We start from the raw sequence: 58,579 nt of genomic DNA on the forward strand, positions 1-58,579 counted from the left end.
AGTAGTGGAGCAGTATTGGGGGGAGCAGTAGAGCAGTATTGGGGGGAGCAGTAGAGCAGTATTAGGGGGAGTAGAGCAGTATGGGAAGTAGTAGTGGAGCAGTATTGAGGAGAGTAGTGGAGCAGTATTGAGGAGAGTAGTGGAGCAGTATTGGGGGGGGAGTAGCAGAGCAGTATTGGGGGGAGTAGTAGACTAGTATTGGGGGGGGGAGTAGTAGCCTAGTATTGGGGGGGGGAGTAGTAGACTAGTATTGGGGGGAGTAGTAGACTAGTATTGGGGGTAGTAGTAGACTAGTATTGGGGGGGAGTAGTAGACTAGTATTGGGGGAGTAGTAGAGCAGTATTGGGGGGAGTAGTAGACTAGTATTGGGGGGGAGTAGTAGACTAGTATTGGGGGGGAGTAGTAGACTAGTATTGGGGGGGAGTAGTAGACTAGTATTGGGGGGGAGTAGTAGACTAGTATTGGGGGGGAGTAGTAGACTAGTATTGGGGGAGTAGTAGACTCGTATTGGGGGGAGTAGTAGACTAGTATTGGGGGGAGTAGTAGACTAGTATTGGGGGGAGTAGTAGACTAGTATTGGGGGGAGTAGTAGACTAGTATTGGGGGGAGTAGTAGACTAGTATTGGGGGGAGTAGTAGACTAGTATTGGGGGGAGTAGTAGACTAGTATTGGGGGAGTAGTAGACTAGTATTGGGGGAGTAATAGACTAGTATTGGGGGGAGTAGTAGACTAGTATTGGGGGGGAGTAGTAGACTAGTATTGGGGGGAGTAGTAGACTAGTATTGGGGGGAGTAGTAGACTAGTATTGGGGGGAGTAGTAGACTAGTATTGGGGGGAGTAGTAGGCTAGTATTGGGGGGAGTAGTAGACTAGTATTGGGGGGAGTAGTAGACTAGTATTGGGGGAGTAATAGACTAGTATTGGGGGGAGTAGTAGACTAGTATTGGGGGGGGAGTAGTAGACTAGTATTGGGGGGAGTAGTAGACTAGTATTGGGGGGAGTAGTAGACTAATATTGGGGGGGGAGTAGTAGAGTAGTATGGGGAGTAGTAGGCTACTATTGGGGGGAGTAGTAGGCTAGTATTGGGGGGAGTAGCAGAGCAGTATTGGGGGGGGAGTAGTAGACTAGTATTGGGGGGGGAGTAGTAGAGTAGTATGGGGAGTAGTAGGCTAGTATTGGGGGGAGTAGTAGGCTAGTATTGGGGGGAGTAGCAGATCAGTATTGGGGGGAGTAGTAGACTAGTATTGGGGGGGGAGTAGTAGACTAGTATTGGGGGGGGGGAGTAGTAGACTAGTATTGGGGGAGTAGTAGACTAGTATTGGGGGGAGTAGTAGACTAGTATTGGGGGGAGTAGTAGGCTAGTATTGGGGGGGTAGTAGACTAGTATTGGGGGGGAGTAGTAGACTAGTATTGGGGGGAGTAGTAGAGTAGTATGGGGAGTAGTAGGCTAGTATTGGGGGGAGTAGTAGACTAGTATTGGGGGGAGTAGTAGGCTAGTATTGGGGGGAGTAGTAGACTAGTATTGGGGGGAAGTAGTAGACTAATATTGGGGGGGAGTAGTAGAGTAGTATGGGGAGTAGTAGGCTAGTATTGGGGGGAGTAGTAGACTAGTATTGGGGGGAGTAGTAGGCTAGTATTGGGGGGAGTAGCAGAGCAGTATTAGGGGGGAGTAGTAGACTAGTATTGGGGGGGTAGTAGACTAGTATTGGGGGGGAGTAGTAGACTAGTATTGGGGGAGTAGTAGACTAGTATTGGGGGGAGTAGTAGAGTAGTATGGGGAGTAGTAGACTAGTATTGGGGGGAGTAGTAGGCTAGTATTAGGGGGAGTAGTAGACTAGTATTGGGGGGGAGTAGTAGACTAGTATTGGGGGGGAGTAGTAGACTAATATTGGGGGGGAGTAGTAGAGTAGTATGGGGAGTAGTAGGCTAGTATTGGGGGGAGTAGTAGGCTAGTATTGGGGGGAGTAGTAGGCTAGTATTGGGGGAGTAGTAGACTAGTATTGGGGGGAGTAGTAGAGTAGTATGGGGAGTAGTAGACTAGTATTGGGGGGAGTAGTAGACTAGTATTGGGGGGGTAGTAGACTAGTATTGGGGGGAGTAGTAGTGGAGCAGTATTGGGGGGGAATAGCAGAGCAGTATTGGGGGGGGAGTAGTAGTGGAGCAGTATTGGGGGGTAGTAGTAGACTAGTATTGGGGGGGAGTAGTAGTGGAGCAGTATTGGGAGTAGTAGACTAGTATTGGGGGAGTAGTAGTGGAGCAGTATTGGGGGGGAGTAGTAGACTAATATTGGGAGGGAGTAGTAGACTAGTATTGGGGGGAGTAGTAGACTAATATTGGGAGGGAGTAGTAGACTAGTATTGGGGGGAGTAGTAGACTAGTATTGGGGGGAGTAGTAGACTAGTATTGGGGGGAGTAGTAGACTAGTATTGGGGGGAGTAGTAGACTAATATTGGGAGGGAGTAGTAGACTAGTATTGGGGGGAGTAGTAGACTAGTATTGGGGGGAGTAGTAGACTAGTATTGGGGGGAGTAGTAGACTAGTATTGGGGGGAGTAGTAGACTAGTATTGGGGGGAGTAGTAGGCTAGTATTGGGAGGAGTAGTAGAGCAGTATTGGGGGGAGTAGTAGACTAGTATTGGGGGGAGTAGTAGAGCAGTATTGGGGGGGAGTAGTAGACTAGTATTGGGGGGAGTAGTAGTGGAGCAGTATTGGGGGGGAGTAGTAGACTAGTATTGGGGGGGAGTAGTAGTGGAGCAGTATTGGGGGGAGTAGTAGACTAGTATTGGGGGGGAGTAGTAGCAGAGCAGTATTGGGGGCAGCAGAGAAGTATAGGGAGTAGTAGTGGAGCAGTATTGGGGAGTAGTAGTGGAGCAGTATTGGGGAGTAGTAGCAGAGCAGTATTGGGGGCAGCAGAGAAGTATAGGGAGTAGTAGTGGAGCAGTATTGGGGAGTAGTAGTGGAGCAGTATTGGGGGGAGTAGCAGCAGCAATGGCAGTGCAAGTAGTAGAGCAGTATTGGGAGGAGTAGTAGACTAGTATTGGGGGGGGAGTAGTAGACTAGTATTGGGGGGGGAGTAGTAGACTAGTATTGGGGGGAGTAGTAGAGCAGTATTGGGGGGGAGTAGTAGACTAGTATTGGGAGGAGTATTAGACTAGTATTGGGGGAGTAGTAATTAATCGAGTAAGTTGATTTATCGTCCAGCCCTAGGAAGGCGACATAATTACTGCGGGGGGGGGGGGGGGAGTCAAATTATTAGACATTACTACTGGCATTATTACAGGTCACTCAGACTGTTATGGGGGGGGGGATCTGGTCTGGGAATCCATAGCTGACAGAGTCTATGGCTCATTAAGGCAACTTTTTTTCATCAATTGCTTCCTTAGGGGTACTCAGCGGGAGCATCTCATGAAATGGGGGTACATGACTTCAGTTGGGATGTAACGCATCCTCACTTAGCTGCTTGCAGTCTGGCACCCAAGGGGTTATCTGCATGGATGCTACATACTGTAAGGAGCAAAACACCTGTCAAAATGATGGGTGTTCTGCTTCTGCTTTTTTTCTCTTTGTCTTTCTCTCCATTTTGTTTTTTCAGATCTCTTTATCCAGAACATTCCGTATTCCGTGGACTAGATCGATCTTCTGGTTCAATAAAATGGTCAATGTGTTTTTATTTGAATAAAACATATTTTTCACTTGTCTTGTTTTTTTGTGTTTACTTTACAGTAGGGCTGGGCGATAAATCAGATTAATTCACCCAAAATCTGATAATCGATTTTTATTTTATTTATTTTTTTGAACACTCATTTAAAAAAATAAATGTAATCATTGGACAAAAGGGCGTTGTTGGCGAGCTCAGCTGCTGAAGCAGAGCCTGGGGGAGGGAGAGCGCCCAGCAGTGTCCTCTGTCCCTGCCGCTGACCTGCCCCCATAGCGGGATGAGTATACGCACTCCCAGCCGCACACGTCCCTGGTCTCTGACTGCAGGATAGTAGCATCGCTGTGATTACTGGAGCTGTACAGGATCGGGGGTCTGCACTGCGCCCCCCGCTCCTCCTGTACACCTCCACAGTGACCCTATCCTGCCGCCTTCTCCAGAGCCTGGGCCCTCCATATTTACCTGGGAGGGGAACGTGTGTGCCCGCAGTGAGAGGAGGAGTAAACCAGGTGTCTGCTCTCCTCCCCCACTCTGCCCCTTTTCAAGGTTTCATGGGGCCCCATGACTCAAAGTTACACCCCTGCCCTTCATCTATACCTGTACTACTACTACTACACCCCTCATCTATACCTGTACTACTACTACTACACCCCTTATCTATACCTGTACTACTACTACTACTACACCCCTCATCTATACCTGTACTACTACTACTACTACACCCCTCATCTATACCTGTACTACTACTACACACCTCATCTATACCTGTACTACTACTACTACACCCCTTATCTATACCTGTACTACTACTACTACTACACCCCTCATCTGTTCCTGTATTATTACTACTACTACTACTACACCCCTCATCTATACCTGTACTACTACTACTACACCCCTCATCTATACCTGTACTACTACTACACCCCTCATCTATACCTGTACTACTACTACTACTACACCCCTTATCTATACCTGTACTACTACTACTACACCCCTTATCTATACCTGTACTACTACTACTACACCCCTCATCTATACCTGTACTACTACACCCCTCATCTATACCTGTACTACTACTACTACTACACACCTCATCTATACCTGTACTACTATTACTACACCCCTCATCTATACCTGTACTACTACTACACCCCTCATCTATACCTGTACTACTACTACACCCCTCATCTATACCTGTACTACTACTACTACACCCCTCATCTATACCTGTACTACTACTTCACTCCTCATCTATGCCTGTACTACTACTACACCCCTCATCTATACCTGTACTACTACTACACACCTCATCTATACCTGTACTACTACTACTACACCCCTCATCTATACCTGTACTACTACTACTACACCCCTCATCTATACCTGTACTACTACTTCACTCCTCATCTATACCTGTACTACTACTACACCCCTCATCTATACCTGTACTACTACTACTACTACACCCCTTATCTATACCTGTACTACTACTACACCCCTCATCTATACCTGTACTACTACTACACCCCTCATCTATACCTGTACTACTACTACTACACCCCTCATCTATACCTGTACTACTACACCCCTCATCTATACCTGTACTACTACACCCCTCCTCTATACCTGTACTACTACTACTACAACCCTCATCTATACCTGTACTACTACTACTACTACACACCTCATCTATACCTGTACTACTACTACTACACCCCTTATCTATACCTGTACTACTACTACTACTACACCCCTTATCTATACCTGTACTACTACTACTACTACACCCCTCATCTATACCTGTACTACTACTACTACACCCCTTATCTGTTCCTGTACTACTACACCCCTCATCTGTTCCTGTATTACTACTACTACTACTACACACCTCATCTATACCTGTACTACTACTACTACACCCCTTATCTATACCTGTACTACTACTACTACTACACCCCTCATCTATACCTGTACTACTACTACACCCCTTATCTATACCTGTACTACTACTACTGCACACCTCATCTATTTCTGTACTACTACTACTACACCCCTTATCTATACCTGTACTACTACTACTACTACACCCCTCATCTATACCTGTACTACTACTACTACACCCCTTATCTATACCTGTACTACTACTACTACTACACCCCTCATCTATACCTGTACTACTACACCCCTCATCTATACCTGTACTACTACTACACCCCTCATCTATACCTGTACTACTACACCCCTCATCTATACCTGTACTACTACTCCACCCCTCATCTATACCTGTACTACTACTACCCCCTTCATCTATACCTGTACTACTATTACTACACCCCTCATCTATACCTGTACTACTACTACTACAACCCTCATCTATACCTGTACTACTACTACTACACCCCTCATCTATACCTGTACTACTACTACTACACCCCTCATCTATACCTGTACTACTACTACTACACCCTCATCTATACCTGTACTACTATTACTACACCCCTCATCTATACCTGTACTACTACTACTACAACCCTCATCTATACCTGTACTACTACTACTACACCCCTCATCTATACCTGTACTACTACTACTACACCCCTCATCTATACCTGTACTACTACTACTACACCCCTCATCTATACCTGTACTACTACTACTACACCCTCATCTATACCTGTACTACTACTACTACACCCCTCATCTATACCTGTACTACTACACCCCTCATCTATACCTGTACTACTACTACACCCCTCATCTGTACCTGTACTACTACTACACCCCTCATCTATACCTGTACTACTACTACACCCCTCATCTATACCTGTACTACTACTACACCCCTCATCTATACCTGTACTACTACTACACCCCTCATCTGTACCTGTACTACTACTACACCCCTCATCTATACCTGTACTACTACACCCCTCATCTATACCTGTACTACTACTACACCCCTCATCTATACCTGTACTACTACTACACCCCCTCATCTGTACCTGTACTACTACTACACCCCTCATCTGTACCTGTACTACTACTACACCCCTCATCTGTACCTGTACTACTACTACACCCCTCATCTGTTCCTGTATTATTACTACTACTACTACACCCCTCATCTGTTCCTGTATTATTACTACTACACCCCTCATCTGTTCCTGTATTACTACTACTACTACACCCATCATCTGTTCCTGTATTATTACTACTACTACACCCATCATCTGTTCCTGTATTATTACTACTACTACTACTACACCCCTCATCTGTTCCTGTATTATTACTACTACTACTACACCCCTCATCTGTTCCTGTATTACTACTACTACTACTACTACACCCCTCATCTGTTCCTGTATTATTACTACTACTACTACACCCCTCATCTGTTCCTGTATTATTACTACTACTACACCCCTCATCTGTTCCTGTATTACTACTACTACACCCCTCATCTGTTCCTGTATTATTACTACTACTACACCCCTCATCTGTTCCTGTATTATTACTACTACTACTACTACACCCCTCATCTGTTCCTGTATTATTACTACTACTACACCCCCATCTGTTCCTGTATTATTATTACTACTACTACTACACCCCTCATCTGTTCCTGTATTATTATTACTACTACTACACCCCTCATCTGTTCCTGTATTATTACTACTACTACTACACCCCTCATCTGTTCCTGTATTATTACTACTACTACTACTACACCCCTCATCTGTTCCTGTATTATTACTACTACTACACCCCTCATCTGTTCCTGTATTATTACTACTACTACTACTACACCCCTCATCTGTTCCTGTATTATTATTACTACTACTACACCCCTCATCTGTTCCTGTATTATTACTACTACTACTACACCCCTCATCTGTTCCTGTATTATTACTACTACTACACCCCTCATCTGTTCCTGTATTATTACTACTACTACACCCCTCATCTGTTCCTGTATTATTACTACTACTACTACACCCCTCATCTGTTCCTGTATTATTACTACTACTACTACTACACCCTCATCTGTTCCTGTATTATTACTACTACTACACCCCTCATCTGTTCCTGTATTATTACTACTACTACTACACCCCTCATCTGTTCCTGTATTATTACTACTACTACTACTACACCCCTCATCTGTTCCTGTATTATTACTACTACTACACCCCTCATCTGTTCCTGTATTATTACTACTACTACTACACCCCTCATCTGTTCCTGTATTATTACTACTACTACACCCCTCATCTGTTCCTGTATTATTATTACTACTACTACACCCCTCATCTGTTCCTGTATTATTACTACTACTACTACTACACCCCTCATCTGTTCCTGTATTATTACTACTACTACTACACCCCTCATCTGTTCGTATTATTACTACTACTACTACACCCCTCATCTGTTCCTGTATTATTACTACTACTACTACTACTGCACCCCTCATCTGTTCCTGTATTATTACTACTACTACACCCCTCATCTGTTCCTGTATTATTACTACTACTACTACACCCCTCATCTGTTCCTGTATTATTACTACTACTACTACACCCCTCATCTGTTCCTGTATTATTATTACTACTACTACACCCCTCATCTGTTCCTGTATTACTACTACTACTACACCCCTCATCTGTTCCTGTATTATTACTACTACTACACCCCTCATCTGTTCCTGTATTATTACTACTACTACTACACCCCTCATCTGTTCCTGTATTATTACTACTACTACTACTACTACACCCCTCATCTGTTCCTGTATTATTACTACTACTACTACACCCCTCATCTGTTCCTGTATTATTACTACTACTACACCCCTCATCTGTTCCTGTATTACTACTACTACACCCCTCATCTGTTCCTGTATTATTACTACTACTACACCCCACATCTGTTCCTGTATTATTACTACTACTACGCCCCTCATCTGTTCCTGTATTATTACTACTACTACACCCCTCATCTGTTCCTGTATTATTACTACTACTACACCCCTCATCTGTTCCTGTATTATTACTACTACTACACCCCTCATCTGTTCCTGTATTATTACTACTACTACTACACCCCTCATCTGTTCCTGTATTATTACTACTACTACACCCCTCATCTGTTCCTGTATTATTACTACTACTACTACACCCCTCATCTGTTCCTGTATTATTACTACTACTACACCCCTCATCTGTTCCTGTATTATTACTACTACTACTACACCCCTCATCTGTTCCTGTATTATTACTACTACTACACCCCTCATCTGTTCCTGTATTATTACTACTACTACTACACCCCCTCATCTGTTCCTGTATTATTACTGCTACTACTACTACACCCCTCATCTGTTCCTGTATTATTACTACTACTACACCCCTCATCTGTTCCTGTATTACTACTACTACACCCCTCATCTGTTCCTGTATTACTACTACTACTACTACACCCCTCATCTGTTCCTGTATTGTTATTACTACTACTACACCCCTCATCTGTTCCTGTATTATTACTACTACTACTACACCCCCTCATCTGTTCCTGTATTATTACTACTACTACTACACCCCTCATCTGTTCCTGTATTATTACTACTACTACTACACCCCTCATCTGTTCCTGTATTATTACTACTACTACACCCCTCATCTGTTCCTGTATTATTACTACTACTACTACACCCCTCATCTGTTCCTGTATTATTACTACTACTACTACACCCCTCATCTGTTCCTGTATTATTACTACTACTACTACACCCCTCATCTGTTCCTGTATTATTACTACTACTACTACACCCCTCATCTGTTCCTGTATTATTACTACTACTACTACACCCCTCATCTGTTCCTGTATTATTACTACTACTACACCCCTCATCTGTTCCTGTATTATTACTACTACTACACCCCTCATCTGTTCCTGTATTATTACTACTACTACTACACCCCTCATCTGTTCCTGTATTATTACTACTACTACTACTACTACTACACCCCTCATCTGTTCCTGTATTATTACTACTACTACACCCCTCATCTGTTCCTGTATTATTACTACTACTACACCCCTCATCTGTTCCTGTATTATTATTACTACTACTACTACACCCCTCATCTGTTCCTGTATTATTACTACTACTACACCCCTCATCTGTTCCTGTATTATTACTACTACTACTACTACTACACCCCTCATCTGTTCCTGTATTATTACTACTACTACTACACCCCTCATCTGTTCCTGTATTATTACTACTACTACACCCCTCATCTGTTCCTGTATTATTATTACTACTACTACTACACCCCTCATCTATACCTGTATTATTACTACTACTACACCCCTCATCTGTTCCTGTATTATTACTACTACTACTACACCCCTCATCTGTTCCTGTATTATTACTACTACTACTACTATACCCCTCATCTGTTCCTGTATTATTACTACTACTACACCCCTCATCTGTTCCTGTATTATTACTACTACTACTTCACCCCTCATCTGTTCCTGTATTATTACTACTACTACTACTATACCCCTCATCTGTTCCTGTATTATTACTACTACTACACCCCTCATCTGTTCCTGTATTATTACTACTACTACACCCCTCATCTGTTCCTGTATTATTACTACTACTTCACCCCTCATCTGTTCCTGTATTATTACTACTACTACACCCCTCATCTGTTCCTGTATTATTACTACTACTACACCCCTCATCTGTTCCTGTATTATTACTACTACTACACCCCTCATCTGTTCCTGTATTACTACTACTACTACACCCCTCATCTGTTCCTGTATTATTACTACTACTACACCCCTCATCTGTTCCTGTATTATTATTATTACTACTACTACTACTACACCCCTCATCTGTTCCTGTATTATTACTACTACTACTACTGCACCCCTCATCTGTTCCTGTATTATTACTACTACTACACCCCTCATCTATACCTGTATTATTACTACTACTACTACACCCCTCATCTGTTCCTGTATTACTACTACTACTACACCCCTCATCTGTTCCTGTATTACTACTACTACTACACCCCTCATCTGTTCCTGTATTATTACTACTACTACACCCCTCATCTGTTCCTGTATTATTATTACTACTACTACTACTACACCCCTCATCTGTTCCTGTATTATTACTACTACTACTACTACACCCCCATCTGTTCCTGTATTATTACTACTACTACTACACCCCTCATCTGTTCCTGTATTATTACTACTACTACACCCCTCATCTATTCCTGTATTATTACTACTACTACACCCCTCATCTGTTCCTGTATTACTACTACTACTACTACACCCCTCATCTATACCTGTATTATTATTACTACTACTACACCCCTCATCTGTTCCTGTATTATTACTACTACTACTACACCCCTCATCTATACCTGTATTATTATTACTACTACTACTACACCCCTCATCTGTTCCTGTATTATTACTACTACTACTACACCCCTCATCTGTTCCTGTATTATTACTACTACTACTACACCCCTCATCTGTTCCTGTATTATTACTACTACTACACCCCTCATCTGTTCCTGTATTATTACTACTACTACACCCCTCATCTGTTCCTGTATTATTACTACTACTACTACACCCCTCATCTATACCTGTATTATTATTACTACTACTACTACACCCCTCATCTGTTCCTGTATTATTACTACTACTACTACACCCCTCATCTGTTCCTGTATTATTACTACTACTACACCCCTCATCTGTTCCTGTATTATTACTACTACTACACCCCTCATCTGTTCCTGTATTATTACTACTACTACACCCCTCATCTGTTCCTGTATTATTACTACTACTACTACTACACCCCTCATCTGTTCCTGTATTATTACTACTACTACTACACCCCTCATCTGTTCCTGTATTATTACTACTACTACTACACCCCTCATCTGTTCCTGTATTATTACTACTACTACTACTACACCCCTCATCTGTTCCTGTATTATTACTACTACTACTACACCCCTCATCTGTTCCTGTATTATTACTACTACTACTACACCCCTCATCTGTTCCTGTATTATTACTACTACTACTACTACACCCCTCATCTGTTCCTGTATTATTACTACTACTACTACACCCCTCATCTGTTCCTGTATTACTACTACTACTACACCCCTCATCTGTTCCTGTATTATTACTACTACTACTACACCCCTCATCTGTTCCTGTATTATTACTACTACTACTACTACACCCCTCATCTGTTCCTGTATTATTACTACTACTACTACACCCCTCATCTGTTCCTGTATTATTACTACTACTACTGCACCCCTCATCTGTTCCTGTATTATTACTACTACTACTACACCCCTCATCTGTTCCTGTATTATTACTACTACTACTACACCCCTCATCTTTTCCTTTATTATTACTACTACTACACCCCCCATCTGTTCCTGTATTATTACTACTACTGCACCCCTCATCTGTTCCTGTATTATTACTACTACTACTACACCCCTCATCTGTTCCTGTATTACAACTACTACTACTACACCCCTCATCTGTTCCTGTATTACTACTACTACACCCCTCATCTGTTCCTGTATTATTACTACTACTACACCCCTCATCTGTTCCTGTATTATTACTACTACTACACCCCTCATCTGTTCCTGTATTATTACTACTACTACTACACCCCTCATCTGTTCCTGTATTATTACTACTACTACTACTACACCCCTCATCTGTTCCTGTATTACTACTACTACTACTGCACCCCTCATCTGTTCCTGTATTATTACTACTACTACTACACCCCTCATCTGTTCCTGTATTACTACTACTACTACTACACCCCTCATCTGTTCCTGTATTATTACTACTACTACACCCCTCATCTGTTCCTGTATTATTACTACTACTACTACACCCCTCATCTGTTCCTGTATTATTACTACTACTACTACACCCCTCATCTGTTCCTGTATTATTACTACTACTACTACTACACCCCTCATCTGTTCCTGTATTATTACTACTACTACACCCCTCATCTGTTCCTGTATTATTATTACTACTACTACTACACCCCTCATCTGTTCCTGTATTATTACTACTACTACACCCCTCATCTGTTCCTGTATTATTACTACTACTACACCCCTCATCTGTTCCTGTATTATTACTACTACTACACCCCTCATCTGTTCCTGTATTATTACTACTACACCCCTCATCTGTTCCTGTATTATTACTACTACTACTACTACACCCCTCATCTGTTCCTGTATTATTACTACTACACCCCTCATCTGTTCCTGTATTATTACTACTACTACACCCCTCATCTGTTCCTGTATTATTACTACTACTACTACACCCCTCATCTGTTCCTGTATTATTACTACTACTACTACTACACCCCTCATCTGTTCCTGTATTATTACTACTACTACACCCCTCATCTGTTCCTGTATTACTACTACTACTACACCCCTCATCTGTTCCTGTATTATTACTACTACTACACCCCTCATCTGTTCCTGTATTATTACTACTACTACTACACCCCTCATCTGTTCCTGTATTATTATTACTACTACTACACCCCTCATCTGTTCCTGTATTATTACTACTACTACACCCCTCATCTGTTCCTGTATTATTACTACTACTACTACACCCCTCATCTGTTCCTGTATTACTACTACTACACCCCTCATCTGTTCCTGTATTACTACTACTACTACACCCCTCATCTGTTCCTGTATTATTACTACTACTACTACACCCCTCATCTGTTCCTGTATTATTACTACTACTACACCCCTCATCTGTTCCTGTATTATTACTACTACTACTACACCCCTCATCTATACCTGTATTATTACTACTACTACTACTACACCCCTCATCTGTTCCTGTATTATTACTACTACTACACCCCTCATCTGTTCCTGTATTACTACTACTACTACACCCCTCATCTGTTCCTGTATTATTACTACTACTACACCCCTCATCTGTTCCTGTATTATTACTACTACTACTACACCCCTCATCTGTTCCTGTATTATTATTACTACTACTACACCCCTCATCTGTTCCTGTATTATTACTACTGCTACTACACCCCTCATCTGTTCCTGTATTATTACTACTACTACACCCCTCATCTGTTCCTGTATTATTACTACTACTACTACACCCCTCATCTGTTCCTGTATTATTACTACTACTACACCCCTCATCTGTTCCTGTATTACTACTACTACTACACCCCTCATCTGTTCCTGTATTACTACTACTACTACACCCCTCATCTGTTCCTGTATTATTACTACTACTACACCCCTCATCTATACCTGTATTATTACTACTACTACTACACCCCTCATCTGTTCCTGTATTATTACTACTACTACACCCCTCATCTGTTCCTGTATTACTACTACTACTACACCCCTCATCTGTTCCTGTATTATTACTACTACTACACCCCTCATCTGTTCCTGTATTATTACTACTACTACTACACCCCTCATCTGTTCCTGTATTATTATTACTACTACTACACCCCTCATCTGTTCCTGTATTATTACTACTGCTACTACACCCCTCATCTGTTCCTGTATTATTACTACTACTACACCCCTCATCTGTTCCTGTATTATTACTACTACTACTACACCCCTCATCTGTTCCTGTATTATTACTACTACTACTACACCCCTCATCTGTTCCTGTATTATTACTACTACTACACCCCTCATCTGTTCCTGTATTATTACTACTACTACTACACCCCTCATCTGTTCCTGTATTATTACTACTACTACTACACCCCTCATCTGTTCCTGTATTACTACTACTACTACTACACCCCTCATCTGTTCCTGTATTATTACTACTACTACTACACCCCTCATCTGTTCCTGTATTATTATTACTACTACTACACCCCTCATCTGTTCCTGTATTACTACTACTACACCCCTCATCTGTTCCTGTATTACTACTACTACACCCCTCATCTGTTCCTGTATTATTACTACTACTACTACACCCCTCATCTGTTCCTGTATTATTATTACTACTACTACACCCCTCATCTGTTCCTGTATTATTACTACTACTACACCCCTCATCTGTTCCTGTATTATTACTACTACTACTACACCCCTCATCTGTTCCTGTATTATTACTACTACTACACCCCTCATCTGTTCCTGTATTATTACCAGGGCTGTATCACCAGCTGCTGCTGCCCTAGGCACTAAACCTGCAGACGCCCCATCTTCACGCACCTATTGGCGATACCAGACCTGACCAATACCCCCCACCCCCCTGGAAAAGACACCAGATTTACTGGCAAGTCTGAACGGGAGGAGGGAAACTAAAAAAATAAAAATAAAAAAATTATTTTTTTCCGTCCCCCTGCTCCCTGGTGCTGCCCTAGGCCCCGGACCACGGGTGCCTAGTGGTAAATACAGCCCTGGGTGTAGGTGATTGTACACATGGTGCTGGTCATACATGATGGGGTGTAGGTGATTGTACACATGGTGCTGGTCATACATGTAGGGGTGTAGGTGATTGTACACATGGTGCTGGTCATACATGTAGGGGTGTAGGTGATTGTACACATGGTGCTGGTCATACATGTAGGGGTGTAGGTGATTGTACACATGGTGCTGGTCATACATGTAGGGGTGTAGGTGATTGTACACATGGTGCCGGTTATACATGTAGGGGTGTAGGTGATCGTACACATGGTGCCGGTCATACATGTAGGGGTGTAGGTGATTGTACACATGGTGCCGGTCATACATGATGGGGTGTAGGTGATTGTACACATGGTGATGGTCATACATGTAGGGGTGTAGGTGATTGTACACATGGTGCTGGTCATACATGTAGGGGTGTAGGTGATTGTACACATGGTGCCGGTCATACATGTAGGGGTGTAGGTGATTGTACACATGGTGCCGGTCATACATGTAGGGGTGTAGGTGATTGTACACATGGTGCCGGTCATACATGATGGGGTGTAGGTGATTGTACAGATGGTGCTGGTCATACATGTAGGGGTGTAGGTGATTGTACACATGGTGCTGGTCATACATGTAGGGGTGTAGGTGATTGTACACATGGTGATGGTCATACATGTAGGGGTGTAGGTGATTGTACACATGGTGCCGGTCATACATGTAGGGGTGTAGGTGATTGTACACATGGTGCCGGTCATACATGTAGGGGTGTAGGTGATTGTACACATGGTGCTGGTCATACATGTAGGGGTGTAGGTGATCGTACACATGGTGCCGGTCATACATGTAGGGGTGTAGGTGATTGTACACATGGTGCCGGTCATACATGTAGGGGTGTAGGTGATTGTACACATGGTGCCGGTCATACATGTAGGGGTGTAGGTGATTGTACACATGGTGCTGGTCATACATGTAGGGGTGTAGGTGATTGTACACATGGTGCCGGTCATACATGATGGGGTGTAGGTGATTGTACACATGGTGCCGGTCATACATGATGGGGTGTAGGTGATTGTACACATGGTGATGGTCATACATGTAGGGGTGTAGGTGATTGTACACACTATGCTGGTCATACATGTAGGGGTGTAGGTGATTGTACACATGGTGCCGGTCATACATGTAGGGGTGTAGGTGATTGTACACATGGTGCCGGTCATACATGTAGGGGTGTAGGTGATTGTACAGATGGTGCCGGTCATACATGTAGGGGTGTAGGTGATTGTACACATGGTGCCGGTCATACATGTAGGGGTGTAGGTGATTGTACACATGGTGCCGGTCATACATGTAGGGGTGTAGGTGATTGTACACATGGTGCCGGTCATACATGTAGGGGTGTAGGTGATTGTACACATGGTGCTGGTCATACATGTAGGGGTGTAGGTGATTGTACACATGGTGCTGGTCATACATGTAGGGGTGTAGGTGATTGTACACATGGTGCCGGTCATACATGTAGGGGTGTAGGTAATCGTACACATGGTGCTGGTCATACATGTAGGGGTGTAGGTGATTGTACAGATGGTGCTGGTCATACATGTAGGGGTGTAGGTGATTGTACACATGGTGCTGGTCATACATGTAGGGGTGTAGGTAATCGTACACATGGTGCTGGTCATACATGTAGGGGTGTAGGTGATTGTACAGATGGTGCCGGTCATACATGATGGGGTGTAGGTGATTGTACACATGGTGCTGGTCATACATGTAGGGGTGTAGGTGATTGTACAGATGGTGCTGGTCATACATGTAGGGGTGTAGGTGATTTTACACACTATGCTGGTCATACATGTAGGGGTGTAGGTGATCGTACACATGGTGCTGGTCATACATGATGGGGTGTAGGTGATTGTACACATGGTGCTGGTCATACATGTAGGGGTGTAGGTGATTGTACAGATGGTGCTGGTCATACATGTAGGGGTGTAGGTGATTGTACACATGGTGCCGGTCATACATGATGGGGTGTAGGTGATTGTACACATGGTGCTGGTCATACATGTAGGGGTGTAGGTGATTGTACACATGGTGCTGGTCATACATGTAGGGGTGTAGGTGATTGTACACATGGTGCTGGTCATACATGTAGGGGTGTAGGTGATTGTACACATGGTGCTGGTCATACATGAAGGGGTGGTAATGGTTTTGCATTGTATACATGACAAACATGACAGAGTTTCAGTGGATCAAACTTTATTTTGTGTTAACAAATCCAAGGTACAAGATAGCGTTACAGAGTAGTAAGATAGCAGTGCATTGCTGTATGCAGGGTCACACAGCACTGGTGACACACAGGGTCTACTGACCTCACATACAGGGATCACACACTGGGACATAAGCCCCGCTCTTCCACATGATCCCCCAGGACAGGTCAGAGAAGGTAGGGGGCATACATATCCATTATAGCGGAATAATAGTAAAATCTCAGTCTTCACCGCATAAGAGGAACTGCGAGGGATCAGTGGGGATCTGAGCCCTATTAGAGAGATCTAAACCTTATAAGAGGGGGTTCAAGCCCTATCTGAGAGATCTAAAAGAGGGTCCGAGTTCTATAGTTGGGGATCTAAGTCTTATAAGAAGGGGTCTCAGCCTTATCAGCGAGGTTCAAACTTTATTGGAGTGGGTTCTAAGCCATATCAGTGGGGGTCCGAAGCCTATCAGAGGGATCTGAGCCATAGCAGTGGGGGTCCGAACCCTATCAGAGGGATCTGAGCCATATTAGTGGGGGTCCGAACCCTATCAGAGGGATCTGAGCCATATCAGTGGGGGTCCGAACCCGATCAGAGGGATCTGAGCCATATCAGTGGGGGTTTGCACCCTATCAGAGGGATCTGAGCCATATTAGTGGGGGTCCGAACCCTATCAGAGGGATCTGAGCCATATCAGTGGGGGTCCGAACCCGATCAGAGGGATCTGAGCCATATCAGTGGGGGTCCGAACCCTATCAGAGGGATCTGAGCCATATCAGTGGGGGTCCGAACCCTATCAGAGGGATCTGAGCCATATCAGTGGGGGTCCGAACCCTATCAGAGGGATCTGAGCCATATCAGTGGAGTTTCGAACCCTATCAGAGGGATCTGAGCCATATCAGTGGGGGTTTGCACCCTATCAGAGGGATCTGAGCCATATCAGTGGGGGTCCGAACCCTATCAGAGGGATCTGAGCCATATCAGTGGGGGTCCGAACCCTATCAGAGGGATCTGAGCCATATCAGTGGGGGTCCGAACCCTATCAGAGGGATCTGAGCCATATCAGTGGAGTTTCGAACCCTATCAGAGGGATCTGAGCCATATCAGTGGGGGTCCGAACCCGATCAGAGGGATCTGAGCCATATCAGTGGGGGTCCGAACCCTATCAGAGGGATCTGAGCCATATCAGTGGAGTTTCGAACCCTATCAGAGGGGATCTAAACCATATGAGCAGAGGTTCGAACCCTGTCCGAGGGATCTGAGCGATATGCGAGGGGGTCTTACTAGAGAATACAGATCTTTATAATCACATATGAAGCTTTTTTCAGAGGACTCTGGCCCCAGTGACGTATTTTAGTTTGGAGTCTGAGCCTATTAATAGGTTACAGAGAGATCTCCAAGCCTTCCATATTGTTACACCAGGCTAGAATACAAATAAATGAGCCTTGTGTGTAGCTGAACTGATTCTAATAATAGAGCCTAATATACAGTACAATGAAATAAGCCTTCTATATGGAGGAATCTAAGCTCTGGGTAAGAAATCATAAAAGATGAGAAAAAAAGAGCCTTAAAATGAAGCATGGAGGAAGCGGGGCCTTTTATATAGAGGCTCGGAGCCTAACTGGAAAAAAAAATTCAACATGAGCATTTTATATTGGAACATAACAGAGTATAGAGCATTTTATAAGAAGTACTGGAATCTAATCATACAGTACATAGGTTTTATTGGGGGGGGGAGGGGTTATGAGCTTAATAACAAAGCGCAAAGGGATCAAGGTATTTTATGTGGGAAAGATAAGCCTAATAAGATAATCTGAAAGGATCAGAGCCTTTTCTATAGGAAATCTGAGCCTAATAATAGAATATGGATGGCTCAGAGCCTTTTCTATGTTGGATCTAATGATAAGGTACAGAGGATCAGAGCCTTTTTTATAGGGCATCTGAGCCTGATAAGATAATATGTCGGGATCAAAGCCTTTTCTATAGGGCATCTGAGCCTGATAAGATAATATGGCGGGATCAAAGCCTTTTTTATAGGGCATCTGAGCCTGATAAGATAATATGGCGGGATCAAAGCCTTTTCTATAGGGCATCTGAGCCTGATAAGATAATATGGCGGGATCAAAGCCTTTTCTATAGGGCATCTGAGCCTGATAAGATAATATGGCGGGATCAAAGCCTTTTCTATAGGGCATCTGAGCCTAATAAAAGGATATGGAGGGCTCAGGGCCTTTTCTATGTTGGATCTAATGATTAAGTACAGAGGATCAGAGCCTTTTCTGTGACCAGTCTGTGCCTATTTTTTTGGATCTGTGTCGAGCAGAGCCCTGTTAGAGGGAGATCTGTCCTTTGACCACAGACTCCTGGACTTGGCACACAGATGATGCCACCAGCTGAACCACAGATCCCAGATCTGACACAATATGGGTGTTACCATGGTCACATGACAGGAGGTGACAGTATTCCTGGCTGATGCTTCTCTGGGTCGTTCTGGAATCATTAATAAACCAATTAGTCTTTAGCTTTTGTCCTTGACTTTTCGGAGTTGTTGGTGACCACCTCTCCACCCCACATCACACCATGATGGTATTGCTTTCCATCATTGAGCCCCGCCCACGGTGTGGTCAGGCCCGTGGTTCCTTTACCGGCATTTGTTCTAGAAATTTTAGCCAATTACACGATTTCTGATGAATTTCTGGAGCGATTTTTGGGCCGGTGATACAGTGATCTCTGCCAGGTGTGCGGGTTTGTGAGCCAGGGGTCACACATTCCGCCATTACATCTCATTCTGCGTTCCATCTGGGATTGTGGGATTTATTAGCTGGTGGACTTCCTGTAGGTCTGCAAAACCCAGGTACTCTGCACAAGTAGGTGAGGGTGTATGACATCACTTCTGGTCCATAATAAGGTATAACAGACCTGAGCCTTGTGTTACAGGGTATCTGGAGGTAACAGCAACCAGGACCATCAATGGCTGATGGACAAGCTGGTGAGCGGTACCCAAGTGCTGAACGTGGCCATGCACCCATGACAAGTACAGAGCAGTATCCTGACATAGCAGATCCATTTACTGAGGTAAACCTGAATGGCAGATGGTGATATCTTAGGGCTGGTGGTCTGTACAGCCCGATCCCCCAACATCACACACATCTCCAGCCTCACAAGTGGTAAGGGTCCATGCTGGAACGTGGTCGGAGAAGGATGACTTCATTCACAAGGACTTCGGTTAGTGCGTCATGTTTACCTGGGCTTTCACCAATCAATAGCTGGGGTCTGGCAATGGCTGGAGAAGATCGCTCCACCAGCTAAACCTCAATCATCAGAACCTGTGGTGAAAGCTACAGGAGCTCCAGCCATGGACCTGGTCACCAAGGGTTAGGAGCACGGACATGCACAGGGCTTGTAGAGAGAGACAGCGGAGACAAGTGTCTGTCCTAAACATGCAAACAAAGGGTTACACTCCGATTATAGGTTATACAGATGTGTTACTGTGAGGTTTAGTACTTAGTATTATAGTGTCCCGGAAAACATTAGAACCGACGCCCTAAAAGAGTCTGATCTATCACTAAAACAAGGCAAACACCTTCAGCATTCGGCAGCCCTACGGTGCAGTGTGTAACAGGCGCCTCAGTCACTGGAGGGTTAAACAGGATAAGACAAAATATGGATGATATCTCCTGCCCGTGTGGTTCCCGGTCCCATCACTACGACCTGTGATACCTCCTTCACCCCGCTCTCCTGCCTCCCCTAGTACTCGCTCAGGCTGTGCCACTTGGCAATAAGCTTGCGAGGGTTGTCGCAGACCTCCCGCCAATGTTCAATGCCCCCGGCTGTGACGCTGTGCGCCCCCAGGATTAGCCGGCCCACCACCTGGTTCTTGGTGGTGCGATCAAAGTCGATGACCAGGAACTCAATGCTGATGTCCGGCAACAGGTCTATTGGGATGTCATAGATAAAGGACTCGTTGAAGACAGGACTGAGCGTGCATTTCTTCACATGCGTCTTCTTCTTTGCAATTCGCTTTCGGCCAAAATAGACATTCACTTTGACATAGGGATCTGTGGGGAGGAACAACTCAGACGTTACACTGTCCTGTAACCTCTACCTATAGGAGATCTGTAACGGCCGGAGACTCATTACACTAGAGGAGATCTACAGAGGCCGGAGACTGATGGAAGAGGAGGACAGGAGGAGATCTATAGAGACTGATGGGAGAGGAGGAGGACAGGAGGAGATCTATAGAGACTGATGGGAGAGGACAGGTGGAGCTCTATAGAGACTGATGGGAGAGGACAGGAGGAGATCTATAGAGACTGATGGAAGAGGAGGAGGACAGGAGGAGATCTATAGAGACTGATGGGAGAGGAGGAGGACAGGAGGAGATCTATAGAGACTGATGGGAGAGGAGGAGGACAGGAGGAGATCTATAGAGACTGATGGGAGAGGAGGAGGACAGGAGGAGATCTATAGAGACTGATGGGAGAGGAGGACAGGAGGAGATCTATAGAGACTGATGGGAGAGGAGGAGGACAGGAGGAGATCTATAGAGACTGATGGGAGAGGAGGAGGACAGGAGGAGATCTATAGAGACTGATGGGAGAGGAGGAGGACAGGTGGAGCTCTATAGAGACTGATGGAAGAGGAGGACAGGAGGAGATCTATAGAGACTGATGGGAGAGGAGGACAGGAGGAGATCTATAGAGACTGATGGGAGAGGAGGAGGACAGGAGGAGATCTATAGAGACTGATGGGAGAGGAGGAGGACAGGAGGAGATCTATAGAGACTGATGGGAGAGGAGGACAGGTGGAGATCTATAGAGACTGATGGGAGAGGAGGACAGGAGGAGATCTATAGAGACTGATGGGAGAGGAGGAGGACAGGAGGAGATCTATAGAGACTGATGGGAGAGGAGGAGGACAGGTGGAGATCTATAGAGACTGATGGGAGAGGAGGACAGGAGGAGATCTATAGAGACTGATGGGAGAGGAGGAGGACAGGAGGAGATCTATAGAGACTGATGGGAGAGGAGGAGGACAGGTGGAGATCTATAGAGACTGATGGGAAAGGAGGACAGGAGGAGATCTATAGAGACTGATGGGAGAGGAGGACAGGAGGAGATCTATAGAGACTGATGGGAGAGGAGGACAGGAGGAGATCTATAGAGACTGATGGGAGAGGAGGAGGACAGGTGGAGATCTATAGAGACTGATGGGAGAGGAGGACAGGTGGAGATCTATAGAGACTGATGGGAGAGGAGGACAGGAGGAGATCTATAGAGACTGATGGGAGAGGAGGAGGACAGGAGGAGCTCTATAGAGACTGATGGGAGAGGAGGAGGACAGGTGGAGATCTATAGAGACTGATGGGAGAGGACAGGTGGAGATCTATAGAGACTGATGGGAGAGGAGGACAGAAGGAGATCTATAGAGACTGATGGGAGAGGAGGACAGGAGGAGATCTATAGAGACTGATGGGAGAGGAGGAGGACAGGTGGAGCTCTATAGAGACTGATGGGAGAGGAGGACAGGTGGAGATCTATAGAGACTGATGGGAGAGGAGGAGGACAGGTGGAGATCTATAGAGACTGATGGGAGAGGAGGAGGACAGGAGGAGATCTATAGAGACTGATGGGAGAGGAGGACAGGAGGAGATCTATAGAGACTGATGGGAGAGGAGGAGGACAGGAGGAGCTCTATAGAGACTGATGGGAGAGGAGGACAGAAGGAGATCTATAGAGACTGATGGGAAAGGAGGACAGGAGGAGATCTATAGAGACTGATGGGAGAGGAGGACAGGAGGAGATCTATAGAGACTGATGGGAGAGGAGGACAGGAGGAGATCTATAGAGACTGATGGGAGAGGAGGACAGGAGGAGATCTATAGAGACTGATGGGAGAGGAGGAGGACAGGAGGAGATCTATAGAGACTGATGGGAGAGGAGGAGGACAGGTGGAGATCTATAGAGACTGATGGGAGAGGAGGACAGGAGGAGATCTATAGAGACTGATGGGAGAGGAGGAGGACAGGAGGAGCTCTATAGAGACTGATGGGAGAGGAGGAGGACAGGTGGAGCTCTATAGAGACTGATGGAAGAGGAGGAGGACAGGAGGAGATCTATAGAGACTGATGGAAGAGGAGGAGGAGATCTATAGAGACTGATGGGAGAGGAGGACAGGAGGAGATCTATAGAGACTGATGGGAGAGGACAGGTGGAGATCTATAGAGACTGATGGGAGAGGAGGACAGGAGGAGATCTATAGAGACTGATGGAAGAGGAGGACAGGTGGAGATCTATAGAGACTGATGGGAGAGGAGGAGGACAGGTGGAGATCTATAGAGACTGATGGGAGAGGAGGACAGGTGGAGATCTATAGAGACTGATGGGAGAGGAGGAGGACAGGATGAGATCTATAGAGACTGATGGGAGAGGACAGGTGGAGATCTATAGAGACTGATGGAGAGGAGGACAGGTGGAGATCTATAGAGACTGATGGGAGAGGAGGACCGGAGGAGATCTATAGAGACTGATGGGAGAGGAGGAGGACAGGAGGAGATCTATAGAGACTGATGGGAGAGGAGGACAGGAGGAGATCTATAGAGACTGATGGGAGAGGAGGACAGGAGGAGATCTATAGAGACTGATGGGAGAGGAGGAGGACAGGTGGAGATCTATAGAGACTGATGGGAGAGGACAGGTGGAGATCTATAGAGACTGATGGGAGAGGAGGACAGGAGGAGATCTATAGAGACTGATGGGAGAGGAGGAGGACAGGAGGAGATCTATAGAGACTGATGGGAGAGGAGGACAGGAGGAGATCTATAGAGACTGATGGGAGAGGAGGACAGGAGGAGATCTATAGAGACTGATGGGAGAGGAGGAGGACAGGAGGAGATCTATAGAGACTGATGGGAGAGGACAGGTGGAGCTCTATAGAGACTGATGGGAGGGGAGGAGGACAGGTGGAGCTCTATAGAGACTGATGGGAGAGGAGGACAGGAGGAGATCTATAGAGAGTGATGGGAGAGGAGGAGGACAGGTGGAGCTCTATAGAGACTGATGGGAGAGGAGGAGGACAGGAGGAGATCTATAGAGACTGATGGGAGAGGAGGAGGACAGGAGGAGATCTATAGAGACTGATGGGAGAGGAGGAGGACAGGAGGAGATCTATAGAGACTGATGGGAGAGGAGGAGGACAGAAGGAGATCTATAGAGACTGATGGGAGAGGAGGACAGGTGGAGATCTATAGAGACTGATGGGAGAGGAGGAGGACAGGAAGAGATCTATAGAGACTGATGGGAGAGGACAGGTGGAGATCTATAGAGACTGATGGGAGAGGAGGACAGGAGGAGATCTATAGAGACTGATGGAAGAGGAGGAGGACAGGTGGAGATCTATAGAGACTGATGGGAGAGGAGGACAGGAGGAGATCTATAGAGACTGATGGGAGAGGAGGAGGACAGGTGGAGATCTATAGAGACTGATGGGAGAGGAGGAGGACAGGAGGAGATCTATAGAGACTGATGGGAGAGGAGGAGGACAGGAAGAGATCTATAGAGACTGATGGGAGAGGAGGACAGGAGGAGCTCTATAGAGACTGATGGGAGAGGACAGGAGGAGATCTATAGAGACTGATGGGAGAGGAGGAGGACAGGTGGAGATCTATAGAGACTGATGGGAGAGGAGGACAGGTGGAGATCTATAGAGACTGATGGGAGAGGAGGAGGACAGGTGGAGATCTATAGAGACTGATGGGAGAGGAGGAGGACAGGAGGAGATCTATAGAGACTGATGGGAGAGGAGGAGGACAGGAAGAGATCTATAGAGACTGATGGGAGAGGAGGACAGGAGGAGCTCTATAGAGACTGATGGGAGAGGAGGAGGACAGGAGGAGATCTATAGAGACTGATGGAAGAGGAGGAGGAGATCTATAGAGACTGATGGGAGAGGAGGACAGGAGGAGATCTATAGAGACTGATGGAAGAGGAGGAGGACAGGTGGAGCTCTATAGAGACTGATGGGAGAGGAGGAGGACAGGTGGAAATCTATAGAGACTGATGGGAGAGGAGGAGGACAGGAGGAGATCTATAGAGACTGATGGGAGAGGAGGAGGACAGGAGGAGATCTATAGAGACTGATGGGAGAGGAGGAGGACAGGAGGAGCTCTATAGAGACTGATGGGAGAGGAGGAGGACAGGAGGAGATCTATAGAGACTGATGGGAGAGGAGGAGGACAGGTGGAGATCTATAGAGACTGATGGGAGAGGAGGACAGGTGGAGATCTATAGAGACTGATGGGAGAGGAGGACAGGTGGAGATCTATAGAGACTGATGGGACAGGAGGACAGGTGGAGATCTATAGAGACTGATGGGAGAGGAGGACAGGAGGAGATCTATAGAGACTGATGGGAGAGGAGGACAGGTGGAAATCTATAGAGACTGATGGGAGAGGAGGAGGACAGGAGGAGATCTATAGAGACTGATGGGAGAGGAGGACAGGTGGAGATCTATAGAGACTGATGGGAGAGGAGGAGGACAGGTGGAGCTCTATAGAGACTGATGGGAGAGGAGGAGGACAGGAGGAGATCTATAGAGACTGATGGGAGAGGAGGAGGACAGGTGGGGATCTATAGAGACTGATGGGAGAGGACAGGAGGAGATCTATAGAGACTGATGGGAGAGGAGGACAGGAGGAGATCTATAGAGACTGATGGGAGAGGACAGGTGGAGCTCTATAGAGACTGATGGAAGAGGAGGACAGGTGGAGATCTATAGAGACTGATGGGAGAGGAGGACAGGTGGAGATCTATAGAGACTGATGGGAGAGGAGGAGGACAGGAGGAGATCTATAGAGACTGATGGAAAAGGAGGACAGGTGGAGATCTATAGAGACTGATGGGAGAGGAGGACAGGAGGAGATCTATAGAGACTGATGGGACAGGAGGACAGGTGGAGATCTATAGAGACTGATGGGAGAGGAGGACAGGTGGAGATCTATAGAGACTGATGGGAGAGGACAGGTGGAGATCTATAAAGACTGATGGGAGAGGAGGAGGACAGGAGGAGATCTATAGAGACTGATGGGAGAGGAGGAGGACAGGTGGGGATCTATAGAGACTGATGGGAGAGGAGGACAGGAGGAGATCTATAGAGACTGATGGGAGAGGAGGAGGACAGGTGGAGATCTATAGAGACTGATGGGAGAGGAGGAGGACAGGAGGAGCTCTATAGAGACTGATGGGAGAGGAGGACAGAAGGAGATCTATAGAGACTGATGGGAAAGGAGGACAGGAGGAGATCTATAGAGACTGATGGGAGAGGAGGACAGGAGGAGATCTATAGAGACTGATGGGAGAGGAGGACAGGAGGAGATCTATAGAGACTGATGGGAGAGGAGGACAGGAGGAGATCTATAGAGACTGATGGGAGAGGAGGAGGACAGGAGGAGATCTATAGAGACTGATGGGAGAGGAGGAGGACAGGTGGAGATCTATAGAGACTGATGGGAGAGGAGGACAGGAGGAGATCTATAGAGACTGATGGGAGAGGAGGAGGACAGGAGGAGCTCTATAGAGACTGATGGGAGAGGAGGAGGACAGGTGGAGCTCTATAGAGACTGATGGAAGAGGAGGAGGACAGGAGGAGATCTATAGAGACTGATGGGAGAGGACAGGTGGAGATCTATAGAGACTGATGGGAGAGGAGGACAGGAGGAGATCTATAGAGACTGATGGAAGAGGAGGACAGGTGGAGATCTATAGAGACTGATGGGAGAGGAGGACAGGAGGAGATCTATAGAGACTGATGGGAGAGGAGGAGGACAGGAGGAGATCTATAGAGACTGATGGGAGAGGAGGACAGGTGGAGATCTATAGAGACTGATGGGAGAGGAGGAGGACAGGAGGAGATCTATAGAGACTGATGGGAGAGGACAGGTGGAGATCTATAGAGACTGATGGGAGAGGAGGACAGGTGGAGATCTATAGAGACTGATGGGAGAGGAGGACAGGAGGAGATCTATAGAGACTGATGGGAGAGGAGGAGGACAGGTGGAGATCTATAGAGACTGATGGGAGAGGAGGACAGGAGGAGATCTATAGAGACTGATGGGAGAGGAGGACAGGAGGAGATCTATAGAGACTGATGGGAGAGGAGGAGGACAGGTGGAGATCTATAGAGACTGATGGGAGAGGACAGGTGGAGATCTATAGAGACTGATGGGAGAGGAGGACAGGAGGAGATCTATAGAGACTGATGGGAGAGGAGGAGGACAGGAGGAGATCTATAGAGACTGATGGGAGAGGAGGACAGGAGGAGATCTATAGAGACTGATAATAGAGGAGGACAGGAGGAGATCTATAGAGACTGATGGGAGAGGAGGAGGACAGGAGGAGATCTATAGAGACTGATGGGAGAGGACAGGTGGAGATCTATAGAGACTGATGGGAGAGGACAGGTGGAGCTCTATAGAGACTGATGGGAGGGGAGGAGGACAGGTGGAGCTCTATAGAGACTGATGGGAGAGGAGGACAGGAGGAGATCTATAGAGAGTGATGGGAGAGGAGGAGGACAGGTGGAGCTCTATAGAGACTGATGGGAGAGGAGGAGGACAGGAGGAGATCTATAGAGACTGATGGGAGAGGAGGAGGACAGGAGGAGATCTATAGAGACTGATGGGAGAGGAGGAGGACAGGAGGAGATCTATAGAGACTGATGGGAGAGGAGGAGGACAGAAGGAGATCTATAGAGACTGATGGGAGAGGAGGACAGGTGGAGATCTATAGAGACTGATGGGAGAGGAGGAGGACAGGAGGAGATCTATAGAGACTGATGGGAGAGGACAGGTGGAGATCTATAGAGACTGATGGGAGAGGAGGACAGGAGGAGATCTATAGAGACTGATGGAAGAGGAGGAGGACAGGTGGAGATCTATAGAGACTGATGGGAGAGGAGGACAGGAGGAGATCTATAGAGACTGATGGGAGAGGAGGAGGACAGGTGGAGATCTATAGAGACTGATGGGAGAGGAGGACAGGTGGAGATCTATAGAGACTGATGGGAGAGGAGGAGGACAGGTGGAGATCTATAGAGACTGATGGGAGAGGAGGAGGACAGGAGGAGATCTATAGAGACTGATGGGAGAGGAGGAGGACAGGAAGAGATCTATAGAGACTGATGGGAGAGGAGGACAGGAGGAGCTCTATAGAGACTGATGGGAGAGGAGGAGGACAGGAGGAGATCTATAGAGACTGATGGAAGAGGAGGAGGAGATCTATAGAGACTGATGGGAGAGGAGGACAGGAGGAGATCTATAGAGACTGATGGAAGAGGAGGAGGACAGGTGGAGCTCTATAGAGACTGATGGAAGAGGAGGAGGACAGGTGGAGATCTATAGAGACTGATGGGAGAGGAGGAGGACAGGAGGAGATCTATAGAGACTGAAGGGAGAGGAGGACAGGTGGAGATCTATAGAGACTGATGGGAGAGGAGGACAGGTGGAGATCTATAGAGACTGATGGGAGAGGAGGAGGACAGGAGGAGATCTATAGAGACTGATGGGAGAGGAGGACAGGAGGAGATCTATAGAGATGAATGGGAGAGGAGGACAGGAGGAGATCTATAGAGACTGATGGGAGAGGAGGAGGACAGGAGGAGATCTATAGAGACTGATGGGAGAGGATGAGGACAGGTGGAGATCTATAGAGACTGATGGGAGAGGAGGACAGGTGGAGATCTATAGAGACTGATGGGAGAGGAGGAGGACAGGAGGAGATCTATAGAGACTGATGGGAGAGGAGGACAGGTGGAGATCTATAGAGACTGATGGGAGAGGAGGACAGGAGGAGATCTATAGAGACTGATGGGAGAGGAGGAGGACAGGAGGAGATCTATAGAGACTGATGGGAGAGGAGGAGGACAGGAGGAGATCTATAGAGACTGATGGGAGAGGAGGACAGGAGGAGATCTATAGAGACTGATGGGAGAGGAGGACAGGTGGAGATCTATAGAGACTGATGGGAGAGGAGGAGGACAGGTGGAGCTCTATAGAGACTGATGGGAGAGGAGGAGGACAGGAGGAGATCTATAGAGACTGATGGGAGAGGAGGAGGACAGGTGGGGATCTATAGAGACTGATGGGAGAGGACAGGAGGAGATCTATAGAGACTGATGGGAGAGGAGGACAGGAGGAGATCTATAGAGACTGATGGGAGAGGACAGGTGGAGCTCTATAGAGACTGATGGAAGAGGAGGACAGGTGGAGATCTATAGAGACTGATGGGAGAGGAGGACAGGTGGAGATCTATAGAGACTGATGGGAGAGGAGGAGGACAGGAGGAGATCTATAGAGACTGATGGAAAAGGAGGACAGGTGGAGATCTATAGAGACTGATGGGAGAGGAGGACAGGAGGAGATCTATAGAGACTGATGGGACAGGAGGACAGGTGGAGATCTATAGAGACTGATGGGAGAGGAGGACAGGTGGAGATCTATAGAGACTGATGGGAGAGGACAGGTGGAGATCTATAAAGACTGATGGGAGAGGAGGAGGACAGGAGGAGATCTATAGAGACTGATGGGAGAGGAGGAGGACAGGAGGAGATCTATAGAGACTGATGGGAGAGGAGGACAGGAGGAGATCTATAGAGACTTATGGGAGAGGAGGAGGACAGGTGGAGATCTATAGAGACTGATGGGAGAGAAGGAGGACAGGTGGAGATGCATAGAGACTGATGGGAGAGGAGGAGGACAGGAGGAGATCTATAGAGACTGATGGGAGAGGACAGGTGGAGATCTATAGAGACTGATGGGAGAGGAGGAGGACAGGTGGAAATCTATAGAGACTGATGGGAGAGGAGGAGGACAGGAGGAGATCTATAGAGACTGATGGGAGAGGAGGAGGACAGGAGGAGATCTATAGAGACTGATGGGAGAGGAGGACAGGAGAAGATCTATAGAGACTGATGGGAGAGGAGGAGGACAGGAGGGGATCTATAGAGACTGATGGGAGAGGAGGAGGACAGGAGGAGATCTATAGAGACTGATGGGAGAGGAGGAGGACAGGTGGAGATCTATAGAGACTGATGGGAGAGGAGGAGGACAGGAGGAGATCTATAGAGACTGATGGGAGAGGAGGAGGACAGGTGGAGATCTATAGAGACTGATGGGAGAGGAGGACAGGTGGAGATCTATAGAGACTGATGGGAGAGGAGGACAGGTGGAGATCTATAGAGACTGATGGGACAGGAGGACAGGTGGAGATCTATAGAGACTGATGGGAGAGGAGGACAGGAGGAGATCTATAGAGACTGATGGGAGAGGAGGACAGGTGGAAATCTATAGAGACTGATGGGAGAGGAGGAGGACAGGAGGAGATCTATAGAGACTGATGGGAGAGGAGGAGGACAGGAGGAGATCTATAGAGACTGATGGGAGAGGAGGACAGGAGAAGATCTATAGAGACTGATGGGAGAGGAGGAGGACAGGAGGGGATCTATAGAGACTGATGGGAGAGGAGGAGGACAGGAGGAGATCTATAGAGACTGATGGGAGAGGAGGAGGACAGGTGGAGATCTATAGAGACTGATGGGAGAGGAGGAGGACAGGAGGAGATCTATAGAGACTGATGGGAGAGGAGGAGGACAGGTGGAGATCTATAGAGACTGATGGGAGAGGAGGACAGGAGGAGATCTATAGAGACTGATGGGAGAGGAGGACAGGTGGAGATCTATAGAGACTGATGGGAGAGGACAGGTGGAGATCTATAGAGACTGATGGGACAGGAGGACAGGTGGAGATCTATAGAGACTGATGGGAGAGGAGGACAGGAGGAGATCTATAGAGACTGATGGGAGAGGAGGAGGACAGGAGGAGATCTATAGAGACTGATGGGAGAGGACAGGAAGAGATCTATAGAGACTGATGGGAGAGGAGGAGGACAGGAGGAGATCTATAGAGACTGATGGGAGAGGAGGACAGGAGGAGATCTATAGAGACTGATGGGAGAGGAGGACAGGAGGAGATCTATAGAGACTGATGGGAGAGGAGGACAGGAGGAGATCTATAGAGACTGATGGGAGAGGAGGAGGACAGGTGGAGCTCTATAGAGACTGATGGGAGAGGACAGGTGGAGATCTATAGAGACTGATGGGAGAGAAGGACAGGAGGAGATCTATAGAGACTGATGGGAGAGGAGAAGGACAGGTGGAGATCTATAGAGACTGATGGAGAGGACAGGAGGAGATCTATAGAGACTGATGGGAGAGGAGGAGGACAGGAGGAGATCTATAGAGATGAATGGGAGAGGAGGACAGGTGGAGATCTATAGAGACTGATGGGAGAGGAGGAGAGGAGGAGATCTATAGAGACTGATGGGAGAGGACAGGTGGAGATCTATAGAGACTGATGGGAGAGAAGGACAGGAGGAGATCTATAGAGACTGATGGGAGAGGAGGAGGACAGGTGGAGATCTATAGAGACTGATGGAGAGGAGGACAGGAGGAGATCTATAGAGACTGATGGGAGAGGAGGAGGACAGGAGGAGATCTATAGAGATGAATGGGAGAGGAGGACAGGTGGAGATCTATAGAGACTGATGGGAGAGGAGGAGGACAGGAGGAGATCTATAGAGACTGATGGGAGAGGAGGACAGGAGGAGATCTATAGAGACTGATGGGAGAGGACAGGTGGAGATCTATAGAGACTGATGGGAGAGGAGGAGGACAGGTGGAGATCTATAGAGACTGATGGGAGAGGAGGAGGACAGGTGGAGATCTATAGAGACTGATGGGAGAGGAGGAGGACAGGAGGAGTTCTATAGAGACTGATGGGAGAGGAGGACAGGTGGAGATCTATAGAGACTGATGGGAGAGGAGGACAGGAGGAGATCTATAGAGACTGATGGGAGAGGAGGAGGACAGGAGGAGATCTATAGAGACTGATGGGACAGGAGGACAGGAGGAGATCTATAGAGACTGATGGGACAGGAGGACAGGTGGAGATCTATAGAGACTGATGGGAGAGGAGGAGGACCGGAGGAGATCTATAGAGACTGATGGGAGAGGAGGAGGACAGGAGGAGATCTATAGAGACTGATGGGAGAGGAGGAGGACAGGAGGAGATCTATAGAGACTGATGGGAGAGGAGGAGGACAGGAGGAGATCTATAGAGACTGATGGGAGAGGAGGAGGACAGGAGGAGATCTATAGAGACTGATGGGAGAGGAGGACAGGAGGAGATCTATAGAGACTGATGGGAGAGGACAGGAGGAGATCTATAGAGACTGATGGGAGAGGAGGACAGGAGGAGATCTATAGAGACTGATGGGAGAGGAGGACAGGAGGAGATCTATAGAGACTGATGGGAGAGGAGGACAGGAGGAGATCTATAGAGACTGATGGGAGAGGAGGAGGACAGGAGGAGATCTATAGAGACTGATGGGAGAGGAGGAGGACAGGAGGAGATCTATAGAGACTGATGGGGGAGGAGGACAGGAGGAGATCTATAGAGACTGATGGGAGAGGAGGACAGGAGGAGATCTATAGAGACTGATGGAAGAGGAGGAGGACAGGAGGAGATCTATAGAGACTGATGGGAGAGGAGGAGGACAGGAGGAGATCTATAGAGACTGATGGGAGAGGAGGAGGACAGGAGGAGATCTATAGAGACTTATGGAAGAGGAGGACAGGTGGAGATCTATAGAGACTGATGGGAGAGGAGGAGGACAGGTGGAGATCTATAGAGACTGATGGGAGAGGAGGAGGACAGGAAGAGATCTATAGAGACTGATGGGAGAGGAGGACAGGAGGAGATCTATAGAGACTGATGGGAGAGGAGGACAGGAGGAGATCTATAGAGACTGATGGGAGAGGAGGAGGACAGGAGGAGATCTATAGAGACTGATGGGAGAGGAGGACAGGTGGAGATCTATAGAGACTGATGGGAGAGGAGGAGGACAGGTGGAGATCTATAGAGACTGATGGGAGAGGAGGAGGACAGGAAGAGATCTATAGAGACTGATGGGAGAGGAGGACAGGAGGAGATCTATAGAGACTGATGGGAGAGGAGGACAGGAGGAGATCTATAGAGACTGATGGGAGAGGAGGAGGACAGGAGGAGATCTATAGAGACTGATGGGAGAGGAGGAGGACAGGTGGAGATCTATAGAGACTGATGGAAGAGGAGGACAGGAGGAGATCTATAGAGACTGATGGGAGAGGACAGGAGGAGATCTATAGAGACTGATGGGAGAGGAGGAGGACAGGAGGAGATCTATAGAGACTGATGGGAGAGGACAGGAGGAGATCTATAGAGACTGATGGAGAGGAGGACAGGAGGAGATCTATAGAGACTGATGGGAGAGGAGGACAGGAGGAGATCTATAGAGACTGATGGGAGAGGAGGACAGGAGGAGATCTATAGAGACTGATGGGAGAGGAGGAGGACAGGTGGAGATGCATAGAGACTGATGGGAGAGGAGGAGGACAGGTGGAGATCTATAGAGACTGATGGAAGAGGAGGACAGGTGGAGATCTATAGAGACTGATGGAAGAGGATGACAGGAGGAGATCTATAGAGACTGATGGAGAGGAGGACAGGAGGAGATCTATAGAGACTGATGGGAGAGAAGGACAGGAGGAGATCTATAGAGACTGATGGGAGAGGACAGGTGGAGATCTATAGAGACTGATGGGAGAGGAGGACAGGAGGAGATCTATAGAGACTGATGGGAGAGGAGGAGGACAGGAGGAGATCTATAGAGACTGATGGGAGAGGAGGACAGGAGGAGATCTATAGAGATGAATGGGAGAGGAGGACAGGTGGAGATCTATAGAGACTGATGGGAGAGGAGGAGGACAGGAGGAGATCTATAGAGACTGATGGGAGAGGAGGACAGGAGGAGATCTATAGAGACTGATGGGAGAGGAGGACAGGAGGAGCTCTATAGAGACTGATGGGAGAGGAGGAGGACAGAAGGAGATCTATAGAGACTGATGGGAGAGGAGGACAGGTGGAGATCTATAGAGACTGATGGGAGGAGGAGGACAGGTGGAGATCTATAGAGACTGATGGGAGAGGAGGACAGGAGGAGATCTATAGAGACTGATGGAAGAGGAGGAGGACAGGAGGAGATCTATAGAGACTGATGGGAGAGGAGGAGGACAGGAGGAGCTCTATAGAGACTGATGGGAGAGGAGGACAGGAGGAGATCTATAGAGACTGATGGAAGAGGAGGACAGGAGGAGATCTATAGAGACTGATGGGAGAGGAGGAGGACAGGTGGAGATCTATAGAGACTGATGGGAGAGGACAGGTGGAGATCTATAGAGACTGATGGGAGAGAAGGACAGGAGGAGATCTATAGAGACTGATGGAGAGGAGGACAGGAGGAGATCTATAGAGACTGATGGGAGAGGAGGAGGACAGGAGGAGATCTATAGAGACTGATGGGAGAGGAGGAGGACAGGTGGAGATCTATAGAGACTGATGGAAGAGGAGGACAGGAGGAGATCTATAGAGACTGATGGGAGAGGACAGGAGGAGATCTATAGAGACTGATGGGAGAGGAGGAGGACAGGTGGAGATCTATAGAGACTGATGGGAGAGGAGGACAGGTGGAGATCTATAGAGACTGATGGGAGAGGAGGACAGGAGGAGATCTATAGAGACTGATGGGAGAGGAGGACAGGAGGAGATCTATAGAGACTGATGGGAGAGGAGGACAGGTGGAGATCTATAGAGACTGATGGGAGAGGAGGACAGGTGGAGATCTATAGAGACTGATGGGAGAGGAGGAGGACAGGTGGAGATCTATAGAGACTGATGGGAGAGGAGGACAGGTGGAGATCTATAGAGACTGATGGGAGAGGAGGAGGACAGGTGGAGATCTATAGAGACTGATGGGAGAGGAGGAGGACAGGAGGAGATCTATAGAGACTGATGGGAGAGGAGGACAGGAGGAGATCTATAGAGACTGATGGAAGAGGAGGAGGACAGGAGGAGATCTATAGAGACTGATGGGAGAGGAGGAGGACAGGAGGAGATCTATAGAGACTGATGGGAGAGGAGGACAGGAGGAGATCTATAGAGACTGATGGAAGAGGAGGACAGGAGGAGATCTATAGAGACTGATGGGAGAGGAGGAGGACAGGTGGAGATCTATAGAGACTGATGGGAGAGGAGGACAGGTGGAGATCTATAGAGACTGATGGGAGAGGAGGACAGGAGGAGATCTATAGAGACTGATGGGAGAGGAGGACAGGAGGAGATCTATAGAGACTGATGGGAGAGGAGGACAGGTGGAGCTCTATAGAGACTGATGGGAGAGGAGGAGGACAGGAGGAGATCTATAGAGACTGATGGGAGAGGAGGAGGACAGAAGGAGATCTATAGAGACTGATGGGAGAGGAGGAGGACAGGAGGAGATCTATAGAGACTGATGGGAGAGGAGGAGGACAGGAGGAGATCTATAGAGACTGATTGGAGAGGAGGAGGACAGGTGGAGATCTATAGAGACTGATGGGACAGGAGGACAGGTGGAGATCTATAGAGACTGATGGGAGAGGAGGAGGACAGGAGGAGATCTATAGAGACTGATGGGAGAGGAGGAGGACAGGAGGAGATCTATAGAGACTGATGAAAGAGGAGGACAGGAGGAGATCTATAGAGACTGATTGGAGAGGAGGAGGACAGGTGGAGATCTATAGAGACTGATGGGACAGGAGGACAGGTGGAGATCTATAGAGACTGATGGGAGAGGAGGAGGACAGGTGGAGATCTATAGAGATGGATGGGAGAGGAGGACAGGTGGAGATCTATAGAGACTGATGGGAGAAGAGGAGGACAGGAGGAGATCTATAGAGACTGATGGGAGAGGAGGACAGGAGGAGATCTATAGAGACTGATGGGAGAGGAGGAGGACAGGAGGAGATCTATAGAGACTGATGGGAGAGGAGGAGGACAGGTGGAGATCTATAGAGACTGATGGGAGAGGAGGAGGACAGGTGGAGATCTATAGAGACTGATGGGAGAGGAGGAGGACAGGAGGAGATCTATAGAGACTGATGGGAGAGGAGGAGGACAGGAGGAGATCTATAGAGATGAATGGGAGAGGAGGACAGGTGGAGATCTATAGAGACTGATGGGAGAGGAGGACAGGAGGAGATCTATAGAGACTGATGGGAGAGGACAGGTGGAGATCTATAGAGACTGATGGGAGAGGAGGAGGACAGGTGGAGATCTATAGAGACTGATGGGAGAGAAGGACAGGAGGAGATCTATAGAGACTGATGGGAGAGGAGGACAGGTGGAGATCTATAGAGACTGATGGGAGAGGAGGAGGACAGGAGGAGATCTATAGAGACTGATGGGAGAGGAGGACAGGAGGAGATCTATAGAGACTGATTGGAGAGGAGGAGGACAGGTGGAGATCTATAGAGACTGATGGGAGAGGAGGACAGGAGGAGATCTATAGAGACTGATGGGAGAGGAGGAGGACAGGTGGAGATCTATAGAGACTGATGGAGAGGAGGACAGGAGGAGATCTATAGAGACTGATGGGAGAGGAGGAGGACAGGAGGAGATCTATAGAGATGAATGGGAGAGGAGGACAGGTGGAGATCTATAGAGACTGATGGGAGAGGAGGACAGGAGGAGATCTATAGAGACTGATGGGAGAGGACAGGTGGAGATCTATAGAGACTGATGGGAGAGGAGGAGGACAGGTGGAGATCTATAGAGACTGATGGGAGAGGAGGACAGGTGGAGATCTATAGAGACTGATGGGAGAGGACAGGTGGAGATCTATAGAGACTGATGGGACAGGAGGACAGGAGGAGATCTATAGAGACTGATGGGACAGGAGGACAGGTGGAGATCTATAGAGACTGATGGGAGAGGAGGAGGACCGGAGGAGATCTATAGAGACTGATGGGAGAGGAGGAGGACAGGAGGAGATCTATAGAGACTGATGGGAGAGGAGGAGGACAGGAGGAGATCTATAGAGACTGATGGGAGAGGAGGAGGACAGGAGGAGATCTATAGAGACTGATGGGAGAGGAGGAGGACAGGAGGAGATCTATAGAGACTTATGGAAGAGGAGGACAGGTGGAGATCTATAGAGACTGATGGGAGAGGACAGGTGGAGATCTATAGAGACTGATGGGAGAGGAGGACAGGAGGAGATCTATAGAGACTGATGGGAGAGGAGGAGGACAGGAGGAGATCTATAGAGACTGATGGGAGAGGAGGATAGGAGGAGATCTATAGAGATGAATGGGAGAGGAGGACAGGTGGAGATCTATAGAGACTGATGGGAGAGGAGGAGGACAGGAGGAGATCTATAGAGACTGATGGGAGAGGAGGACAGGAGGAGATCTATAGAGACTGATGGGAGAGGAGGACAGGAGGAGATCTATAGAGACTGATGGGAGAGGAGGAGGACAGGTGGAGATCTATAGAGACTGATGGGAGAGGACAGGTGGAGATCTATAGAGACTGATGGGAGAGGAGGAGGACAGGAGGAGATCTATAGAGACTGATGGGAGAGGAGGACAGGAGGAGATCTATAGAGACTGATGGAAGAGGAGGAGGACAGGAGGAGATCTATAGAGACTGATGGGAGAGGAGGAGGACAGGTGGAGATCTATAGAGACTGATGGGAGAGGAGGACAGGTGGAGATCTATAGAGACTGATGGGAAAGGAGGACAGGAGGAGATCTATAGAGACTGATGGGAGAGGAGGACAGGAGGAGATCTATAGAGACTGATGGGAGAGGAGGACAGGTGGAGCTCTATAGAGACTGATGGGAGAGGAGGAGGACAGGAGGAGATCTATAGAGACTGATGGGAGAGGAGGAGGACAGAAGGAGATCTATAGAGACTGATGGGAGAGGAGGAGGACAGGAGGAGATCTATAGAGACTGATGGGAGAGGAGGAGGACAGGAGGAGATCTATAGAGACTGATTGGAGAGGAGGAGGACAGGTGGAGATCTATAGAGACTGATGGGACAGGAGGACAGGTGGAGATCTATAGAGACTGATGGGAGAGGAGGAGGACAGGAGGAGATCTATAGAGACTGATGGGAGAGGAGGAGGACAGGAGGAGATCTATAGAGACTGATGAAAGAGGAGGACAGGAGGAGATCTATAGAGACTGATTGGAGAGGAGGAGGACAGGTGGAGATCTATAGAGACTGATTGGAGAGGAGGAGGACAGGTGGAGATCTATAGAGACTGATGGGACAGGAGGACAGGTGGAGATCTATAGAGACTGATGGGAGAGGAGGAGGACAGGTGGAGATCTATAGAGATGGATGGGAGAGGAGGACAGGTGGAGATCTATAGAGACTGATGGGAGAAGAGGAGGACAGGAGGAGATCTATAGAGACTGATGGGAGAGGAGGACAGGAGGAGATCTATAGAGACTGATGGGAGAGGAGGACCAGGACGGAGATCTATAGAGACTGATGGGAGGAGAGGAGGAGGACAGGGAGGATGGATCTATAGAGGACGGATGGGAGGCGGAGGAGGACAGGTGGAGACTCTATAGAGACTGATGGGAGAGAGGAGGACAGGAGGAGATCTATAGAGACTGATGGAGGGAGGGAGGACAGGAGGAGATCTATAGAGACTGATGGGAGAGGAGGAGGACAGGAGGAGATCTATAGAGATGAATGGGAGAGGAGGACAGGTGGAGATCTATAGAGGACTGATGGGAGAGGAGGACAGGAGGAGATCTATAGAGACTGATGGGAGAGGACAGGTGGAGCTCTATAGAGACTGATGGGAGAGGAGGAGGACAGGTGGAGATCTATAGAGACTGATGGGAGAGAAGGACAGGAGGAGATCTATAGAGACTGATGGGAGAGGAGGACAGGTGGAGATCTATAGAGACTGATGGGAGAGGAGGAGGACAGGAGGAGATCTATAGAGACTGATGGGAGAGGAGGACAGGAGGAGATCTATAGAGACTGATTGGAGAGGAGGAGGACAGGTGGAGATCTATAGAGACTGATGGGAGAGGAGGAGGACAGGTGGAGATCTATAGAGACTGATGGGAGAGGAGGACAGGAGGAGATCTATAGAGACTGATGGGAGAGAAGGACAGGAGGAGATCTATAGAGACTGATGGGAGAGGAGGAGGACAGGTGGAGATCTATAGAGACTGATGGAGAGGAGGACAGGAGGAGATCTATAGAGGACTGATGGGAGAGGAGGGAGGACAGGAGGAGATCTATAGAGATGAATGGGAGAGGAGGACAGGTGGAGATCCTATAGATATGATGGGAGAGGAGGACAGGAGGAGATCTATAGAGACTGATTGGGAGAGGACAGGTGGAGATTCTATAGAGACTGATGGTGGAGGAGGGAGGGACAGGTGGAGATCTATAGAGACTGATGGGAGAGGAGGACAGGGGGGAGATCTACTAGAGACTGCTGGTAGAGGACAGGTGGAGATCTATAGAGACTGATGGGACAGGAGGACAGGAGGAGATCTATAGAGACTGATGGGACAGGAGGACAGGTGGAGTCTATAGAGACTGATGGGAGAGGAGGAGGACCGGAGGAGATCTATAGAGGACTGATGGGAGAGGAGGAGGACCGGAGGAGATCTATAGAGACTGATGGGAGAGGAGGAGGACAGGAGGAGATTCTATAGAGACTGATGGGGAGAGGAGGAGGCCAGGAGGAGATCTATAGAGACTGATGGGAGAGGAGGAGGACAGGAGGAGATCTATAGAGACTTATGGAAGAGGAGGACAGGTGGAGATCTATAGAGACTGATGGGAGAGGAGGACAGGTGGAGATCTATAGAGACTGATGGGAGAGGAGGAGGACAGGAGGAGATCTATAGAGACTGATGGGAGAGGAGGAGGACAGGAGGAGATCTATAGAGACTGATGGGAGAGGAGGAGGACAGGAGGAGATCTATAGAGACTTATGGAAGAGGAGGACAGGTGGAGATCTATAGAGACTGATGGGAGAGGAGGACAGGTGGAGATCTATAGAGACTGATGGGAGAGGAGGACAGGAGCAGATCTATAGAGACTGATGGGAGAGGACAGGAAGAGATCTATAGAGACTGATGGGAGAGAAGGACAGGAGGAGATCTATAGAGACTGATGGGAGAGGAGGACAGGAGGAGATCTATAGAGACTGATGGGAGAGGAGGAGGACAGGAGGAGATCTATAGAGACTGATGGGAGAGGAGGAGGACAGGTGGAGATCTATAGAGACTGATGGAAGAGGAGGACAGGAGGAGATCTATAGAGACTGATGGGAGAGGACAGGAGGAGATCTATAGAGACTGATGGGAGAGGAGGAGGACAGGAGGAGATCTATAGAGATGAATGGGAGAGGAGGACAGGAGGAGATCTATAGAGACTGATGGGAGAGGAGGAGGACAGGAGGAGATCTATAGAGACTGATGGAGAGGAGGACAGGAGGAGATCTATAGAGACTGATGGAGAGGAGGACAGGAGGAGATCTATAGAGACTGATGGGAGAGGAGGACAGGAGGAGATCTATAGAGACTGATGGGAGAGGAGGACAGGAGGAGATCTATAGAGACTGATGGGAGAGGAGGACAGGAGGAGATCTATAGAGACTGATGGGAGAGGAGGACAGGAGGAGATCTATAGAGACTGATGGGAGAGGAGGGACAGAGGAGATCTATAGAGATGAATGGGAGAGGAGGAGGACAGGTGGAGATCTATAGAGACTGATGGGGAGGGAGGAGGGAACAGGAGGAGATCTATAGAACTGATGGGAGAGGAGGAGGACAGGAGGAGATCTATAGAGACTGATGGGAGAGGAGGAGGACAGGTGGAATCTATAGAGACTGATGGAGAGGAGGAGGACAGGAGGAGATCTATAAGACGATGGGAGAGGACAGGTGGAGATCTATAGAGACTGATGGGAGAGGAGGACAGGAGGAGATCTATAGAGACTGAGGAGAGAGGAAGACAGGTGGAGATCTATAGAGACTGAGAGGAGAGGACAGGTGGAGATCTATAGAGACTGATGGGAGAGGAGGACAGGAGGAGATCTATAGAGACTGATGGAAGAGGAGTGAGGACAGGAGGAATCTATAGAGACTGATGGAGAGGAAGGACAGGAGGAGATCTATAGAGACTGATGGAAGAGGAGGAGGACAGGAGGAGATCTATAGAGACTGATGGGAGAGGAGGACAGGAGGAGATCTATAAGACTGGATGGGAGAGGAGGAGGACAGGAGGAGATCTATAGAGACTGATGGGAGAGAAGGACAGGAGGAGATCTATAGAGACTGATGGGAGAGGAGGACAGGAGGAGATCTATAGAGACTGATTGGAGAGGAGGAGGACAGGTGGAGATCTATAGAGACTGATGGGAGAGGAGGAGGACAGGTGGAGATCTATAGAGACTGATGGGAGAGGAGGACAGGAGGAGATCTATAGAGACTGATGGGAGAGAAGGACAGGAGGAGATCTATAGAGACTGATGGGAGAGGAGGAGGACAGGTGGAGATCTATAGAGACTGATGGAGAGGAGGACAGGAGGAGATCTATAGAGACTGATGGGAGAGGAGGAGGACAGGAGGAGATCTATAGAGATGAATGGGAGAGGAGGACAGGTGGAGATCTATAGAGACTGATGGGAGAGGAGGACAGGAGGAGATCTATAGAGACTGATGGGAGAGGACAGGTGGAGATCTATAGAGACTGATGGGAGAGGACAGGTGGAGATCTATAGAGACTGATGGGAGAGGAGGACAGGTGGAGATCTATAGAGACTGATGGGAGAGGACAGGTGGAGATCTATAGAGACTGATGGGACAGGAGGACAGGAGGAGATCTATAGAGACTGATGGGACAGGAGGACAGGTGGAGATCTATAGAGACTGATGGGAGAGGAGGAGGACCGGAGGAGATCTATAGAGACTGATGGGAGAGGAGGAGGACAGGAGGAGATCTATAGAGACTGATGGGAGAGGAGGAGGACAGGAGGAGATCTATAGAGACTGATGGGAGAGGAGGAGGACAGGAGGAGATCTATAGAGACTGATGGGAGAGGAGGAGGACAGGAGGAGATCTATAGAGACTTATGGAAGAGGAGGACAGGTGGAGATCTATAGAGACTGATGGGAGAGGAGGACAGGTGGAGATCTATAGAGACTGATGGGAGAGGAGGACAGGAGGAGATCTATAGAGACTGATGGGAGAGGACAGGAAGAGATCTATAGAGACTGATGGGAGAGAAGGACAGGAGGAGATCTATAGAGACTGATGGGAGAGGAGGAGGACAGGAGGAGATCTATAGAGACTGATGGGAGAGGAGGAGGACAGGTGGAGATCTATAGAGACTGATGGAAGAGGAGGACAGGAGGAGATCTATAGAGACTGATGGGAGAGGACAGGAGGAGATCTATAGAGACTGATGGGAGAGGAGGAGGACAGGAGGGAGATCTATAAGAATGAATGGGAGAGGAGGACAGGAGGGAGATCTATAGAGACTGATGGGAGAGGAGGAGGACAGGAGGAGATCTATAGAGACTGATGGAGAGGAGGACAGGAGGAGATCTATAGAGACTGATGGAGAGGAGGACAGGAGGAGATCTATAGAGACTGATGGGAGAGGAGGACAGGAGGAGATCTATAGAGACTGATGGGAGAGGAGGACAGGAGGAGATCTATAGAGACTGATGGGAGAGGAGGACAGGAGGAGATCTATAGAGACTGATGGGAGAGGAGGACAGGAGGAGATCTATAGAGACTGATGGGAGAGGAGGACAGGAGGAGATCTATAGAGATGAATGGGAGAGGAGGAGGACAGGTGGAGATCTATAGAGACTGATGGGAGAGGAGGAGGACAGGAGGAGATCTATAGAGACTGATGGGAGAGGAGGAGGACAGGAGGAGATCTATAGAGACTGATGGGAGAGGAGGAGGACAGGTGGAGATCTATAGAGACTGATGGGAGAGGAGGAGGACAGGAGGAGATCTATAGAGACTGATGGGAGAGGACAGGTGGAGATCTATAGAGACTGATGGGAGAGGAGGAGGACAGGAGGAGATCTATAGAGACTGATGGGAGAGGAGGACAGGTGGAGATCTATAGAGACTGATGGGAGAGGACAGGTGGAGATCTATAGAGACTGATGGGAGAGGAGGACAGGAGGAGATCTATAGAGACTGATGGAAGAGGAGGAGGACAGGAGGAGATCTATAGAGACTGATGGGAGAGGAGGACAGGAGGAGATCTATAGAGACTGATGGAAGAGGAGGAGGACAGGAGGAGATCTATAGAGACTGATGGGAGAGGAGGACAGGAGGAGATCTATAGAGACTGATGGGAGAGGAGGAGGACAGGAGGAGATCTATAGAGACTGATGGGAGAGGAGGACAGGAGGAGATCTATAGAGACTGATGGGAGAGGAGGAGGACAGGTGGAGCTCTATAGAGACTGATGGGAGAGGACAGGTGGAGATCTATAGAGACTGATGGGAGAGGAGGAGGACAGGTGGAGATCTATAGAGACTGATGGGAGAGAAGGAGGACAGGTGGAGATCTATAGAGACTGATGGGAGAGAAGGACAGGTGGAGATCTATAGAGACTGATGGGAGAGGAGGAGGACAGAAGGAGATCTATAGAGACTGATGGGAGAGGAGGACAGGAGGAGATCTATAGAGACTGATGGGAGAGGAGGAGGACAGGAGGAGATCTATAGAGACTGATGGGAGAGGAGGAGGACAGGAGGAGATCTATAGAGACTGATGGAAGAGGAGGACAGGAGGAGATCTATAGAGACTGATTGGAGAGGAGGAGGACAGGTGGAGATCTATAGAGACTGATGGGACAGGAGGACAGGAGGAGATCTATAGAGACTGATGGGAGAGGAGGAGGACAGGAGGAGATCTATAGAGACTGATGGGAGAGGAGGACAGGAGGAGATCTATAGAGACTGATGGGAGAGGAGGAGGACAGGAGGAGATCTATAGAGACTGATGGGAGAGGAGGAGGACAGGAGGAGATCTATAGAGACTGATGGGAGAGGAGGAGGACAGGAGGAGATCTATAGAGACTGATGGGAGAGGAGGAGGACAGGAGGAGATCTATAGAGACTGATGGGAGAGGAGGAGGACAGGAGGAGATCTATAGAGACTGATGGGAGAGGAGGAGGACAGGAGGAGATCTATAGAGACTGATGGGAGAGGAGGAGGACAGGAGGAGATCTATAGAGACTGATGGGAGAGGAGGACAGGAGGAGATCTATAGAGACTGATGGGACAGGAGGACAGGAGGAGATCTATAGAGACTGATGGGAGAGGAGGAGGACAGGAGGAGATCTATAGAGACTGATGGGAGAGGAGGAGGACAGGAGGAGATCTATAGAGACTGATGGGAGAGGAGGACAGGAGGAGATCTATAGAGACTGATGGGAGAGGAGGAGGACTATACCATGGTGGAGGGGGGTTGGTGATAGATAAATAGCTGCTACCTGACAGGCCGGTAATGTCCATTCTGGGCAGATGTTTGGCCTTCAGTACCACCACCGTCATCCTCTGTGCCACCGGCTGATAGGACAATGACACCTGGAGCTCACCGCGGCTGACGCATTTCTATGACAACAAGGGTAGAGGTCACCATGTGAACACATGTAGTCAGAGGGTGGTCATCAGATCCCCTACTATCCTCACCATCATCACAGCATGTCCCACCTCCAAATAGTCACCAAGAAGTGCAGAATGATCCCCCTAGTCATAACACAGACCCCTAGCCTCATAGTCATCATGCCCGCCCCCGCGGTCCTGCCATCACCTGTCACCACACTAACCTCTACCCTCACCGCCCCCGCGGTCCTGCCATCACCTGTCACCACACTAATCACTACCCTCACCGCCCCCGCGGTCCTGCCATCACCTGTCACCACACTAATCACTACCCTCACCGCCCCCGCGGTCCTGCCATCACCTGTCACCACACTAACCTCTACCCTCACTGCCCCCGCGGTCCTGCCATCACCTGTCACCACACTAATCACTACCCTCACCGCCCCCGCGGTCCTGCCATCACCTGTCACCACACTAACCACTACCCTCACCGCCCCCGCGGTCCTGCCATCACCTGTCACCACACTAACCTCTACCCTCACTGCCCCCGCGGTCCTGCCATCACCTGTCACCACACTAATCACTACCCTCACCGCCCCTGCCATCACCTGTCACCACACTAACCACTACCCTCACCGCCCCTGCCATCACCTGTCACCACACTAACCACTACCCTCACCGCCCCTGCCATCACCTGTCACCACACTAACCACTACCCTCACCGCCCCTGCCATCACCTGTCACCACACTAACCACTACCCTCACCGCCCCCGCAGTCCTGCCATCACCTGTCACCACACTAACCACTACCCTCACCGCCCCCGCGGTCCTGCCATCACCTGTCACCACACTAACCACTACTCTCACCGCCCCTGCCATCACCTGTCACCACACTAACCACTACCCTCACCGCCCCTGCCATCACCTGTCACCACACTAACCACTACCCTCACCGCCCCTGCCATCACCTGTCACCACACTAACCTCCACCCTCACCACCCCCACGGTCCTGCCATCACCTGTCACCACACTAACCTCCACCCTCACCACCCCCGCGATCCTGCCATCACCTGTCACCACACTAACCTCCACCCTCACCGCCCCCGCGGTCCTGCCATCACCTGTCACCACACTAACCACTACCCTCACCGCCCCAGTGGTCCTGCCATCACCTGTCACCACACTAACCACTACCCTCACCGCCCCTGCCATCACCTGTCACCACACTAACCACTACCCTCACCGCCCCCGCAGTCCTGCCATCACCTGTCACTACACTAACCTCCACCCTCACCGCCCTGCCATCACCTGTCACCACACTAACCTCCACCCTCACCGCCCCCGCGGTCCTGCCATCACCTGTCACCACACTAACCACTACCCTCACCGCCCCTGCCATCACCTGTCACCACACTAACCTCCACCCTCACCACCCCCGCGGTCCTGCCATCACCTGTCACCACACTAACCACTACCCTCACCGCCCCCACGGTCCTGCCATCACCTGTCACCACACTAACCACTACCCTCACCGCCCCAGCGGTCCTGCCATCACCTGTCACCACACTAACCACTACCCTCACCGCCCCCGCAGTCCTGCCATCACCTGTCACCACACTAACCTCCACCCTCACCGCCCTGCCATCACCTGTCACCACACTAACCTCCACCCTCACCGCCCCCGCGGTCCTGCCATCACCTGTCACCACAATAACCTCCACCCTCACCGCCCCCGCGGTTCTGCCATCACCTGTCACCACACTAACCTCTACCCTCACCGCCCCCGCGGTCCTGCCATCACCTGTCACCACACTAACCTCTACCCTCACCGCCCCCGCGGTCCTGCCATCACCTGTCACCACACTAACCTCCACCCTCACCGCCCCCGCGGTCCTGCCATCACCTGTCACCACACTAACCACTACCCTCACCGCCCCCGGTCCTGCCATCACCTGTAACCACACTAACCACTACCCTCACCGCCCCCGCGGTCCTGCCATCACCTGTCACCACACTAACCTCTACCCTCACCGCCCCCGCGGTCCTGCCATCACCTGTCACCACACTAACCACTACCCTCACCACCCCCACGGTCCTGCCATCACCTGTCACCACAATAACTTCTACCCTCACCGCCCCTGCCATCACCTGTCACCACACTAACCTCTACCCTCACCGCCCCCGCGGTCCTGCCATCACCTGTCACCACACTAACCTCCACCCTCACCGCCCTGCCATCACCTGAATGTTCCTCCTGACAATGTCTCTGGTGATCTGCACCCTCCCGGTGCTGGGGTCCACCCCAGACAGTGGCACCATCACTTCCCCAATGACGTCATCTCTGGAGAAACGGTCAAAGCTGAGCACCAGGAAGTGGAGCAGCAGGTCCTGCAGCTGGCTGTACGGAATACCGTAGAAGGTGAAAGTCTCGTCAAACACCGGGTCCAGAGTCTTCCGTAAGACACGCGTCTTGACCCGATGTTTCTTATCCGGCAGGATGGTCATCTTGATGTAGGGGTCGGAACCCCGGGAGTGTTCGTCCATGACCGGGAGGCCGTGAGCCTCCTGTATGGTCACCACCAAGGCTTTCTTGGGGAAGTTGTAGTCCACAGAGATAGTGAGCGCCCCCAGTGGCAGCTCCTGGTCAGGAGAGGAGGGGGATGGTGTCTTACTGAGGCTGGAGCTTACACTCGGACTGACTTCCTCCCCGTAGCTTGTGTCCACAGGCAGTTGGCTGACGGCGGTGGCCAGGCCATTAACACCCTTCTCTGACCCCATGAGACCGGCCTCTGCGCTGCCACCATCTGGCCGAGGCTTGTCTCTGCGCACACGGAAGGTCTTCTTCTTGTTGCTGAGCGTCTCAGGGTAGATACTGATCCCCTTCAGCATGTGGATGAACTTGTATGGAGGATTCTTATACTTCTTGTCTACACGACTGTGACAGCAGCTCCAGATAAAGACCGCCACCGAGACTGACACCACCAGCACCGCCGCTCCAACAAACCCTGCCGCGATGGGGGACATGTCTGCGGAGGAGAGCGGGACACGTGCTTCATACTGGGAACATGTCAGCCGACCATCCATCACACGAGACGTCACCACATACAGGTGTGACATCACCACATACACGTATGACATCACCACATACACCGCACATACAGGTGTGACATCACCGCATACACGGCACATACAGGTGTGACATCACCGCATACACGGCACATACAGGTGTGACATCACCGCATACACCGCACATACAGGTGTGACATCACCGCATACACCGCACATACAGGTGTGACATCACCACATACACCGCACATACAGGTGTGACATCACCACATACACGGCACATACAGGTGTGACATCACCGCATACACGGCACATACAGGTGTGACATCACCGCATACACCGCACATACAGGTGTGACATCACCGCATACACCGCACATACAGGTGTGACATCACCGCATACACCGCACATACAGGTGTGACATCACCGCATACACCGCACATACAGGTGTGACATCACCACATACACCGCACATACAGGTGTGACATCACCACATACACCGCACATACAGGTGTGACATCACCACATACACAGGTGTGACATCACCACATACACGGCACATACAGGTGTGACATCACCGCATACACGGCACATACAGGTGTGACATCACCGCATACACGGCACATACAGGTGTGACATCACCACATACACGGCACATACAGGTGTGACATCACCGCATACACCGCACATACAGGTGTGACATCACCGCATACACCGCACATACAGGTGTGACATCACCGCATACACCGCACATACAGGTGTGACATCACCACATACACCGCACATACAGGTGTGACATCACCACATACACAGGTGTGACATCACCACATACACGGCACATACAGGTGTGACATCACCGCATACACCGCACATACAGGTGTGACATCACCACATACACCGCACATACAGGTGTGACATCACCACATACACAGGTGTGACATCACCACATACACGGCACATACAGGTGTGACATCACCGCATACACGGCACATACAGGTGTGACATCACCGCATACACCACACATACAGGTGTGACATCACCGCATACACCGCACATACAGGTGTGACATCACCACATACACGGCACATACAGGTGTGACATCACCACATACACGGCACATACAGGTGTGACATCACCGCATACACGGCACATACAGGTGTGACATCACCACATACACCGCACATACAGGTGTGACATCACCACATACACCGCACATACAGGTGTGACATCACCGCATACATGGCACATACAGGTGTGACATCACCGCATACACCGCACATACAGGTGTGACATCACCACATACACGGCACATACAGGTGTGACATCACCGCATACACCGCACATACAGGTGTGACATCACCGCATACACCGCACATACAGGTGTGACATCACCGCATACACCGCACATACAGGTGTGACATCACCGCATACACCGCACATACAGGTGTGACATCACCACATACACCGCACATACAGGTGTGACATCACCACATACACCGCACATACAGGTGTGACATCACCGCATACACCGCACATACAGGTGTGACATCACCACATACACCGCACATACAGGTGTGACATCACCGCATACACCGCACATACAGGTGTGACATCACCACATACACCGCACATACAGGTGTGACATCACCGCATACACCGCACATACAGGTGTGACATCACCACATACACCGCACATACAGGTGTGACATCACCACATACACAGGTGTGACATCACCACATACACCGCACATACAGGTGTGACATCACCACATACACCGCACATACAGGTGTGACATCACCACATACACAGGTGTGACATCACCGCATACACGGCACATACAGGTGTGACATCACCGCATACACCGCACATACAGGTGTGACATCACCACATACACAGGTGTGACATCACCACATACACAGGTGTGACATCACCACATACACAGGTGTGACATCACCGCATACACGGCACATACAGGTGTGACATCACCGCATACACCGCACATACAGGTGTGACATCACCACATACACAGGTGTGACATCACCACATACACAGGTGTGACATCACCACATACACAGGTGTGACATCACCACATACAGTCCTGGTCTCCACAGATGACGTCACTCTTACATACACAGTATCGGGCCGGGTGACGTCACCATAACAACAAGGCCGCTGCTCCCGGGGAGGCTGAGGCTGGGCAGGGGCGTCAGGGTGACCCCGGGGGCCACATCCCGTGCTAGGGGCCCTCATCCGGGTGTGGCCCTTAGATCTCAGCATCACGGAGACCGGTGCATCAGTCGCGGCAGACACTTACCGAAGCTCGGGGTGAGGCTGGTGATCTCCGCCATGGCGACCGTGTGTGCTGCACCGGGGCCTTCACTTCATGTCCCGTACACCGGACGCTGCTCCCGGGGATGCGGCCGCCGCTGCCCCTGTGGTCCTGATGAGAGCCGGCCCCTCCCCGCCGCCTCCGGAGACTCACGAAGAGCCGAAGCTGAAGTCCCGCCTACCACCCGAACCCCACCCGGCGCCTCATCCGGAGAAACCCGAACAGACGAAGGTACGACAGCCGCTCGAACCCCACCCGGCGCCTCATCCGGAGAAACCCGAACAGACGAAGGTACGCCAGCGACCCGAACCCCACCCGGCGCCTCATCCGGAGAAACCCGAACAGACGAAGGTACGCCAGCGACCCGAACCCCACCCGGCGCCTCATCCGGAGAAACCCGAACAGACGAAGGTACGCCAGCGACCCGAACCCCACCCGGCGCCTCATCCGGAGAAACCCGAACAGACGAAGGTACGACAGCCACCCGAACCCCACCCGGCGCCTCATCCGGAGAAACCCGAACAGCCGGCATCTTGTCATTACTGTTGAACCCTTTGGGCCCTATTCCACTGGACGATTATTGTTCAGATTATCGTTAAATCATTTGAATCTAAACGATAATCGTTCGGTTGAAATGCAGTTAACAATTAACGACCGAACGAGAAATTGTTGATCGCTTTATAAGGCCCTATTCCACCGGACGATTATCGTTCGCATAATCGTTAATGATTAATGATCTCAAACGACCGCTATTGCGAAAGACCTGAAAACGTTCACTTATCGTTACTTATGATCGTATTTGCGATCGTTTTCGCTTCGCTATTTCTTCGTTATTGCGTTCGTATCTACCGCAAACGACTAAACGACGTCTTATGGTCCTTTTACACGGAACGATTTATCGTTCGAATTAGCACAATAACGTATGTGTAAACGCAGTGAACGATCAAACGACGAGCAAGAAATCGTTCATTTTGATCTTTCAACATGTTCTCAAATCGTCGTTGATCGTTCGCAAAAAATTCGCAGGTCGTTCAGTGTGAACAGTCGTCCAGCGATTTCCCCTATGTGTGAGATGGGCTTAACCCTTTGAGGACCAGGCCCAAAAGGACCCAGAGGAGCGCAGAAAGTTTCATCTTTGCGCTTTCGTTTTTCCCTCCGCCCCTTCTAAGAGCTCCAGCGCTCTGTTTACTATCTACAGGCCGTGTAATGGCGTCTATCATTCTACCATAACATGTATGAGGGAACCCCAAATATATCATGTATGATGGAACCCCAAATATTATGTATGATGGAACCCCAAATATATTATGTATGATGGAACCCCAAATATTATGTATGATGGAACCCCAAATATATCATGTATGACGGAACCCCAAATATATTATGTATGATGGAACCCCAAATATATTATGTATGATGGAACCCCAAATATATTATGTATGATGGAACCCCAAATATATCATGTATGATGGAACCCCAAATATTATGTATGACAGAACCCCAAATATATCATGTATGATGGAACCCCAAATATATTATGTATGAGGGAACCCCAAATATATTATGTATGATGGAACCCCAAATATATTATGTATGACGGAACCCCAAATATATTATGTATGACGGAACCCCAAATATATTATGTATGATGGAACCCCAAATATATCATGTATGATGGAACCCCAAATATATTATGTATGACGGAACCCCAAATATATTATGTATGATGGAACCCCAAATATATTATGTATGACGGAACCCCAAATATATTATGTATGATGGAACCCCAAATATTATGTATGATGGAACCCCAAATATTATGTATGATGGAACCCCAAATATATCATGTATGACGGAACCCCAAATATATTATGTATGATGGAACCCCAAATATATCATGTATGACGGAACCCAAAATATTATGTATGACAGAACCCCAAATATATTATGTATGATGGAACCCCAAATATATTATGTATGACGGAACCCCAAATATATTATGTATGATGGAACCCCAAATATTATGTATGATGGAACCCCAAATATATCATGTATGATGGAACCCGAAATATATCATGTATGATGGAACCCCAAATATATCATGTATGATGGAACCCCAAATATATCATGTATGAGGGAACCCCCCCAAATATATCATGTATGATGGAACCCCAAATATATTATGTATGACGGAACCCCAAATATATTATGTATGACGGAACTCCAACTATATTATGTATGATGGAACCCCAAATATATCATGTATGACAGAACCCCAAATATTATGTATGATGGAACCCCAAATATATTATGTATGATGGAACCCCAAATATATAATGTATGACGGAACCCCAAATATATTATGTATGACGGAACCCCAAATATATTATGTATGACGGAACCCCAAATATATTATGTATGATGGAACCCCAAATATATTATGTATGAGGGAACCCCAAATATATCATGTATGATGGAACCCCAAATATATCATGTATGACGGAACCCCAAATATATCATGTATGATGGAACCCCAAATATATCATGTATGATGGAACCCCAAATATATCATGTATGACGGAACCCCAAATATATCATGTATGACGGAACCCCAAATATATCATGTATGATGGAACCCCAAATATATTATGTATGATGGAACCCCAAATATATAATGTATGACGGAACCCCAAATATATTATGTATGACGGAACCCCAAATATATCATGTATGATGGAACCCCAAATATATTATGTATGATGGAACCCCAAATATATCATGTATGATGGAACCCCAAATATATTATGTATGACGGAACCCCAAATATATCATGTATGATGGAACCCCCCAAATATATTATGTATGACGGAACCCCAAATATATCATGTATGACGGAACCCCAAATATATCATGTATGATGGAACCCCAAATATATTATGTATGATGGAACCCCAAATATATTATGTATGATGGAACCCCAAATATATTATGTATGATGGAACCCCAAATATATCATGTATGACGGAACCCCAAATATTATGTATGATGGAACCCCAAATATATTATGTATGATGGAACCCCAAATATATCATGTATGATGGAACCCCAAATATATTATGTATGACGGAACCCCAAATATATTATGTATGACGGAACCCCAAATATATTATGTATGATGGAACCCCAAATATATCATGTATGACGGAACCCCAAATATATCATGTATGACGGAACCCCAAATATATTATGTATGATGGAACCCCAAATATATAATGTATGACGGAACCCCAAATATATTATGTATGATGGAACCCCAAATATATCATGTATGACGGAACCCCAAATATATTATGTATGATGGAACCCCAAATATATTATGTATGACGGAACCCCAAATATATCATGTATGAGGGAACCCCAAATATATCATGTATGACGGAACCCCAAATATATTATGTATGATGGAACCCCAAATATATCATGTATGACGGAACCCCAAATATATTATGTATGATGGAACCCCAAATATATTATGTATGACGGAACCCCAAATATATCATGTATGACGGAACCCCAAATATATTATGTATGACGGAACCCCAAATATATCATGTATGAGGGAACCCCAAATATATCATGTATGAGGGAACCCCATATATATTATGTATGAGGGAACCCCAAATATATTATGTATGATGGAACCCCAAATATATTATGTATGACGGAACCCCAAATATATAATGTATGATGGAACCCCAAATATATCATGTATGACGGAACCCCAAATATATCATGTATGACGGAACCCCAAATATATTATGTATGATGGAACCCCAAATATATAATGTATGACGGAACCCCAAATATATTATGTATGATGGAACCCCAAATATATCATGTATGACGGAACCCCAAATATATTATGTATGATGGAACCCCAAATATATTATGTATGACGGAACCCCAAATATATCATGTATGAGGGAACCCCAAATATATCATGTATGACGGAACCCCAAATATATTATGTATGATGGAACCCCAAATATATCATGTATGACGGAACCCCAAATATATTATGTATGATGGAACCCCAAATATATTATGTATGACGGAACCCCAAATATATCATGTATGACGGAACCCCAAATATATTATGTATGACGGAACCCCAAATATATCATGTATGAGGGAACCCCAAATATATCATGTATGAGGGAACCCCAAATATATTATGTATGACGGAACCCCAAATATATTATGTATGATGGAACCCCAAATATATTATGTATGACGGAACCCCAAATATATAATGTATGACGGAACCCCAAATATATTATGTATGATGGAACCCCAAATATTATGTATGACGGAACCCCAAATATATTATGTATGACGGAACCCCAAATATAATATTTATGAAGATATAAATAGGTGAAATCGTAAAATAGAATGCAATATGGTAACGTTTGGGGGGTTCCTGTGTCTACGTAATGCACTATATGGTAAAAGCGACATGATACTATTACTCTATAGGTCAGTCCGAACACAACCATATGCAGGTTACACAGATTTTCTAATGTTATATATTTTTTTTTAATGAAATCCTTTTTTTTGGCAATTAAATATTAATAAAATGGGCCTATTGTGACGCTTATAACGGTTTTATTTTTTCACCTACGGGGCTGTATGGGGTGTCATTTTTTCCGCCATGATCTCTAGTTTTTATTAATACCATATTTGTGAAGATCGGACGTTTTGATCACTTTTTATTCATTTTTTTTTTATATATAATGTAACAATAAATCGGTAATCTGCGCACTTTTTTCCCTCTTTTCGTGTACGCCGTTTACCGTTCGCAATGACGCTTGTTATATTTTAATAGATCGGACAATTACGCACGCTACGGTATATTATATGTTTATTTGTTTATTTATTTTTATATGTTTTATTTATATAATGGGAAATGGGGGGTGATTTAATCTTTTATTGGGGGAGGGGTTTTGGGGTAGTGTGTTGGTGTTTTTAACTTCTTTTTTTTTACACATTTAAAGTCCCTTTGGGGGACTTGTACATACAGTACTTAGATTTTTACACTGATCATTGCTAGGCCATAGGCCTAGCATTGATCAGTGTTATAGGCGCTCTGCTCATTGAGCCTGCCTGTGGCCATAGGCATAGCATTGATCAGTGTGATAGGCGCTCTGCTCATTGAGCCTGCCTGTGGCCATAGGCATAGCATTGATCAGTGTTATCGGCGATCTGCTCATTGAGCCTGTCTGTGGCCATAGGCATAGCATTGATCAGTGTGATAGGCGCTCCGCTCATTGAGCCTGCCTGTGGCCATAGGCCTAGCATTGATCAGTGTTATCGGTAATCTGCTCATTGAGCCTGTCTGTGGCCATAGCATTGATCAGTGTTATCGGGGCTCTGCTCATTGAGCTTGCCTGTGGCCATAGGCATAGCATTGATCAGTGTTATCGGCGATCTGCTCATTGAGCCTGTCTGTGGCCATAGGCATAGCATTGATCAGTGTGATAGGCAATGGCGGATTATAATGTAGGCGGTTTGGGCGGCCGCCAGGGGCCCGAGGCTCCGGGGGGGCCCATGCCTTGCCGCCCACATTATAATGCCGCCCGGGAGGCCCCCTCGCCACTGCACTCTTGTGACCGCAAGCATTGTTTCGCTTGCGGTCACAAGAGTCTCCGGCTGCCTCCGTCTGATGCGCGGCTGCCGGGGGTGTCCGGTCCTCTCCCCGGCAGCGCGCGCATCACACAGCTCCTAGTGCCGCCTGGGGCCCTGACTTCCGGTACCGAGAGCGCACGTACCAGAAATCAGGGCCCAGGCGGCACTAGGAGCTGTGTGATGCGCGCGCTGCCGGGGAGAGGACGGGACACCCCTGGCAGCCGCGCATCAGCCGGAGAGAGGATCGACGGGGGAACGCAGGGTAGGTGAGTTATATTTTGTTATTTTTGTGTTATTTACTCACTGGGGGGCATCTATAAAGGGGGGGAAAAGGGGGGCCAGCTATAAGGGGGGGGGAGAGAGGGGGATCATCTATAAGGGAGGGGGGAGAGGGGGACCATCTATAAGGGAGGGGGGAGAGGGGGACCATCTATAAGGGAGGGGGGAGAGGGGGACCATCTATAAGGGGGGGGGGAGAGGGGGACTATCTATAAGGGGGGAGAGGGGGACCATCTATAAGGGGGGAGAGGGGGACCAGCTATAAGGGGGGAGAGGGGGACCATCTATAAGGGAGGGGGGAGAGGGGGACCATCTATAAGGGGGGAGAGGGGGACCATCTATAAGGGAGGGGGGAGAGGGGGACCATCTATAAGGGGGGAGAGGGGGACCATCTATAAGGGAGGGGGGGAGAGGGGGACCATCTATAAAGGGAGGGGGGAGAGGGGGACCAGATATAAGGGGGGAAAAGAGGACCAGCTATAAGGGGGGAGAGGGGGACCATCTATAAGGGGGGAAAGAGGGGGACCATCTATAAGGGGGGAAGAGGGGGACCATCTATAAGGGGGGAGAGGGGGACCATCTATAAGGGAGGGGGGAGAGGGGGACCATCTATAAAGGGAGGGGGGGAGAGGGGGACCAGATATAAGGGGGGAAAAGAGGACCAGCTATAAGGGGGGAGAGGGAAGAGGGGGACCATCTATAAGGGGGGAAAGAGGGGGACCATCTATAAGGGGGGAAAGAGGGAGACCATCTATAAAGGGGGACTATCTCCTATAGGATCAGCCCCCTCCTCTCCTGACATCCTCTGTGCTGCTGGGACCTCCCCTATAGATCAGCACCCTCCTCTCCTGACATCCTCTGTGCTGCTGTGACCTTGGGGGGGGCAACATCAGGGGACCAGGTGAGGTGGCGATATGTTTATTGGGGGCAGTGGAGGTGGGGTGGGCAATGCTTACTGGGGGTAGCAGCAAGGGACCAAACATTATGTTTATTGGGGCCAGCAGGGAGGGGAGGCAGGCAGGCAGTGTTTATAGGGGACAGTGGGGGGGGGGGGGGGACGCAGTAGCAGATTATAATGTGGGCGAATTGACTGGGGGGGGGGCCCAGGTTGGGTGGACAGCCCGGGGCCCAGGGTACATTTAATCCGCCACTGGTGATAGGCGATCTGCTCATTGAGCCTGCCTGTGGCCATAGGCCTAGCATTGATCAGTGTTATCGGTAATCTGCTCATTGAGCCTGCCTGTGGCCATAGGCATAGCATTGATCAGTGTTATCGGTAATCTGCTCATTGAGCCTGCCTGTGGCCATAGGCATAGCATTGATCAGTGTTATCGGTGATCTGCTCATTGAGCCTGCCTGTGGCCATAGGCCTAGCATTGATCAGTGTTATCGGTAATCTGCTCATTGAGCCTGTCTGTGGCCATAGGCCTAGCATTGATCAGTGTTATCGGTAATCTGCTCATTGAGCCTGCCTGTGGCCATAGGCCTAGCATTGATCAGTGTTATCGGTAATCTGCTCATTGAGCCTGCCTGTGGCCATAGGCATAGCATTGATCAGTGTTATCGGCGATCTGCTCATTGAGCCTGCCTGTGGCCATAGGCATAGCATTGATCAGTGTTATCGGCGCTCTGCTCATTGAGCCTGCCTGTGGCCATAGGCATAGCATTGATCAGTGTTATCGGCGATCTGCTCATTGAGCCGGCCTGTGGCCATAGCATTGATCAGTGTTATCGGTAATCTGCTCATTGAGCCTGCCTGTGGCCATAGGCCTAGCATTGATGAGTTTTATCACACTGCGGGGGTCCCGATCGGTAAGTGACAGGGGACTCCCCCTGTCACTTACACTTAAACGCCGGAGTTAATGACACGCGGCGGCGCGATCGCTGCAGCGTGTCATTACCGGTGAGGTCCCGGCTGCTGATTGCAGCTGCCCCCCACCTGCTATGAAGCGCACTTCGCTCCGGAGCGCGCTTCATAGCCAGAAAAACACCGAGGACGTACAGTTACGCCCTAGGTCGTTTGGGGACAGACTTCCATGGTGTAACTATACGCCCTGGGTCGTCTAAGGGTTAAACGATCGCAAAACAATCGCATAGCGAATTTTCCGTACGATGTATCGTTCCGTCTAAACGCTGATCGTTATAAAAAAAACATTGTTCATTCAAAATCGTT

At 48.4% G+C, this 58,579-nt stretch overlaps 1 protein-coding gene across 2 annotated transcripts; it reads right to left on the reverse strand.

Moving 5' to 3' along the window:
• Nucleotides 1-17,441: 17,441 nt before the first annotated feature.
• SYT11 (synaptotagmin 11) lies at nucleotides 17,442-50,544 on the reverse strand. 2 transcript variants are annotated; one of them, XM_069950302.1, is made up of 4 exons: nucleotides 50,428-50,544; nucleotides 47,288-48,072; nucleotides 44,935-45,055; nucleotides 17,442-21,512 (listed from the first exon to the last, which is right to left on the reverse strand). In XM_069950302.1, exons 1-4 carry the CDS (start codon nucleotides 50,459-50,461, stop codon nucleotides 21,202-21,204), a joined length of 1,251 nt encoding a protein of 416 aa, XP_069806403.1. In that variant the 5' UTR covers nucleotides 50,462-50,544; the 3' UTR covers nucleotides 17,442-21,201. The 2 variants fall into 2 exon arrangements, with proteins under 2 accessions (XP_069806403.1, XP_069806402.1); XM_069950301.1 differs by having other exon boundaries at nucleotides 44,932-45,055.
• Between the last annotated feature and the right edge of the window lie 8,035 nt (nucleotides 50,545-58,579).

This window comes from Dendropsophus ebraccatus, chromosome 13 (genome assembly GCF_027789765.1).
Source record: "Dendropsophus ebraccatus isolate aDenEbr1 chromosome 13, aDenEbr1.pat, whole genome shotgun sequence".
NCBI classification, from domain to species: Eukaryota; Metazoa; Chordata; class Amphibia; order Anura; family Hylidae; genus Dendropsophus; species Dendropsophus ebraccatus.

What these genes read in the sequence shown, in the direction of transcription:
- SYT11 (XM_069950301.1), bottom strand. Translation starts at nt 50,461, where the DNA reads ATGGCGGAGATCACCAGCCTCACCCCGAGCTTCG. An exon ending in TTGTCAGGAGGAACATTCAG is followed by an intron (nt 45,056 to 47,287) that starts GTGATGGCAGGG and finishes TTGTTGTCATAG; the next exon opens with AAATGCGTCAGCCGCGGTGA. An exon ending in CATTACCGGCCTGTCAGGTA is followed by an intron (nt 21,513 to 44,931) that starts GCAGCTATTTAT and finishes TCCTCCCCACAG; the next exon opens with ATCCCTATGTCAAAGTGAAT.